The sequence below is a fragment of the Toxotes jaculatrix genome, chromosome 5 (genome assembly GCF_017976425.1).
Source record: "Toxotes jaculatrix isolate fToxJac2 chromosome 5, fToxJac2.pri, whole genome shotgun sequence".
NCBI lineage: Eukaryota > Metazoa > Chordata > Actinopteri > Toxotidae > Toxotes > Toxotes jaculatrix.
The window spans coordinates 8,965,570-9,026,517 of NC_054398.1; the positions used below are offsets into that span (position 1 = coordinate 8,965,570).

Consider the following 60,948-nt stretch of genomic DNA (forward strand, 5'->3'; position numbering starts at 1 on the left):
GTGCTGCCCCTCGTTTCTCGGTTCTGAGAACTCTTCACATTCATGGCTTGCAGGGTCTGATGACATGGCTAATGGGATCTCAGCAATCTGATCACTCAAGAGCTGGACACCATTCACCACCAGGAAGCATTAGTAATGTTCTTAACATTACTAATGCAGAGGCAGAGGCTTTTTTAGGAAAGGGAGATAACACAAGAGACCTCTTCGGTGTAGGCTATTTATTTCTGAAGAGTTAGAGGGTTTGAATTTAATATGGCTGAAATGTGAAATAATAAGATAAAGTTGTGCAAAAATGTTGCCTTATGTGTGTGAAGAATGCAATATTATCACTCAAATCAATCGTAAATTTACCTTCAAATGGCAGTGGGTTTCTGAATGCAAATACATGTTTTGTCAGTGTGAAATTGATGGCAGTTTGTTCATCATGCTAAAGATTTTGTTTTAAACTTTTAGTTTTGAAATTCTCCAATTTTATGGATTAGGCTACATCAATGTTTTGGGAAATCAACTTGCTTCCTTTCTGAGTTAGATGAAAAGGTGGCACTTTCATGTCTGTATGTTAAAGAAGGAGCCAGAGTGAAGAAGTGATTAGCTTAGCTTAGCTTACAAAGATTTTAACAAGGGGCAAACTGTCCAAATTGCAATTAGCAAAAACAGGGCCAAAACAAACAAGATATAATGTGTTAATTAGTTGGCTTTAGAGATGCTGCCTGGCAGGTTTTTGTTACCTTTGGGCAGAGCCAGGCAAGCTGTTCCCCCGCTTCAAGTTTTTATGCTACGCTAAGCTAACCACCCCCAGCTAGCTCCATACTTTGCTGCACAGACATGAGACAGGTACTGAGCTACACATCCAACTCTCCGTAAGAAGGCAAATCCAAAATGTCAAACTATTCCTTTAAGCTCTTTAAACCTCTTTTTAGCATGTTAGTGTGTTTGACTAAAACAAACTTAAGCAGACCGATGCTTTAATTTAGCTCATGAATTCAGTCAAGGAGAGAGAGTGAGAGAAAAAGAGCAAAAGAACAAGTGCGGCTCCGTCACCCTCTGTTTGTCTCTGAACCTTGGGCAGATGGCTCTTTCTTAAACCAGTTTACACACACAGATGGAGCGCACAGACACCACATATGGTCAAAGGTAAAGATTTTCATACTCTACAACATTTTATCAGGTTATGGTGTCACTCTTTGGTTCGCTGAAGTCTAACAACTGCTCCCTCGTTTCAGGCCTGGGGACAACATATCCATGATTGCTTCACCTTTTAAAATCCCCTCCAATCAATTCAATATCAACCTCATGGTGTATATTTTCAGTCCACATCATTTTTAGACATGCGGCGTCCTTTTTGCTTCAGGAGGGAACAAATTCAGTCTCTGTGCCCTTGGTGTTTCAAGGATTCCCATTGTGAATGATATTGGTACCTAAATGTAGAAATGTGGGTTTATTATTAAAATATTGTTAAAATATGTTTTTTTAAAATTCTGTTTATTTAGTGGAAAAATGTAATAAAACGAGTCTTTATAAACTCCTACAATTCAATTCAATTTTATTTATATAGTGCCTTCCACAATCAAAATTGTCTCATAGCGCTTTACAGAGAGCCTGACCCCAGAGCAAGCACTTAAGGTGACAGTGGAAAGAAAAAACTCCCTTTTAACAGGAAGAAGCCTTGAGCAGAACCTGGCTCATATGGGGGACCCTCCTGCCGATGGCCGGGCTGGGTGAAAGGAGGAAAAGGAGGAAGACAGCTGGGAATGGAGGAGAAGAGGAGAAGGACATGCAGCATATAAAACATTATACAAACAGGGTTGGAAGTGGGCCACCATTCAGATTACAGAACAGTTAGTGGATACTGTGTGCTCAGCAGACCATACACTGTGTGGTATGTACAAATGACTTCAATGAGAATAAAACAACGCAACACCAGATATCAGAAAGTGTCAGCGGGCCTCATCTGGAGGACCACATCCACAGCCGGCACAAATTTAATGCTATTATCCAACACGAGGCGCAGTGAGCGATGACAGACTTGTGGTAAACAATGAAGGAGATAGCCCTATGTTTGAACTGTGATGAATGAGCACTGATGCACACCAGAATGATAATCAGAGCAATAATCAAACTAACAACACATGCAGAATTCATGTAATGAAAGACATGATTCAGTGAGCAAACAAATACCTAAGAGCATTAACTTACAAACATCACTGTACTACTAATGAGTGTGGACGTCGTTTACAAAACGTAGGGAAAGCTGCATTAAAGCAAATGAAGTATTATGTGAAATGTTTAGTTGAGTGGGATTAGAGGATGATGCATGTGACATATGAATGATGTCCAGTGAATGATTTGTTTAGTCAAGTACAGATGTAAGCATTGAAGGTACAGGTGACACAGGACACAGTCTTTATTTATTTAAAGGATGAGCTAATACGTTCAATACAGACTTTTTCGTTTCATTTCATTTCAGCTTGGGGTTGATGATTCTCAGCTTAATGATGCTTTTCACAGTTTCTTTAGTAGAAAGTAGTTTCAGTTAAAGGTGCTGACACAGGTCTGTGGATTATTGAGAGTAGCTGGAAAGAATTTTTCAATTCTTTTAGCAGGAAAAATGAAATTTTATTCACCTCCGTTGTATTCATCGGTAGCATAAATCTCAGAGATAGGTACCTTAAAAATCTGGCACATAAAACCAATGAACATTTATTTTTAAGTAAAGGTATGGCTAATTATCAATACAACAAAGACAAGAGAAACTAAACTAATACTGACAATAGTATAAACTGTGAAACTTTTACTTCTGCTGTGAAAAACAGCAGCTTGGGCACAGAATCAATCAAATCCTAAATTATCTGAAAACTTCAGTCTGTGCAAGATCCAAAAAAAAAGTGTTGACCGATCATTATTTCCATTTGCCTTTGCAACTATGTCGCTGTGGTTCGATGTACTATCTGGTGGTGGTTGGGTCGCCAGCAGGAGCTCAGTCGATGCAGGTATCAGACAGGAGCTGCACCTAAAGATTTGGTCCCAGGTAACAATCTTTTATGATGAGGCATCTGGTTGACCTTTTAAGTGGGTGTTTGACCTATTGGACTTGACTAGAAAATAGGAGTAGCCTCTTTTGCTAATATCTAAAATACACAGGATGAGATATGGCATCTGAGCACTGCCGATGACAGACTTGGAAAGTTTGAACTTAGGCAAGTAAAATGATACCAAACAAGACATTAGTAAAGCTAATGCTGACCACAGTCTTACAGTCACTGGGACTATTGAAATATTAATATATTAATTAAAAAAAATTACCAGTTGAAGAAATCATATATAATTTTCTTAATGTATTCTGTGGAATAACCTAATTTATGAACCTGTCATTTATATTGATTTCATATATTTAAAGGTTGTGCAATTACTTAGAGTTAACATTTTCTGAATTAAACGTTCAAAGAAAAAAAGAAAAAATAATAACGAAATTATACTTCAGTTTGTCAGTCAGTCTGCAACAGGCCGGACCTGATGTGTGTCTGGTATATGTACACATTTGTTTTGCCTTGTGTCATGTGGCTTCTGTTTGCTTCTTTTATACCACAAACTCTACTGCAGAGTAAATGTGGGGTCACAACCCAGTCAGAACATTGTTTGTATAATTTGACATGAATTTGTTTCTTCTGGTGCCCCAGTTGTGAGCCTTTTAGGCCATAACATTTATCACACTGTGACACCAATTCTTGGAGTTTGGACTTAATATCAGGTGCTGGAACAAGAAATGACAACTGGTGATTTTATTCAGTGAAAGGACCAGTTTTATAGTTTGGGACCAGATGGTACAGGTCTGCTTTCTTAATCACAATTTGTGGAAATGTGCTCTGCTCTCACACTTAGGCCTAAGCCTGCACAAGTATGTGGCAACCTCAGTGTGGTCCACTGTGTCAAGCTTATGTCCTCCACTGAAATTAACTTTGACACAGCAATGAGGTGGTTGATCCATAGTATTATGTATGATTTACAGGCAGGTTGATTTTTTTGACACCAACTATAATTAGTATAAAACAGAAAGAGAGCAGGGGGCTGCAGGACTGCAAATTTATGTTCCCAGGCTACATGTCTATTTGCCCACATGTCTACTTGTCTGTCACGACTATGGGAGGCAAGGACTAGGACCCAAATGCACGACCCCTCAGATGTAGTCAAAAAGGTAATAATTTTAATTCTAACAAAGTAGCAACAGAAAATAACTCACAAAGGAGGAAAGCAAACCAACTGGACAAAGTAACAAACAAGAATCACCCATAAAGGGGAAATAGGCACGAGAACAAAAATGCAAAACGTGAACACAGAATCACTCTTTAAGAGGAGGAAGACTGAACAAGGAGCAAAACAAAATCAGAAACAAAGTAACAAATAATACATGACCTGACTAGGGAAACACTATGACTTGAAAAGACATGAGAGCATGAGACTCAACGTATGACAACAGCATGAGACAAAAACAAACTGACCAGAACACAGGCAAAATGCAGACTATATATACACAACAGGTAAGGGGAAACAGGTGGAAACAATCAGGGCGGGGAAAACAATCACCAAAGCGGGAAACAAGACAAAGACAGGAAGTAAAACAAGACCAGATACACAAGGGCAGTGAATTCAAAATAAAACAGGAACTACTAACAAACTAAACAACCTAGACAAGAGTCCCAGAGTCCAAAAAGGGGTTCAAAACATTAAAGTTTTCAGAAAACAGCCCCCTAAGGGTTATCTTTTCAGCTTGTTGTTTTGGTCTTACTTACATTTTAGTTCAGTCTCACCCTTCTGATCAGTGATGTAAACAGCTAAAGCAGAAAGCTGTTTTCAAAAAAAAAAATTTGAATACTAAAAAAAAAAAACACCTGCCCAATGTACAAACAGCAGGCAGGCGAAGCTTGCTAGCTTAGCTGGTGAATATATTGGAGCATTTAGCTGCTAAAGAGCCAAATATTTCCCTCAGGAGCTGGGGGATGGTGAATATTGGACTTAAATTTGTCCGGTTGACACAAACAGGACTCTGAATAAATGCTAATGTTGCTGCATGTCTGCTGAATGTGTAAACAACTGTATGCTGCAATGTATCTGCGGCCCCTGTGGCCAGAAATCAATTAATGCAGCTTTAAGTGTATTCACATCTGGTGGTTGCAAGGATCTGTAGACTGCATGTTTTATGCTGTGCTTCCACATCACACAAATTACGTTGTTCCAGAAAAAGAGGAAATTTTAGCTTAATCGGCAGAGTGCTAATTAGTCAAGACTCTGATTTGTCAAAAATAAGTTACTCCAAGTACATGACAGTCTATAGATTCATGTGTAATATGAATCATTAGTTATTAGAGCAGCAAAGATCATGATGAGTACAGAATATGACTTCCACCTTCTCTACAGAGAAATACAGCCAAAGAAATTTATTTATTGTGACTGAGCAAAGTATCTGTGCAGGATGAGGAGCCCCCTGATGTAAATTAGTCTTCACTTAGTAGATAATGTACACATAGTGAAGGCCTGACTAGTCAGCCGATAAGTAGAGACAGATTTGGTGTAATTATATAAACTTATCACTTATAAATGGTGTTGCTAGGCCTGAGCAGCAAAGAAACCAATAACACATGTGGGGTCATAAGAAGGCTAAATTGTTGATTGTCCGACCAGTTGTGTTAGGTCATGCAAGGTTGACCTGCAAATGGTGTCATAAACTGTAAAAGGCCTGGATAAACAGTTGTAAAGCAATTGAACTCAGGGGGTCAGATTCTTGGTGTGCAATGGGGGTGGTTACTTACGATATATAATGAGCTTCTTCTGAACTGTTTCTTTAGATCTGTGACAGAAGATACAGTGTGTGTGTGTGTCACAGGTCTCCAGATATCTGCATCTGAATTACCCATATATACGTTGTATGAATAAAGTGTATTTTGAATTGAAGAATTTGAGGTTCAGTGATCCCTTCTTATTCATCAAGTCGGGAAGGAGAGAGACAGCAGTTCCCCGACACACATGAGGCACTGATACATGCAGAAAATAAGTGTTTTATTTATGCAGAGCTAAATACCATAGAGACAAGTTCATGATTATCATGGAAAAGGGACATCTGCATAGAGGTGTATGCAGTGTAATGACGGTTAAATAGTCAAAAGCATTCTGGTGTTATCAACTTATTTTGTCAGCTGTTGATGAAAAATGTAAGGTCAGCGCCATCCTGTGAACATAACGAAGATCCTGGTAACAGATTGTGTGGTGCGTGTTTGTTGTGTGCGGCTTCTTCTCCAGCCCTCTGGTGCTTCCGCTTCCACAAGCCTCAGAGTAAAGGATGATCTTTGAGACAATCCCTGAGTCACAGCTTACCGGAGGTAATGAGTGAAGAGTTCCCACTGAAGTAAAGCTAACATCATCTCCCGCCAGCATCTCCACAGTGTAGTGGTACGACTGCACTTTGAGTTTAAATTTGCTCTTGTTGAAATTTGGGGCACCCCTTTCGAAGACAGGACATATGTGAACCATGAATCAGTCTCAACACTGGGAGTTTAGGTTCTTAATTAAGGGATCTCAGTCTCTGCTTTGGAGGACTATGCAGAACCACAACCTGGCAATAAATGAGGACTTACTCATGGCTGAATGTCTACAAGCAACTGAATAAAGGAAGCATTAATAATAAACATTTAACAAAAAGGCCGGAATCAAACAGATAAATAAAGTTGATATTTGAATGACAAATCGAACTAGTCACTTAATTTGACAATAGTGAAATGAAGTGTGGAATTCAGAGTGATTAGAGAGTAGTGGAACGGTAGGGGACCATTTAGTTTACTTCTCTTAGTAATTAAAATCACTATGTGACATCAACTCTTTTCACAGACAGCAGAAGTAAAGTTTAGCCTACTTCTGCAGCGTCGCCTCAGAGCTGGCCCTTTCAGTTGGATCTGAAGTGGTTTGGCGCTGACTCCACTCCCAATTCCACAATGAGGCGGTGCTCCCTGGGACGCAGCGGTTGCCTAGCAACGAGAGTCTGACAGCAGGGCTGCTCAGCTGACGGCCTCACTCCAGTGGATGGAGCAGATTTCTTAAGGCGGATGAGGATCTTGTATAAGCAGGTTGATGGTGCTGGAAGATGCAGTCTCTGCTGGTTTCTTGTCAGATAAGGCTCTGCTACACTCACCTTTCTGTAAGTAGACTCTCTGAAAAGTCTTGAAAGTAATTTCTTTGTCCAGACAGCAAACCTTACAAATACTATAATACTATAAAATAGTAAAACTTGAGGCTGGTTTCAGTTACTGATTAAAATGTTGCAGGCGTACCAGTCTAGACGAGCTAAAAGAAGACTGGAGAAGAGGCTTCGTGAGCAGTTACAAGAAAATCTTGAAGGACAAAAAGTGAAAAGGGAAAAAAACGAAGAAGAGTCCAAATTAAAGTAAAATGAAGGCAGAGCTACACAAAGGAAGAGAGCCAAAGTACCAGAAGTGCAAAAAGTGCCAAAGAGTGCACAAAGGATAGAGAACACAAAGGAAGAGGAGATCCAACAACGAGCCGTCAGCTCTTTTTATCAACTGTGAATTCCAGGTGGAGAACTGGCCTTTAGCACCCGAACTGTAACTTTCCTCCAGTGAGCGTCCACTCCTTTGTTTCAAGAGACGAGGGGAGTGGGGGAAGGAGCACATTTTGAAATTTTCTTTACAATTGGGAGATTAATTTAATTTTAAAAAATCACACACTTCAGCTTATTCACTATGATCACTCAGCAGTGATGGTAATTATAAATTGTATACCACAGTGCAACACATTAAGGAATTATTCAGAATGGCACAGGACTAATAAACTATCGAGATGATTTCTAACACTGTTAATGAATAAACAAGAGTTAAACAACTAATCTGACAATCTAAAAGTACTACAGTCTGGTCTGTTGGTTCTGATATTTATTTTGTCTGTCGTCTTCCTGGGATTCACAGCCAGGCTGCTCCCAAAAGGCCATAAAGTGAGTTCACACCCCCTGTTAATTCTGTTATCATGACAGACCATTGGCCTGTTCTGGTTTGGAGAGAGGTGGCTCCATGTCTGTTCAACATTAACAGCGCTGCTTTTGTTAAGAGGTGAAAAGTTCAGTTGGTAAATCCTGGGAGTTTTTGAAAAGTTTTATTGCGGGAGGTGAGAAGGTCATTTGGTAAGTCAGAGGACCTCTCAGTGGAATACAACAGAAGGAGCAGTGTACTCACTACAACAGCATATGAGTTTGACAATGTGCCACAGCAGAAAAAGATGAAACAACTTGCCTCGCTGCAGAGGAAAGGAGATAACTCAGAGAGCTGTTCTTTCAATTAATAGCTCCTCTGTTGCAGTAACTTGGTGGTTATGGTCCTTTATCAACTCAGAGGGGACTGAAACCGAAATAAAGGCCCATGTGTATTACTGAGATTAATGGTGTATTTAACAGTTTTATTTGGAAGCGTCAACTCCCTCTGACAGTAAAAAAAAAAGCTTCTTAAAATCACAAAGCAAAATGACTGGAAGGAATTTCCCACACAAGTGTCTAATTACAATGTCAACACGCTCCCAACTTTCTTAGCAGCTCACATTTCTTGTCACAACACAACAGAAACCTGCGCTCTCTGTTGTCACACATCTCGGCGTGAGCTGCTGCGCTGAGAGTTCTGCTTTAACCTTGAACTACCTGGGAATCCTCCCCACCGTGCTCCATCTATTCTCTCTTTCACAACAAACAATCCTTTCAGATCAAGCGGCGCGCCACGCAGTGACCCACTCTCCAAACGCTCTCCTGGGACGTTAAACATGGTCGCCTGCTGGTGACTCAAACTGGTTGACATGGGGAGTATTTAGAGAGATGAATCTGCTGCCTGCATATCTTCTGCACCCACTCGTCCCCCTCCCCCTCCCCCCCGATCTTCTGTGAGTGTTATCCACCAGGGAGCCCTGCTGCCTGCTGCCTCCCCCTGCTTCACATCTTACAACTGGCTTTGAAACACACAAGTCTTTTCAGGGGAAACAGCATATTTTGTTCTGTTTTTCTGGTGACATTTTTATGGGTGTGCAACTCTCAGGGGAGTAGCAGCTTCAGCTTAGTGCATTGTGCCAAAAACTTCCTAATAGAGGTAGATTTTCATGTCACAGATGAGAGCTTCAGACACACTCCTTCCCTCACTAGGTGTCTCTCTATAACTTAAACAACCCTCCACTCTCTCTTGGCGTCACTCTGTACTCTGACCGTGTCTGTTTAGTGTCATTTCTCTCCATTTCCCTGCAAGCTGTGTGTCACCGTGGCTGGCATTACAAAGCCTGCACTAGACACACACACACTGCTCCACCGGGACTCTCTCTCCATCTGACAACTTAAACAACGTCTAGCCACCATCTGTAAATGGTTTCAAGTCAGCCCAAGGCTCTGAATCAAAAACATGACAAACTGCACTTATGTAAAATAATAATAATAAGAACACATTTAAGTGATTATTTAGCGATAATCTACAAAACCTTAGAACATGAAGAGCAGCTAATTTTTTTGCTGGTACAAAGACAGCCAATTAAACAGATAATGGGTTTTATCAGTCACACTTTCTTCTTCTAGCTGGGCTTTGTCTGTTTTTTAATAACAAGGGCGTTGATGAGGGGGACTATTGTCTCTCCGCTGTGGACTGTATTTCTGTTTGGAAGCAGCTCAGTTATCAATCAGCACTGATGTGACCTGATTTAATGAGATTTACATCCTGTGCATTATAATTCTTAATGCTGCGATGTGCGTGTCTCTTACTCTGGTAAATGCATATGCAGCTGCACTGACACAAACAAACACATGGGCCGTCATGCGCTGCACATGCAGCTAAACGTGCGTGAGAATATTGATCACCTTGTGCTATTCCCATGAAAAGAGAATAATCTCCTGATTCAGAGAACTGTTGACACTTGAGATGGACTTCATTTCCACCTCTGTACAGGTGCCTCTGACTGCGGGTTAACATTAAACATAAGAAAAAGAGGCAGAATGAAAAGTACTCCTGATTTCTATTAAATAAATCAGAAATTATAGATGCTCAGAACAGCCTGTACGCTTATATCACCATATGCCACGGAGCTTACATGCTGCAATGGCATGCATGTAAACACCTATATATATACAGCATATTTTTGCACCTTACAGCAGATGTGACAGCTCATCCACACGTGTACTTCACCACAGATGGACATCATGTATCATTCATAAACGTGTCCCCCCTTCCCCAACCATCCTCTGCTCGCAAGCTGACATTTCAGTACAACAAAGCAAAACACATTTTCACAATTTCAGCAAATTATTTAATTTCACTCTGCCCTCACTTAGCAAATAGTGGAAGTCATTTCAAGACAAGAAAAAAAGAAAGAACAAATGCAGAGAAAATCAGTGAACATCAGAAGTAATTGTTTCTTCTTACTGTGAATCTTTGTCAACAAAGTCGTCAGCGACAGAAAATATGCGCTGAGAGTTCTTCCCCCTTCAGTTCCCCCGTTCTGTGAAAGCAGAAGTACCACTCATTCTTCAGAGGATATTGTTGAGCTCACTCTTGTACAAAGCTTTATTCCTCAGAAGCATATTAATTGGGGTGTTTGCATAACTGCAGAAATGAGTTGTTTGTAATACCAGAATAGCTAAGAGATACCATTGTGTGTGTGTGTTTTTTCACTTTCCTTAAAGAAGCATATCGGTCTGTTAGCGCGATCAGTCCTTTGGCAACGCCTGTGAACGCAAGTTCCAGCTGGAGCATATAGTTTGATTATTTTACTGTTCCCCCGGTCACATGCAGTAATAATTAAAAGGAGGAAAATCAATTCGGCACAGCTCATTGTTTTGATCTGTATTAATCAAAGAGTAAGCTCTCTAAATAAATGATGCTTTCTGAATTTCCTGGCAAGTATTTTTTGCTGGCGCCCCACTGTGAATATTTGTCGACTGAGCCAAACCCCACTCACCCCCGACCGACCCCACTCATCAGGAAGTGTATAAGAGCGTTGCACCACGACTGAGGAGGGTGGGCGGCCCTAGGGGGGCCGACCCCACTCATCAGGAAGTGTATAAGAGCGTTGCACCACGACTGAGGAGGGTGGGCGGCCCTAGGGGGGCCGACCCCACTCATCAGGAAGTGTATAAGAGCGTTGCACCACGACTGAGGAGGGTGGGCGGCCCTAGGGGGGCCGACCCCACTCATCAGGAAGTGTATAAGAGCGTTGCACCACGACTGAGGAGGGTGGGCGGCCCTAGGGGGGCCGACCCCACTCATCAGGAAGTGTATAAGAGCGTTGCACCACGACTGAGGAGGGTGGGCGGCCCTAGGGGGGCCGACCCCACTCATCAGGAAGTGTATAAGAGCGTTGCACCACGACTGAGGAGGGTGGGCGGCCCTAGGGGGGCCGACCCCACTCATCAGGAAGTGTATAAGAGCGTTGCACCACGACTGAGGAGGGTGGGCGGCCCTAGGGGGGCCGACCCCACTCATCAGGAAGTGTATAAGAGCGTTGCACCACGACTGAGGAGGGTGGGCGGCCCTAGGGGGGCCGACCCCACTCATCAGGAAGTGTATAAGAGCGTTGCACCACGACTGAGGAGGGTGGGCGGCCCTAGGGGGGCCGACCCCACTCATCAGGAAGTGTATAAGAGCGTTGCACCACGACTGAGGAGGGTGGGCGGCCCTAGGGGGGCCGACCCCACTCATCAGGAAGTGTATAAGAGCGTTGCACCACGACTGAGGAGGGTGGGCGGCCCTAGGGGGGCCGACCCCACTCATCAGGAAGTGTATAAGAGCGTTGCACCACGACTGAGGAGGGTGGGCGGCCCTAGGGGGGCCGACCCCACTCATCAGGAAGTGTATAAGAGCGTTGCACCACGACTGAGGAGGGTGGGCGGCCCTAGGGGGGCCGACCCCACTCATCAGGAAGTGTATAAGAGCGTTGCACCACGACTGAGGAGGGTGGGCGGCCCTAGGGGGGCCGACCCCACTCATCAGGAAGTGTATAAGAGCGTTGCACCACGACTGAGGAGGGTGGGCGGCCCTAGGGGGGCCGACCCCACTCATCAGGAAGTGTATAAGAGCGTTGCACCACGACTGAGGAGGGTGGGCGGCCCTAGGGGGGCCGACCCCACTCATCAGGAAGTGTATAAGAGCGTTGCACCACGACTGAGGAGGGTGGGCGGCCCTAGGGGGGCCGACCCCACTCATCAGGAAGTGTATAAGAGCGTTGCACCACGACTGAGGAGGGTGGGCGGCCCTAGGGGGGCCGACCCCACTCATCAGGAAGTGTATAAGAGCGTTGCACCACGACTGAGGAGGGTGGGCGGCCCTAGGGGGGCCGACCCCACTCATCAGGAAGTGTATAAGAGCGTTGCACCACGACTGAGGAGGGTGGGCGGCCCTAGGGGGGCCGACCCCACTCATCAGGAAGTGTATAAGAGCGTTGCACCACGACTGAGGAGGGTGGGCGGCCCTAGGGGGGCCGACCCCACTCATCAGGAAGTGTATAAGAGCGTTGCACCACGACTGAGGAGGGTGGGCGGCCCTAGGGGGGCCGACCCCACTCATCAGGAAGTGTATAAGAGCGTTGCACCACGACTGAGGAGGGTGGGCGGCCCTAGGGGGGCCGACCCCACTCATCAGGAAGTGTATAAGAGCGTTGCACCACGACTGAGGAGGGTGGGCGGCCCTAGGGGGGCCGACCCCACTCATCAGGAAGTGTATAAGAGCGTTGCACCACGACTGAGGAGGGTGGGCGGCCCTAGGGGGGCCGACCCCACTCATCAGGAAGTGTATAAGAGCGTTGCACCACGACTGAGGAGGGTGGGCGGCCCTAGGGGGGCCGACCCCACTCATCAGGAAGTGTATAAGAGCGTTGCACCACGACTGAGGAGGGTGGGCGGCCCTAGGGGGGCCGACCCCACTCATCAGGAAGTGTATAAGAGCGTTGCACCACGACTGAGGAGGGTGGGCGGCCCTAGGGGGGCCGACCCCACTCATCAGGAAGTGTATAAGAGCGTTGCACCACGACTGAGGAGGGTGGGCGGCCCTAGGGGGGCCGACCCCACTCATCAGGAAGTGTATAAGAGCGTTGCACCACGACTGAGGAGGGTGGGCGGCCCTAGGGGGGCCGACCCCACTCATCAGGAAGTGTATAAGAGCGTTGCACCACGACTGAGGAGGGTGGGCGGCCCTAGGGGGGCCGACCCCACTCATCAGGAAGTGTATAAGAGCGTTGCACCACGACTGAGGAGGGTGGGCGGCCCTAGGGGGGCCGACCCCACTCATCAGGAAGTGTATAAGAGCGTTGCACCACGACTGAGGAGGGTGGGCGGCCCTAGGGGGGCCGACCCCACTCATCAGGAAGTGTATAAGAGCGTTGCACCACGACTGAGGAGGGTGGGCGGCCCTAGGGGGGCCGACCCCACTCATCAGGAAGTGTATAAGAGCGTTGCACCACGACTGAGGAGGGTGGGCGGCCCTAGGGGGGCCGACCCCACTCATCAGGAAGTGTATAAGAGCGTTGCACCACGACTGAGGAGGGTGGGCGGCCCTAGGGGGGCCGACCCCACTCATCAGGAAGTGTATAAGAGCGTTGCACCACGACTGAGGAGGGTGGGCGGCCCTAGGGGGGCCGACCCCACTCATCAGGAAGTGTATAAGAGCGTTGCACCACGACTGAGGAGGGTGGGCGGCCCTAGGGGGGCCGACCCCACTCATCAGGAAGTGTATAAGAGCGTTGCACCACGACTGAGGAGGGTGGGCGGCCCTAGGGGGGCCGACCCCACTCATCAGGAAGTGTATAAGAGCGTTGCACCACGACTGAGGAGGGTGGGCGGCCCTAGGGGGGCCGACCCCACTCATCAGGAAGTGTATAAGAGCGTTGCACCACGACTGAGGAGGGTGGGCGGCCCTAGGGGGGCCGACCCCACTCATCAGGAAGTGTATAAGAGCGTTGCACCACGACTGAGGAGGGTGGGCGGCCCTAGGGGGGCCGACCCCACTCATCAGGAAGTGTATAAGAGCGTTGCACCACGACTGAGGAGGGTGGGCGGCCCTAGGGGGGCCGACCCCACTCATCAGGAAGTGTATAAGAGCGTTGCACCACGACTGAGGAGGGTGGGCGGCCCTAGGGGGGCCGACCCCACTCATCAGGAAGTGTATAAGAGCGTTGCACCACGACTGAGGAGGGTGGGCGGCCCTAGGGGGGCCGACCCCACTCATCAGGAAGTGTATAAGAGCGTTGCACCACGACTGAGGAGGGTGGGCGGCCCTAGGGGGGCCGACCCCACTCATCAGGAAGTGTATAAGAGCGTTGCACCACGACTGAGGAGGGTGGGCGGCCCTAGGGGGGCCGACCCCACTCATCAGGAAGTGTATAAGAGCGTTGCACCACGACTGAGGAGGGTGGGCGGCCCTAGGGGGGCCGACCCCACTCATCAGGAAGTGTATAAGAGCGTTGCACCACGACTGAGGAGGGTGGGCGGCCCTAGGGGGGCCGACCCCACTCATCAGGAAGTGTATAAGAGCGTTGCACCACGACTGAGGAGGGTGGGCGGCCCTAGGGGGGCCGACCCCACTCATCAGGAAGTGTATAAGAGCGTTGCACCACGACTGAGGAGGGTGGGCGGCCCTAGGGGGGCCGACCCCACTCATCAGGAAGTGTATAAGAGCGTTGCACCACGACTGAGGAGGGTGGGCGGCCCTAGGGGGGCCGACCCCACTCATCAGGAAGTGTATAAGAGCGTTGCACCACGACTGAGGAGGGTGGGCGGCCCTAGGGGGGCCGACCCCACTCATCAGGAAGTGTATAAGAGCGTTGCACCACGACTGAGGAGGGTGGGCGGCCCTAGGGGGGCCGACCCCACTCATCAGGAAGTGTATAAGAGCGTTGCACCACGACTGAGGAGGGTGGGCGGCCCTAGGGGGGCCGACCCCACTCATCAGGAAGTGTATAAGAGCGTTGCACCACGACTGAGGAGGGTGGGCGGCCCTAGGGGGGCCGACCCCACTCATCAGGAAGTGTATAAGAGCGTTGCACCACGACTGAGGAGGGTGGGCGGCCCTAGGGGGGCCGACCCCACTCATCAGGAAGTGTATAAGAGCGTTGCACCACGACTGAGGAGGGTGGGCGGCCCTAGGGGGGCCGACCCCACTCATCAGGAAGTGTATAAGAGCGTTGCACCACGACTGAGGAGGGTGGGCGGCCCTAGGGGGGCCGACCCCACTCATCAGGAAGTGTATAAGAGCGTTGCACCACGACTGAGGAGGGTGGGCGGCCCTAGGGGGGCCGACCCCACTCATCAGGAAGTGTATAAGAGCGTTGCACCACGACTGAGGAGGGTGGGCGGCCCTAGGGGGGCCGACCCCACTCATCAGGAAGTGTATAAGAGCGTTGCACCACGACTGAGGAGGGTGGGCGGCCCTAGGGGGGCCGACCCCACTCATCAGGAAGTGTATAAGAGCGTTGCACCACGACTGAGGAGGGTGGGCGGCCCTAGGGGGGCCGACCCCACTCATCAGGAAGTGTATAAGAGCGTTGCACCACGACTGAGGAGGGTGGGCGGCCCTAGGGGGGCCGACCCCACTCATCAGGAAGTGTATAAGAGCGTTGCACCACGACTGAGGAGGGTGGGCGGCCCTAGGGGGGCCGACCCCACTCATCAGGAAGTGTATAAGAGCGTTGCACCACGACTGAGGAGGGTGGGCGGCCCTAGGGGGGCCGACCCCACTCATCAGGAAGTGTATAAGAGCGTTGCACCACGACTGAGGAGGGTGGGCGGCCCTAGGGGGGCCGACCCCACTCATCAGGAAGTGTATAAGAGCGTTGCACCACGACTGAGGAGGGTGGGCGGCCCTAGGGGGGCCGACCCCACTCATCAGGAAGTGTATAAGAGCGTTGCACCACGACTGAGGAGGGTGGGCTTTTGTCGCTTTTGCCGTGTGGTTTTTTTTTTTTGTTTTTTTTTTTTTTTTCTCCTCTCGGTACATTTCGGTCAGACCTTTACTATCGCAACTTGTCGGTTGGTCTGTGTGCACAGATGAAAGATACCAGCTAGCAAATCGCCCAAGGAAGTCTGAATACTCAAGCAAACTCTCATTGACGTACTTGTTTCACTGTGCTTATGTGCCCTCTGGCCAATGCCTGTGCATTCTACATCTCTCCCATACGCAAGCAACAGCCTCTTCACTCACGGTTTTATGGCCACACCCTCCGGCCGAGGCCTGCCCACTCTGCATCTCTCCCAAAAACATGTTCTCTTCTTTGGGGACAAAGTTGCGATAGTAAAGGTCTGACCAAAAAGTGCTTATTTGCTCCTTCATTTAAAATGATATCCATAAAAACAGTTCAAAATTGAAGTGTTCAAATATGTATTGTTCATATAACTGTTTTTATCTACTTTAATGTTCATAAAATGAACATAATTTTTAAAGGAAATCCATGCAGAAATTATTTCAGTATTACATCATTAGATTATGTATCAAGCAAGACCCGATGCCGACTACAAGGGACAGCTGAAAAAAAAAAAAAATGTGTTTGGAAATTTTTTTTTGCAAAAGCAGAGTGCACAGTGAAACCGTGAGTAAGGAGGCTGTTGCCGGCCTATGGGAGAGATGCAGCGTGGACAGGACTCGGCTTGGGGGCGTGAGGCTTTGGAGGGATTCAAAAAAAAAAAAAAAAAAAAAAAAAAGGTTTATCTCAGGCTTCAATGACACAATGCTCGAGCAGGACGTCTAGTGGTCGTGTTTGTGTGTGTGGGTATATATATGTTTATATATGTTTATATATACATACACATACACACATATATATATGGCTTTTGGCTATTTTTGTGAAATTTTGGACAAAGATGTAAAGACGTAAAGGCAATATTAATATATTGCTCTTAGTGATATATAAATAATATGACTATATTACGTCTTTTCTAGCTAAAAGTTGTGTGTGATTCTTGTAAGAAAAGCAAAAAAACATAAACAACGGTCAAAGATAACAGACAGACCGCTCAGTCATCACCGTATTCAATTCAATACTCAGTATTCAGTACTCAATAGGAACCTTTTTGATCGGAACGTAGACTCGACGGAACTTTTGTCCGATCCTTATTTTGCGTCCGAGTGGAAACCGTTTTTATGACCATGTTGGGACTGATAACGCGCTCTAAGCCGACTCGTTATGTTAAATTATTTTTCCGCGCATTTAAGCAGACAAATAGACACCGGTGCATCTCAAACAGCCGCCGGTCAGATGAGTGTATCCGGAGTTTTATAGCAGAAAACACAGAGACAGCTGGAGAGCACAGTCTGACTCCGGAGATCAAACTGAGACTCTTCACCCCAAACTGCAGGTTTTGGCGAGAAAGACCAGAGCTCTGGCCTTTTGATGACCCATACTGGGCCATTTACTGGCCAGGAGGACAGGTACTCTCAAGGTAGGATTTAAATAAATAAACTGTGTGTGTGTGTGTGTGTGTGTGTGTGTGTGTGTGTGTGTGTGTGTGTGTGTGTGTGTGTGTTAGTACTGTTTATCCTCACTTAATGCCGCCTCCCTGCAGGTTTCTTTTGGACAACCCTGGGATGTGTCTGGGTAAGACTGTCCTGGATCTGGGGAGCGGCTGTGGAGCCTCAGCCATCGCTGCAAAGCTGTGTGGTGCTGCTCGTGTTGTTGCTAATGACATTGATCCTGGTATGCAACGATATTTATGAATTTTGAGCCATTTTGTACCTTTTTAAATTCATTTTACAAACACACTCAGGGCCTTTGGGGCAAAACTCTGCTGTTTGGCCCCTATTTCATTTGATTAGACAATATTCTTCATAGATATGCATCATGCTAGCACAATATAAATTAAAACAATAAAGGTGTTAAGACAAGATTTGACCCTCTACAAGCAAGGTCATAATGGTCATAGTGCAGGAAGTAATTACCTTTACTACATTTGCAAAAATTTACCCAACAAGAAAAAAAAAACAATGAATACACAGTGAACTGGAATTTTTGGTTGGTTCGTACTCGTAAAGACCTTAACCCTAACCCTAAAGTCAACAGATACAAAAACAATCATTCCAAAAATAAGAGGTGGGTTGACCATCATCTTTAGTTAGATCTCACTGGTCTAAATATAATTTCCACATCACAAGTTTTTTTTCCATCCAGTCTGAGATTTCAGGACATTAAAATGAATAATGTTAAACAATATTGTTATAATTTCAATATACAGTATATCTGTATAATCTAATACTTGATGAGTTGGTTTAAAGGAGGGTTAGGTACTTAATATGCTTGTTCCTGTTACAGTTGCAGCTGTTGCGACCCACATGAACTGCGAGCTGAACGGCCTGGAGCTGCTTGATTGTGTGACTGACAACATGATCGGTTCTAAACCCGAGGCCTGATCCTCCTGGGTGACATGTTCTATGACGAGGCCCTGGCCACCAGCCTTCACAGCTGGCTCGACAGCTGCATCAGAACCCACGGCACCAAGGTGCTGATTGGAGATCCTGGGAGAGCCCATTTCGAGGAACACAGCATCCGACGGCTCCTGTGTCAGCTGGCTCAGTTTGAACTTCCTGCAACTGTCAGAGAGGAGAACTACGGTCTGACCTGCAGCAGCGTTTGGTCCTACCATCCTGAGCTCTGAGGACTAAATAGGATCTCCTCCTCCACTGTCTTTAATGTAAGTAATGTATTTTAAAAAATAATGTTAAAAAAAAAATCTGCACACAGAACTTAACTTTTTCTGTTTCTTAAATTTTATTTATTTAACTAAAGCAATTGATTTTGTAACAGTGTCCAAAGTCACCAGTGTTCAAACATGTAATTATGAAATAAAGAATCACATACGTTATTTATGTATTTTTTTGATAGAATAGTATATATAAAATATACATTTAATACTGACTTTGGGTCTCTGTAGCCTGTGTGACTGGGTATTTTTGCTGAACACACACAAAAATACTGTGCAAGATTTAATCTTTGACTCAGAGTCTTGAGACATAGCAACTGTTTCACCTGTAAGCAGAACTGAAACATTTGAGAGTGTCCTGTCTAAAAACAGCAATAACATAAAGACAAACAGCACATTGGGAAACCTGCAGTGAGTGATCGTCTTTGAGAAATCATTGCTGTTACAAAATTCAGTAACATGAAAATCATCCTGACTGTGTTCCCACTGTGGCTCTAAAATATCATGTCATTACCTTTTTATGACTTTTCAAAACCAAAACTGTTATTCATGCATCTTTTATTGTTGATGTTGTATTTCAGCTCTGAAAAGAAAACACTGAGGTGCAGACAGACTGGTTTTTGTACAGCTGAGGTTAGTTGGGAGAAGAACAGAGAGAACAGAACAGTCAGACACATTCTAATGGAAGGGAACAAAGCCATTTGTCAGCTAGAAATGAATGACTGTAAATTTAATTTACATAAATCACCTGAAAACTGTTAGTGCACATTCATGACAATTCAATTCATGACTGAAGTAGTATTAGTATGCAAATGTGCTCGTTGGCAGATTCAAAACTGACGTGGATGATCAATTTAGATTAAGGGACGACAGACTTCACCTGCCAAACAGACGAGTACGCAGACAGCAGGTCAGTATTTGAGCTGAATCTGGGAATGTGTGCACAGGGTTTGGCTAGTGGAGTGGAACACTTGAGTAAATCCACCCAGAGCTTAAAGAATAATTTGTGCATTAATGCAGACTCACTGAGATGTCCTGCATTATGAAAACCACTTCATGCACCAAACTATCAAATGAAAGGTAGAATGAATTACATCCTGCAATACTTACTGCCAGGGTTTTGTGAAATTCATCACAGTAACTTGCATGTGACAATGAGCGACTTCAGCCTACTCAGAAACTACTGTGACTTCAGGTCACTGTATCTGAGGTGTAATCTAAAACTGCTGCATGCTGAGGTTTAACTCGTTAAGGGAAGCTATCTACCACTCAAATCATGTAAATATTTCTAAACGGAAACTTATGAAAGAAATTTGCATGGAAAGTTTTCTATTTTTGAGAGTTTTGAAAAGTTTGTGAAATGTTTTTTGTTGTTCATTTTTGGAATTTTAAAGTGAACTGATCTCTGATTTCAAAATGGATGTGGACTGAATGGAAGGTTTGCAGGGTGTCCTCACAGGCAACACTAATTATACATATCATAGGTGATGTTTCACATCGCTTAAACATGATCGGTTCACGCAGCAAAGCCAGAAACAGACAGATTACCTGCCCCCCGACAAGTCTAACAAGAGGACTGTTGTGGATTTTTCTTCTGTCTTTTTCGTAGGAGCCAAATCAAAGACACAGGACAGGAAATTTAATACAAAATCACAGTTTTTCTTCTTCAAATAACAAAGTACACAGAATCTGACATGCTCAGTCTGCAGAACCAAGAATCTCTTCCTCAACATGCTGTTTTGACCCTCTCACTCCATGCTCCTCTTAGTTTCCACCTGCACACTAGTACAACAGTGTTCCTGTTCACATTCTCTCCCTATCCGACCTTGAAAGATAGAAAGTTTCCTTTCCCCAGGCTTTCAAGATGATCTGTTTCTCTTCTCCACCGCTCTGTGCACACTTCAGATCAAATGTACCATTTCTATCTAACTATAAGTAATACCTCTTACTGAATTCATATCAGACCACGTATTGATTATATGAACATTACAGTTTACTTCCATAGGACCAGTGACTGTGAAACAGACAGCAGCTTTTGTACAGTGAAACACAATGAAACAAAGCAGGCATGAGTTGTTCTCTGACCATGGGACAGAGAAGTTACATTGTTTTGTCTAGGCTGGTAAAAGTGTTTTCTAAAACTGTGTGAAATGAGAAAAAGAGGTTATTGAGGGCCCTAAATGGTTGATAATGGGAGAGTGAGTGTGTCAGCGTTTGATGAAATATTCAAGCTTCACAACTAGAAAGGAATTTTCTTCCCAGTGTGTCAGGGAAAAGATATAATTAAAAAGATTTAAATGGGTTATTAGTTCATTAATGTTGTAACAATATTTTAATTTGTTCCACTCTCAGTATGGTGTCTGATTCCCTCTCTGATATACAGCTGTTACCCTTAATGTCTTCTCTCCAGTATCTTGTCTGCCTGTGTCTCAGACTCTTGTTGGAGGTGGGCTGTGATGCCTTGTTAGTTATCATGCAATCATGATCTTTATTTAATCAATTTGATCATATTTTAAATGTAAATGAAAAACTTGTCTCCAGTTTATGCCACAAAATGTGAAAAAGACATTTTCCTCCCAGGTGTGTTCCATCATTTGCCATTGTTGTTTAATTAGAAGAAAAAAATGTACTGACTCTGGGCTGTCTGAAGAATCACAGATTCTCCATTTCATGCAGATTTTGGTGAAGGACACGACAGCATTTCTCAGTTGTTCTCTGGAAAACACCTTCAGACAGCTTCCTGATTAAAGGCTCAACTGAAGATGTGATGGCAATTTTCTGTTGAATAAAACACAGAATCGGTGTAATACCAATTTATCTTACAGCCATGTATTCATCCATGCACTCATATATTCAATTCTGTGTGAAGTGCATACAACTTGACCTGTAGTGACCTAATGTACTGAGTATGCTGTTCAGCTTTGCTTTGTGAAGACACCTGCCTCAGACAAAGACCGTCTTGTACCTCAAATCCCTACCTATTCTTTATCTCTGTTGCTGTCCAGTGTCTCTGAGCATAACTTACACTTTATCTCAGTTGCTCGTTATTTCTATCACTTGACCTTCAGATTATTTTCTCTCCCTGCCATCCTGGTATGTGAGAAACAGGCATCAAAAACCCTGGGAACTTGTAGCTCGGGGTCAGATCTCTGTAGCATTCATTGCTGCTTGAGCTCTGTCCTTTCTGCAGAAATTGATTACTCTGTAAACCTTATTTTGTAATAAAACATGAAAAGACTATTACTGTCTATAGAATTTAATTTCACTTCTCATCAGGAAGAAAGTATTTTACCACCACAATCAGCTGTTGTCTTTCTGCAAGTGTAATTCAAATGTTTTCAGATGGACCCACAGTTCTCATACACAAGATGCACAAATGAATGATGAACATAAGGTATGCAGGTCTTTTATACAGCTTCAGTGGGTCATCTTATCTGTCATAGTTATACATTGTCCTACTTATAGAGACAAAATAGCTTTAAAGGATAACACAGGGCTTAGGCCTCCTTATCTGGTCCTTTCCTTGGACGAAGGAGAGGCTTTTGCAATCTTATTCTTGCTGGCATGTAGGTCAAAATTATATGGTTAACGTGGTTGCAAGACATCATGAAAAAGGAAGTTTTCTCAATACACAGTAGAATGTGCTTAAAGTTATCTTAAAGGACATGGATTTTTCCATTACATTTCCTCCCTTTGAGCATTTTACGCTAACAAATCAGCATTAATCATTGAGCCCCTCTTTATGAATAAAGGAAAAGAGGAAAAAAGTAAGAGTGAATTATTACCAAACTACAAATCAAATCATTGAGGTTTTCAATCATTTATTCACCATATATGAGAACTGAACATAACAATCACAATTGATTTCAAGAATATAGAGTAAAACAGTAGTGATTTAAACAACGTACAAGCAATGGCAGACTCCTTGGCCAGCAAACATCATGCCCATTGCAAGCCCGTTTTGCAGGGCCACACTTCCTTGTATTCTCCTCTCTCACCTTGGACAGCACACCAGCAGTCACACATTACCCTTTACCCACCTATGCACCTTCACAACAATACACTGTAAACAGACAAAAACTGCAAGACAGGAGAATTTATTATAATTCAGTGATAGAGTACAAACAGCTGCAAAGAGCAACATAAAAAAGAATGATGACTTGTTTGTTTGTTTAACCCAGACATTTCTGTGTGTTGAACTGGCAAACAGGCCACTCATGTTAACCTCCTAAGTACAAAATGTACGGACGTTTAAGGAGGCTTTTGGGGATTTTAACAAGATATTTAGTGTCAAAAATAAAACTGCACTTCCCAAAGCACATAAAAAACTATAATGTATTTATAATGCGTAGCAAATGTATTTATAAAATATAAAAAAGAATCTGAAAAATCTAAAAAAAATCTGAAAAACCTAAAAAATATTCTTCATGTAAAAAAATATAGGCTCAAACTTTTAACAGACTTTATGAAAGTTACATTTTTGCATAGAACATTTTTTGTGAGACATTAGGAACTGTACAAAACTGAATTACTTAAAAGTTTTAATGTAGACAACTTTATGTGCAAAAAGATGCGAACACGTGAGTACCTCATATAGTGGTAACTTGATTGGCAGACTGTTTAATGCCAATATAATACAAAATTTCAATTTACTGCTCTGACTTACAAATTTCTCAAATGAAGAACTGCCCAGAGAGAAGAAAAATATCTGACTTAAAATCTGTCGCTTTTGTCCATGGACGGCCGTCTCTTCTCCATGTATTTCTTCTGAAACTCCTGAAAGAGGCTGGAGGTGTTGGGGACAGGTGGCGAGCGTAGAGGGCAAAATCTCTTCTCAGAACGTGGACACCATGTATCTATGGAGCAGTTCATTCATAATAATTAGGAACAACTGTAGCCGCTGCCATAATAATAAGAAAGAAAGGAAAAATAAGAAGAATATGTGTATGTGTTAGTTGTATTTATTACCTTTTGCCGTCGTGGTAGTTTTACTGAGGCTCCTGTCCTTTCCTTCAACAAGGTCAGAGTTATCTGAAGAAAAAAAAGACCAGACTAAATTAATAAAGACCAAAAAAAAGACACTGAAAAATAAACATTTTGATAAAAACAAAAGCATGACAATAAATAGATCACTTGAATTATTGACAAATGCAAGCTTTTTACACACAGAACCTGCAAAATTTCACTGAGGTGATGGTAAAACACAATTTTAATTCTTCATATTTGGAGTTGGTTAGAGTTCACCCATCCTAATCATGACAGAAATATCATAACATGAAAAGATCTGCACAATAAATTAGGGCTTTGATTTCACACTAATATGCCTGTTATAGATCATTTCTGAGTGGTTGTGACAAATCCTAAACTGTTGCATTCGTTAAATTTATGTTCGATTTTCTATGATTTGAGGTATATGTTATATAAATGAACACCTTCTTCAGAGCAAGAGCATGGGCACAGCTTCTTCTTCAGCGTAACTTGGTCCACAACTGAGCAGTGGCAATAAAAGTTATACATTACTTCACTGTTTTACATCGTATGACTCCAAACTCACACTGGAGTGCCCCAATAATCTTGACAATGTCATTTACCTGCGGCCGCATCTCCCTTTCTGCTGTTGGACCCATCTGCAAAGCTGAAGGTGTCTGGTAACACGCTGAACCTCAGGCCACTGTTCTCCTCCAGAGGAACGACAGCGTGGCTTCCATTTTCAGCATTGCGTCTCTCTTGGCCAGGCCATTTGCGCGTAGCCACATCTTCCCTCATATCCTCTTCTCCCAGTTTGAGTCTGTTAGAGACAGCGCTCCTCCTCTTCAGACTAAGCCGCCGCTTGGTATTACAGATCCTCATTTCAGAGGAAACTGGCAGCTCCTCGGTGTTGGTGGAGCCAGCCGTTTCAACTTTATTGAGACTCACCCCAGAAAAATCGGCAAAAGTACGCTTCTGTTTTTTCAGTTTCCTTCTGTGCTTAGTTTTAATGGGCAGATAACTTCCCCTCCATTTTTCATGAATCCATCGTTTGACTGAATATTCCCCAGTGGGAACACTGGACTTTCTCGTCAAGGAATTGAGATTCACAGAGAGAATTTCTGGAGGCCTCTGTACTGCACCAGACGAACCCTCTGGAGAGGAGACACGGCTCTTTGCATTGTCATTTAAAACACATTTCCTTTGACGTGCAGACCCAAACAGCACCAGTTCTACGAGTCTGTCGTTTGACGCTGAGGGTTCACTATTGGTAGAATCAACAAAAACCTTCTTATGTTTTACACCTTTCAAAACAGGCTCTGAATCCAGACAAAGAGAAGGTCTGCATTTCTTTAATTTCTTCAGAAATGGAGACATTTGTTCGTGACTGCTTTGTGCTTTCGTCTTTCTTTTTAAGTTTTCAAGTTTATCGCTGAGACTGAAAGTTGTCTGGAGGGCAGCCGTCGCACAAACTTGAGTTTGTTCTTCTTCTGTTTCTAGTGATGACTCTGCCAAATCTGTAGATGTCAGCTTAGCTTGTGCACGGTCTGCTTCGGGGTTTGACATGTGGCTCGCACATTCACTGCTGAGGACATTTTTGATTTTTTCCTTGCTATTGTCCGAACTGCTTGACTGACTACTTCCTGCTGATTTCAGCTGATCTCGTACACGGTCCTCCTCAGGTTCTGACATCGGAGAGACAAAATGCGGGATCTGGTTGGGAATTTCACTTTCACTGCCGGAGAGCTCTTCATCTCCCTCGTCACTTATGATGATAATGCTCGACTGGCTATCATTTATGCTTATCTGGGAAATGCTCTTTGCTCTGTTGTCAGAATGTGAGCCTGGTTTCTCGTCATCTAAGTCAATAGTTTGACTGAGATCATTGCACTGATCAGGCCAACTACATGTCATAATTTGTTTGTTGATGTTTCCTCCAGTCTTTGCTTGACTCTCTCCTTGTTTCGCAGAGTGGAATTTACGGTCAAACCCGATCACACACAAATTATCATTCTTTTGTACTGTTGTTGCTTCCTTATCAAGGGTCTTGTCAGTCCAGACTTTATGATTTTGCTCTTTTTTGCACTCGCATTCAGTCAGAGAGGGGCTATCCGGCCTAACAATTTTTTCCAACCACCTTGAAAAGCAGCAAACTTGGTCTACTGGAGGGATGACACTGTTCTCCTGTTCTGCGTCCCTCAATGTGACATCTCTAACATCAGGAAGCTCATCCTCCACAGAACTCCTCACGACTTTCTCTGGTTGACTGTCCGTGTCCATACTTTGTTGTGTCTGACTTTGTACTTGTTCAAAGATAACTTTTGCTTCTTCTGGAGGCAAAACTTGGATTTTAAATGAGTAATATGGGTCACTAGAATCTGTCTCAACAGGAGAGGAAGGTTGAGTTGGGATAGTTTCAGCAGTGGAGGCTTGTTTTTCTTCACCTGAGTCACCAGGCTCAAGCTCTGTCTGTGACGAGACTTTGTTTGGCACTTCGCTTACAACTGGTGAATGAATGCTGTTGACTGTCCCGACCTGATCTGGCTGGTTGCCACTGTCAAGTGTGTGAAGATGATGCCTAAAATACCACGGGAAGCCAAACCCTTTATCTATGTCATCTACCTGCTTATTGACATTCAACCATGATGATCTGTAGGGCAATTCTGAATAAACTTCATTGTCTTTGAGCACGTGGTAGCTTTTAAGTTGCTCCGAAGAGCTTTGTTGTACTTGTGACAGTATTACAGAGTCTGATGTTACATATTTGCTGCAGAATTCCTTAATATCAGTGATTAAATCCTTGTACCAGCCTGTCTTGAGTTTATATACCAACGTTTTACTGCTGCCATCCCAAAACATGCTTAACAATTTGTCCACAGAAGCAAGCTTTGTAAAATCTTTTAACTCCATCTGGCCTGTTTCAGCTTCGAGTATCAAGTTACCTAATGCAGTAGCTGTCCATGGGGTAGCTGGAATTGAGGACAGATCAAAAAAACAGGCCTTCGGATCTGTTGGCTTCTCACTGTTGTTCCTTTCCCCATTTTGGCTTACTGGTACCTCAGAAGTTACTGACTGCTGAGCAGGTGGTGCAACATGCTGGTCTACCTGCATGCTAGTATCCAGTTCAGATTCTCTGTCATTTGCACATAACTGTTTTTGTGGCAGGTCATGGGGCCCAGCTGAATCAGAAGATGACACAAGAGTACCATCACTGGATGCTGCTGAATGCCTGACTGCAGATCTGTTGGACTTCTTTTGATTTGGGTTTTCCAGGAAAATCAAACTTTTATCTGGGGAAGTGCACTCACCCAGTTGATTGATGGTGTTAGAAGAGATTTGCTTGCTGGCAACCTGGTAACTTTCCTGTGACAGTGGTTGCACGACAGCAACCACTCTCGTGCCTGTGCAACCAGGGGGTGAGTAAATGGAGCCGTCATTTTGTTTGACTGATGCGAGCATTTCAGAATTGTTTACTACACATGATTGGGTCTCAGTTCTCTGTGGTGAAATGCTCTTAGGCAGCTGCATCTGCTGAGATGCATCAGTTGAAGATCCAACTAGATTTCCTTTTGAGAAGCTGTTATTTTCAGGAAAAAAGGCATTGCCTGCGTTACTTCCATTTCCACTTCGATCTCCTGTTGCTGTGCCAAAGAAGACATCTGGTAGAGAGCTTTGATGAGGTGGTGCATTTACAGTGTGCTGTGTTCTTGACATAACATTCTGGGTGGTGTTAGGCAAAGATTGGCCAGGGACGAGCCGTAAAAACTGGGTGGCAGGTTGCACAGCTGGATTACGCTGCGCCATTCTGGCCTCGTCAAACTGCTTCTCCATGTAAGGTGAACTAGTACGATGCACTGGACGAAGACCATCTGAGCCAGCGACGTACGACTTCTGTAGATTGTCAGCAGGTTTTGCGATCGTCTGAGCTACTAAGCAAAGGAGCATTTGCTGCCGTGCATCAGCAGGATTTAATCTACGCTCATCTGCTTTTTGCACAAAACGCCTTTCTTCAAACCGGCAGCTATTTGAGTCTGAGTTCATGGAGGAGGTGGCCTCTCCCCCACTGTCATGTGCCGGGTTGAGCTGAGCTGAGTATTGCTGACTTCTCTGACTCCTGCTGGAATCGTTCCAAATTGGTCCACTTGATGGCGAGTTTGTTGCAGCGCTGTAGTTGTAACTTGGTGAGGGCATGGAAGGAGAGAATCCATGCTGAATGATATTTTGTCTGTGATTCTGGTTATTAACAGTCTGCCTGTTGTGTGCACTGGCAGACACCAATGTGCTGGTGCAAACCGCTTGTTCATGTGGAAGTGAGGTAGATGTTATAAAGGACACAGGCCAGGATTTAGTCAGCTTTCCATTCACATTTTGATACAAGCTTTTCTGCACACAATGTTGGGGATCAGGCACATCGTTGCCATCCTGGGCCCTTCTTGATTGTGTCACATGAACTGTAACCGGCTGGTTCCAGTGTGCTGACATGTTTTTCTGGGAGTATGTAGTCATCATGTTGGGCAGAGTCTGGGTTTTTGAATTCTGAGCAGAATTCTGATAAAAAGCCTGCTGAGCAACCCCTTGATATCCATTAGTGGCCGGCGAACAAGGGTTCCCACTTTGCATGTTAGTTAAGTTGCTGAGTGAAAAATTAAAGTAACTGTTATTCTTTCTCCCAGCTGGCTGCTCAGAGGAAACTGCCTGATGAGGAAGTGATGAAGTTTGCTGATTTGATGTCTGCCTGTTAGTGTAAGCTCCATCTTGAAAGGTGTAATGAGTTTGTGTTGGCCAGACATTCATGTTCACTGTCCTATACTGCAATAAGTCCTTTGTTGTCCGAGCTTGCTGATGCCTCATTGTGTCATGGGTCAGCATAGTAGCAGCTTGTGAAGATATTGACGGAGGTCCATCCATCAGTGCTCAAGAATATATTTTTGTCCTTAGTTAAGCCTTGTTCTAGGATGAAGAGGCAATTCTCCTGAAAGAGGAATTAAAGACCATTAACAGTTGCATATAATGTTCAAAATGTTTTTGTTACATACAGAAATAAAATTTTGTATTCTCTGTAGCAGTTCATTGATTTCATAAATGCAACACACTATAGTTTTTTTTTATACATTTTCATTTTAGATGTCAAAGTGGTTTTGTGGCTCCGGGTGTGTTCTCTTCTTGTGGGAGACGGTCCAAATGGCTCTTTGAGTATTTAAGGTTGCCGACCCCTGCTCTATGCCCACTTAGGGTCCAAGCTTGTGAGGCCTGACCGTCTATACATCCACCATAAGCAAGCACCGCAAGGCATCATCATCATCAGGCAAACATCCTCACACACACTTTTACACATAGACAAGTGTTTAGTAATGTAGATTTCTTTCATCTTCAATAACTTTTTGGCAGACTGTAAGCGCAGCTCAACACCTTTGTTTCCTCTCTCTTCAGCATTTAGCTGTTTGTGTGGACTGAACAGCGTGCAGTCAGATTAGATGTGGCAGGAAATTGCAAACTGCATGTGTGTGTGTTCTGCAATATGTGTAATCTTTTTGTGTGCTCTGCAATATGCAATCTCCCACCTGTTTGCCATGCTGTACTATAATATGAGGCCACTGCTGTTCTGCAGAATAGTTTGGAAAGTTTACTTTTTAAAAAGCTGCCAGCGAAAGTCAGGACTCCATTAGAAACAAATTTTGTTTAACTTAAGCAAATTGTTCTGCAGGACTGCAGTGGCCTCATATTACAGAATGGTATGGCGAACAAGTGGGAGATTACATATTGCAGTACACACAAATGGATTAGACCACACGTACCAACACACATACATACAACCGCTGCCCAGACACATGTTCCTCTTCCACATGAAAACATCAACTCACGTGACGACAACATTACACAAAGTGATTTAAATGCCTGGGACCCACTGTCAGTCGGTGGCACAGATGAAGTAAAGTGAGTGAGCGGAGAAACATCTTAAAGAGTACAGCAGAACCGCTAGATTATTATTTATTCACTTTGTCATTGTGCGTCTTTAGGACAAAGTCTCTTTGTAGGTGTACTGGAATGTCGGTCACAGGGGAATCATCTGAGGTTTCTTTTCTCTGGACCCATGTTCATCGTGATGGGTTATATTAGTGAATGTCCAGCTCAGGGCTTTTTACCCAGTTAGTTAATATTATGTTGTTTCAGGGTAAGTGGCTAATCGTGGCCTTCAGCTTTATCTTAAAGAAAACTATACACTTGGAGGAGATCTCCCTTTGGTTTCAAGGTTGTATGGGGCCTGTGTGCTATATACATATTCTGTTTTGTGTGTTCAGTTTTTCTAAACAGAGAATTTTATATCGGCCACACAGCAGAGCAGACGCATCCCTTCTTGCTTGTGATTAAATCCTCATCTCTGCCAGTCATTCTGATTAGATTCTGCTCATCTCATTTTCATCTCCCGTTTATTGTTCTCCATCCAAATAACCAGCAAACTCGGGGAGAATTACGTAGTGCATTCTTGCTCAGGTATAAAAACAGCAATCATGAACACAGACACAAGCTGGCTAAGGGACAGAAGACTGTCTTACTCATTAAAAGCTCTGTGAAGCCTTAAGGGTTTGTGCTGCTCTTGAGCTGTTTTTATACTACGTTTTAAGACATGAATGCAACATATGAGACTGCCATTAGTGGCAGAGTGCACCTATCTTCACCAGGGTTTGAACTGTTTTCACCAACTGCACATGCATGAACAGAAGTATGACATGCCTTCACTGTGTTACTGTGTTAAAGCGTTGCCTGTAAACAATAGACGACTGGGAATTTTTTTTTTTTTAAAGTCTCCTGACAAACCTGATGTTATGATTTCAACAGACATTCGTGATTTTAACCGCAGACGTCAACACAACGCCCAGAAACAATTTCCCCGAATACTTCAGCTGCCGGATATAACTTACGTTTTCTCGACGAGCACCATCTTCATCCGGAGTCCGCACTGTAAAATAAAGCTCCCTCTTTCTGTGCAGACGTCCAATCACTCGTGTTCACATCTGCTTTGAATAAATGTACCAACCGGAGCGGAAGGATAACTCTTCTTGCTGGTTTAAGCGCTGGCTGGTATGCAGCGTGGTCCTGGCACACAACACAGATCTTCTCCCCCTCCTCCTCTCCCTCCCCCCCACGCTCCTGCTGCTCCTCCTCCTCTCCTCCACTGCTCTGCTTCAAATGCTCAACGTCTGACGTCAGCTACAGGAGGAGAGCCTGATGGGGATTTTTCAGGTCAGGCTGTAGACCCAGTCCAGGGCCAGTTGAAGACTGAGTCCAATAGTGTCTAAGTGTACACGCTTATATTAAACAAATTTGTTTCTAATGGAGCCTTAACTTCCGTTGACAGCTTTTAAAAAAAAACTTTCTAAAGCATTCTTATTTTCCTAATGTTACATACACTTACATTATACTTTACACATCCCTTCATGACAGTGTTATAAAGATCACTAAAACTACGTGGAGCAGCGGAACATAAGCAGGCATAAACAGGTACATAAACAGATGGGAGATTACACATTGCACACAAAAAGATAACACATATTGCAGAACACACAAATGGATTAGAACACATTTTGCACCACAAGCCCACAGAGGTGCACTCGGAGCACAAGGCAAGCCCTGCCTGACCCCTGTTATGGGAGTTTTCTGCCACTGGTGAAGAATGAAATTTTTGAATTTTATCTGCAAAGGTCAATCAACACACGAACGGTCAGAGTGAAGAAAGATCCCAAACGTGGGGTTATCCGAATCAGAATTAGAAAAACTTTATTAATCCCTGTAGGGAAATTCTTTTGTTACGTACAAACACGCTTTCACACCCTTTTCAGGGGTGTGTCTCACACCTTGGGTATCCTGCAGGGTTTTGTATCCAGGTGAGAGGTTTTAAGAGGTCTAGACATCACAATTTAAAACTCAAAAGGACCTGGTATCTTGATGAGAAAGCAGGAAGTGGGGTATCTCACAAAGAAATTGAAATTGTAATTACGATTCTTCTTTTACTCGCCTCGTTACGAGCCTGACACCGGTCCGAGAATGCTCAGACGAACCCAAAAACCTGCCCAGTCACTCCGCTTCAAGAAGCCTATCTAAAGTTAGGAAAACCCCTAACCAAAAGACTTCCTTCCATTACCACTCTAAGTACTGAATTTGTTCTGCCTCAAGCCTTCTCTTGTTTTGAGCCTATACTCTGCCTGAGTCACCAACGCACCATAGCAGGAGAAAGGCAAGAGAGAGGAGGGCAGTCCCCAGAAAGTCTCCAAGGGCTGTGAGGTAGGGTATTGAGTAACTGTCGGGGTCTTTACGTCTCCGCCATAGCCAGTGGACCATACAATCGGCTATACACAGCAGGGAGAAGACCTAAGAAACAGACACATGAGATTTATTGTAGCTCAGTGATGATGTCTGCAGAGAAGAAATACAACCACAAGTCTGACTCACCTGAATCAGGGAAGCAGACAAGAAGACGACAGTTAAGAGAGGACTGGGGAAAGTGTGTCCACCTTTCATCAGGTGGATGGTGTATAAGAAGATCAACTGACCAGGGAGGACCAAAAGAAGCAGGATCCGGGCAGATCGATGGTTTGCTCCTGCCACAACAAAGCTGAACATCAGATTATGTTTGTGAAGTATGTGTGTATTATTGTATTATTAGTGGGGCAACACGATCATCATCACACCATCATTTGGACAATTTGACAGTTTGGTCTTCACCTGAACCAAAGAAAGTGCGGCAAGGGCTGTGGCAGCAGCTCTTACGGTCCTCAGGAACCTCTCCAGGTGAGAAATTCAAATGCAGATTTGTAGAAATACGACTCGACTGTATGGAGACAAGGTTTCCTCCGATACCTGAAAAGAGGATATATTTATATCTTTATATATATATATATATGTTTTGCTTAGCTCAGTTTGACAAGTGATAACAACAACGAAGGTACATTTGAGAAAGAAAAAAAAAGATTTAAATGGTGACCACCTTGTCTGTGATCTGAGACCCAGGCAGACGTTTTTTTCACACAAGCGGTGGGGGGTGGAGTGGAGGCAGGTGGGGGCAGAGTCTGGGGTGGGGGTGGGGGTCTGTCTCTTTAAGCAATCACACATATGCGTTTCTGTAAATTCTTCTACATCTGATGAGCTTCCCATAAATAGAATCCAAAATGTACATAGAGGTTACAGTCAGGAAATAATGCCTGGTTATGTTTTTGTCTTGTGTTCATGTTGTCTTGTGGGTTTTGCTTTTATTTTGAAATGTGATCTCCTCTTGTTTCAGGTTGCTTACCCTTCCTCTCGTTTCCCGCAGGTGTGATTGTTTTCCCCGCCTTAATTGTTTCCACCTGTTCCCCTTACATGGTGTCTATATATTTTCTGTATGTCCCTTTGTTCCGTGCCAGTTTGTCTTGTCTTTCGTCAAGTGAACCTTATCATTGGGTTCTGTCCTAGTTCAGTCGTGACAGAGGTCATGTGTTGTAAGTAAATCCTAGCACAGCTGGGATCTCCTGCCGAGCTCCAACAGACTTGCACTGGAGTTCACTTTTGTTTTTCTTTTTGGATTCACACATAAAAACACTGACTTTCATTTGATCATTTGAGAAATTTTCACCCAATTCAGAACACAAATACATGTTTTTAATCAACTGGCTGTCCACTGCAGTTTTTGTTGTATTTTCAACCGTTAACAGAAGGCAAAGCTTTACAACAGTTTGTCTTTCTTGGCACCAGCTTTTCTTGAATGTTTTTTTTAAGTGGTTGAAATTTTGCAGTCAAGGCCAGATTGGCCAGCAAATTTTCCCACACCTTGATACACTTCTGAGTCTGATCTAGAGCAGAGATTTATTGCACAAATTTCAAACCGAGCAACTGAGGCAAACTGTGGGGAAGATCTGAAATAAAGACTGTAGATGCCAATCCTTATCTTTGAGTATTTTATTATAAATGAATAAACCTTTGCAAAGGGGTCAGAACACCAGACAGAGTCTGACACAGGAGGCCTCCTCTGAATACTTTCTTACACTGCATGTCAGTGGGAGGAAGAAACAAGGGAGTGTAAGTGTGGGGGGATTGCAGGACGAGGCTGCTACAGGCTGTCTCTCATGCTGGGAAAGGTATTTATGGCATACTGACTACAGGTATGAAGAGTCATACTAGAGAACACTCTTGAGATAACACTGCAGAAGACACTGTGAACTGTATGTCCATGCTGCACAACATTAAAAGACCTGGTTCACAACACGCAGTCTGAGTTTTTGTGGTGTCGTCATCCCTCTGTGTATTCTTTAATGTGGGGATTTCCATTAGTGTTTGCATATCCAACACCAGTTGTTGTCTTGTGTGCCACTCTGTCATTGACTCCTGAATTACAGGAGTGTTATCTTTCAGTCTGTGTATGTAACCTGAGAAAAGGGATTAGTTTGGAGAGTTTTTAAAAAACCAGTCAAAAGAAACCCAGACTCCATTAAAAACAAAGTATGGTTGAAATGTGGCTGACATAAGGCAATTGGGGTCCACATGAGACGAGAAGAGACACCATTAGAGATAAGGCCTGTAAACTACCATGAAAAAAAATAGACTTGATGAAAAAGTGCTGACACAAGTAAAAACATGTTAACCGAACCAAGGGGGATAGAAAGAGACATGCCCAATCACACCCAAACATGCCCAGACATGTCCATGAGTTCCGGTACAACCTATACTATAAAACGTGGTGTAAGTTTGATAAATTCCCCCCCGGAGACAAATAAAGTTCTCTGAATCTGAATCTGAAGTTACACAAGGCCACTGGGAATTGAAAGGCTGGTGATTTGTGCATCACAACATGCACAAGAAAGCAGCTTTAAGAATTTATCCATTGCTCGGTTCATTTAATTGATTAATTTTTGCTCATGCATGCACTTCCAGGAATTTAAAAAAAAAAAAAAAAACTTTCAACAGCAGTGGACAACTCACCATTTATGACCGGAGCATAAACTATGATTCCTGCCAAGTTTGGATCTGACACAGACTTGTCCAGAATAAGTCCTCCAATGCTAAAAGAGGGAAAAACAAAATGTTTTTAGAAGATGGCTGGCAAGACAATAACAATAACAGCAATGAAGTAACATTTAACACTTTGTGTCAACAGTGACCTTTCTCCTCCCTGTGGGTCATGTAAGGCAGAGCCCAATTATGGAAAGCACCTAGAAGAAATATGGGAAGCCTCCGGTCTTCAGGACCAGCACTGAGGCTCATTTGTTGTGTTTCATCTGCTGTGAGCACAATAAATCTTCTGCACCTGACTGCTGGCTCTGCTCATCATTGAAGACGTACACTGTTCAACACTGAGGGCTTCTATTAGATACTTAAAGGGATTCAGTGTTCAGTATAAATTGAGGGTTAGCTTGAAAAGTATGACACAAGACCATAATCTCTTGGACACCACGGTGCACACACACAAACAAACAAACACAAAAGTTTCATCTTTATGTCTCTCTCTCTCTCTCTCCCTCTCCTTCTTTCTGGCCAAATAGGTGACCGGAGGTCTAAGGACTGAGTGAATCATTCTACATACTGAGTATGATTATGATTCTAGCTGTAAGTAACAGACGTGATTTGTAATTTGATGGTATTTGGACATTGTGCATTCTTCCTATATACTTCTTACTTTTTGAGAAACAGTCAGTATAAGGACAAGGTGTGTACCTGCTGATGACCATTGCTGTAATGATTGGTTCCCAACCTGTGCGAAGCAGGATGTTGCTGGCTGGGTGTTTGGAGGAGATGACCACCCAGAGAGGGATCAGGCACAAAAATAACAGGTCCACCAGGTACAGCACATAGGGATACAGTTCTATCAAGAGAAAGAGAAAGAAGAATCATTATTTATACTGTTATTTTCTACCTGAACTGTGCCTGAAACGTGATGGCTCTATGAGCTTTGCAGATGAAGAACAAGAGTCACAGGTGCCATCTGTTGGCCAAAAGTGAAAACTGCATGACCTCTGGTACATAGTGTTGAATTCTTCACAGTTCCTGTGTACGTGTGTGTACGTGCGTGCATGCGTGCGTGCGTGTGTGTGTTACAAAATCAAACTGTCCTTGCAGACCATTTTCTTATCCTCATCCACTTTTACCTGTGAAAGAGTAGAACCACTGACTGCAGCAGGCCAGCAAGGCCAGAGTGATGAGATCCCCAAAGCTGGCTGCCATGGGCGTCGCCACATTGTCAGGGTTGATTCCCATTCGCTTGGACCCAATGATCACTGCCACCATGATGATACCTTGAGAAGGTTAAAGACATGGTGAAGTCCTTAATATTTAAGGTGACACTAAGTGTGTTTGTTCTGTCGGAAAGCTGACAAACTTTATCTTGCCTCAGTGATCAGTTGTCCCTCTTCAACCTGAAGATGTCCTAAATGTGCCTTGCCACAGTCCTCCTGTTCGTACTTGCCTTTCTAGAATAATTTCTGTCATGAAGGATAGTTCACTCAACTAAACAAGAAAAAGCTTTCTGAGAAAGCTATTTAAAAGATTTTCCTCTGAACGAAGGACAAAGAATGACTTTGTGGAGGCTAAAAACAGAAAGAATTAATGATGAGAGAGAATGATAGGATGTATGACGCTGGCCCTAAACTGAGAAAGGAAAGACTGGATTATGCAGAGATGTGAGGGTCAACACCTGTAAATATATAATGTATGCGTGATGTCTAATTAAGTATAAGGAGGTTTCCTGAGGTCATGGGAAAAGCAGAGAGGGAGAAAACTGGGAAGTCAAAATGTTTGAACAGCGGTTATGGTGATTTGTTTAGTCATATTTTTGCACCTATTTTTTTTGCTTTTCACACTGAAGGAAAGGAAAGGTTACGACAGGCTGGGCTTTTACCTTGCAGCAATGAAGCCACAAAGGCTGTAGAAACACTGGCTGAGCACAAAAGAACTACGTGATTAAAGGGCATCTTTCCCTCTGCCATCCAGCCCAAGACAGTTGCCATCAGAGAGGCTAACAAGCCCAACACTGTGGCTTGAAGCTGCAAAATAAAAGTGGTAGTAAGAAATATCCACAAGTTTTGGTAGACTGGAATAAAAATATGCAGATAAGCAGGTAATAGTGCCAAAAATGGTTAACTGGAAGATGTAATTCACATAATTTGTCACAAAATTGCTTTTATCAATAGAAAATAATGTACCTGCTTGAGCGCCAGGTTCCCAACAATCAACATCCATTTTTCTCTGGCAGACTCCATTTTTCCTGTGTTCACCTGTCAATATCAGATATATATTAGCTTTAATAAATATGGATGACTGAACATGTAAAAAAAAAAACGCTGAACAAAACTTACAGAAACAATGAATTTTATACTAGTGTGGTGACAGGGTCTTGAGTGGTTTTGTTGCAAACTTGTTTATGTTTTACCTATCTATACTTTGTTTCACTGTGTGCACTGAAATATGGGGAGTTACGGGGATTTCCGCTTACGGGGTGTTTGCCTGATAGACACCAGCTGTTTTGTGTATCACTCCCTGTCTGGACAGACACCTGCAGTTTGTGTATCACTCTTTGTCTAGCACTGCTGAACCTTGAAAGAGCTATTATTAAAATTTGTAGGAGTAAAACTGAGATGAGATTGGCTTGGACAATTTTTAAAAAATAAATAATGAAACTCCCTGACACCATTAGATAACAACTTATGACCAGGGCATAGCTAACAGGTGGAGCCTACAACTCGTGCGAGGTAAAAAAGACACCTTTAAAAATCAGCCCTGGAAAGTAGTTGAAAAAACAAGAGTTGATGTGATAACTGCTGACACCAGTAAAAACTGGCTGACCTTAGTCAATAAAAATGGGATTGGACATGCCCAAAAATGCCAAAACACGCCTAGACATGTCCTTCAGAACAGGTGCAGCCCACCGTATAAGATGTGATGTACATCTGGTGAAATTCAGTTGTTCCTGCAGGACTGCTCATGCTTCTGACCTCTGTGCTGGAGGAATAAAGCATCCTGGACTCAGCTACTCTGATCTCCTGTGTTTGATTGACTCTGTACATTTACTCTGACCAATATCTGAAAACTTAGACTTGTTACTGAAGACTAAAAGACTGCAAGAAGAATGTGTGGGGCCTCAGCTGGACCTGAACTCTGCTTCAACTGGCCCTTGACGGGGTTCACCCATCCAGCCTGAACGAGCCACATCACTAGCAGACACAGAATTTTTTTTTTATAAAAGAAAGGCTAAATAGTGCTCAAAACAAAAACAACAACTGGGCAAAATCTCAAAAAGAAATTAATGGTGCATTTGTTAGGGAACTATTTTCAAATGATAATTCTGAGAATATTTCATCATTATTTTCTTTCCTTTTACAGGAGAACACCATCCGTGATTATATGAATTGTTGGACTATTGTTAGCACTAATTTGTCCTGCAGAATATTGTACTGCAAGTTGATGTGCTGCTGTGCTGCTGTGCACTTCACAGGTCTGTGAGGAGTTTCACACCCATGATGTAAGAGGGCAAAAATATAATTCTGAGAAAGAAGTTGTAGTTATTCTATCAATCAGTTTTTGTGTTGTTCACTTTCACTCCAGCTCTTTTGTCTATATATAGTTTTACTATATCCGTTGGGTCAAAAAATCATGAGCTACACTTATGGAGTCCGACAGCTTTGTGGGCAACAAAATCCTGGACCCCACGAGTTTATATGGCTGTTTGAGGGTTAGGACTTGTTTAAGGAGCCAAGGAAGAATGCATTATGTCACTGACTGGTCCTCAGGAATATAGTAAAACAAGGGTGTGTGTGTGTGTGTGTTTCTCTGTGTGTCTTTGGATGCTCACACTCACAGCAGTTGAGAGTCTAGAAGCCAGAGTCATTTCCAGATTTCCCTTCATGCCCAATACAGCAGGGACCAGGATGAAGAGCTCTGTGATTTCCTGGAACACATCCCAGTTCTGTCATGAACATACACACATGCACGTACGCGCACACACACACACACACAGAGCAAAATATAGTCAAACACAATAAACTTTTATATTCAGTCAAGGTGACTGTTGATGACTTCTGTTTCCTTTTCGGCATTCACCCATTTGCTCACCTGAACCACATCCAGCAGCATCCCAGCAGAGACTGTGCCAAACCCGGCCAGCAGAAATGGCACCAGGATCTGCAAGACCATGGAGCAGACTGACTCTGCAGGTACACTTGGGCGAACTGCATCCTTTGTCCCCACGGATCCACTGAGCCTTGACCCACCGTAGAGTTTACAGGGGAGCAGAAAGTCTGTCTCTGTGTACTCCCGTGGTTCATAATGCAGACTGGTGTCGACTGGTGAAATACTCCCGTTATAGCTGAAATTCCGTGGACTTTCAGGGTGTTGGGATGTGGATGGGTTTGATCTGTACTGTTGGCTGGGGCTTCTTCCCACAGAGCTGCTTGTGGGTTGTTGCTCATCCTTAGACTCCATGGTGTAAAGCTGGGTTTTGACAGGATGTTACTCCTGCTGCTCTGGTTCCTGAGAAACTCTTAGACTGATTTTTGTAATGCCAGTTTCACATTACTAATTGATGTTAAAGTTGCACAGCGAGGACCTGTAAAATAGTAGGACTTCTAAAATATTTTCACTTCCATGAAAAATGTGCAACTTTGTGGCATGTAGAAAGTATGGCTGTTGTGTAAGGCTGTCTCAGGGTCATCTGATGGCAGAGATTGCCTGCATTATCATTCTTCATGCCTGTTTCCCATCAGCAACACTGAGGCTACGTTGTCTGACAGAGACAATGCACTTCATTTGAAATTCCCAACAGATGATCAGGTACAAAAAAGCAGCGGTCACTGAGTTATAGGAGAGGAATTGTACAAAATGTTCAATTTTAACACAATCTGCAAAACTGTTGTCAACAACAGATCAAAATGTGTCAGAAACAGTCTCAATAATCTACTTTATCTTGTTGAAACTGTGGTTTGGCAGTTAAGAAATGACAGCTTTGATTTTTTTATGTTAAATATTCCATGATCCTTAATCAAGATGGGCATCAAAGTTAGAAGCACCACACTGTTGCAACTCAAAAACTTATAAAGTTATTCAAGCCTAAGTGTTCAATTTTATCTGTAAAGAGTTCTGTATTACTGACTTTGAGAAAGTCTGCTCTGTATGATGCTCAGAGGTATGTAAGGGAAAGCAGGGTACATCAAACAGACACTGCATGATGAAAGTCTACAGTTAGACACTAATCATCTCTAAGATCATGATTAAAGGGCTGAGGCCAAAATAAGAACTTGAGTTAGAGTTTAATTCTCATATAAAATTCATTTGTAATGCTTAGTTTCTCTTGGTGTGCCACTGTCTCTCCAGCATCTTTGCAAATACAGATACAAGATGCAAAAACTGTATGTTGACATTTTTTAATTTGAGCAACATTTGGTCTGTGGAAAGGAGTAGAACAGCTAAATAAAAAAAAGTACTTTACCTTTCATGTGAAACCAGAGAAGAAATATATCTAGTCTCACACAGCACTGCTGACCATGACTCTTCCTCGTGGCCTTCCTCTGAATGGTGTGCTCAGTCTTCACTGTGGAATTGCACTAACCCCTCCTACACACACACACACACATACCACATAACTTTCACTCTCTCACCCCTTAAATCATGTCTCGCGCAAGCATATCCAAATACATTGACAGCCTGTATACAACAGACAACAGTATACACACACATATTTGACGGTTCTTTGTCAAGAGCAGTACAATGCTGGGCACTGTGACTGTTTTATAGCCCAGTTATTATGGTGGTTTCTGCTTCACATGGAGTGTTTTGTCTTATTTTTATATTTTATATCTAAATATTTATTGTTATAGGGACAAGTACTTATCAATCAGTGCCATATACCACGGAAATTTAAGGCCTAAGCTACTGTAACTGCCCCTAAATGGGCCTTTATGGTTATGCTAATGACTACAATTATTATTGTTATTATTATCTATCTATCTATCCTTTAAGAGCCTCTGGACTTCATTTCCCATGAACACTGGCGACCATTCACAAAATCATGAGACCCATCATGGGACTGTGCAGCTCCACTTTTTAGCAGCAGTGTTTTGGATTGCCTGTGCCGACAGTATGGCCGTAGAAACCATCGCACCCGACTGGGAGTTTGACCGTTTTGACGACGGTTCACAGAGTAAGTGCTGCGTCCGGTCCTGACATGCAGGGACAACCTAGCGACATACCAAAGTTAGCCGCACTAGCCTCCAGTGCTAGCTTACGCTGCTAGCAAGATGCATTGACACCGGGCTCCGTCTATTTAATGGAAGGGAACACCTCCTACGATTCATTGCCAAAAATGTTTGTCAAAGAAACATCTTTGAAATGGTCTCTCGTAATATTTACTGAATATTAACGCCCAGCATACCCAGGCTAGTTGAAATGTAAAGTGTAAATTCATCAAATTAAGTGACAGGGACAAGTTAGCTTACGTTAATCACCGCGACCTGCCAAACACAGCTGATCACTATGACAGAATAAAAACAGTAGGTCAGTTTAGACAGTGATTTAAAAAAAATATCTTAAATAACATTATATTACTTTTATTTAGGCGAACAACAACAAATGGAAAACAGGAACTACCTCGGTTAACGTTTGAATGTTTTCTGTACCTATGGCGCTTCCTCTTTCTGGCTTATAAAAAACACATTTGGCTTGTCCGGCGGGCAACCCACATTAAACCCACATTAAAACATGACCCTTAGCTGTCACCTTTCAAGCAATATGTTTAGGCTGATAGTGTCAGTTTCGGACATAGAGTCACCGGTCAACAGTGGAAGAAGTAATCATCTGCCTACTTTTTTCAGCACTCACACTTAAAGTGCTTGTACTTGAGTCAAACATTGAACGCAGCATCACATGTGAACATGTAATATCTTTAGTGTGTAATGTAAAAACACTCAGGTACAAGTCCCCCATTCAAAATTATAGTAACTAAGAACAGTAAGTATTATTTGTTTATAAAAGATCCAATAATATCAAAGTGGCATTTTGTAACTACTGTAGTTGGTAACGGTGAAAAGTAAATAAGCAAATAAAGCTGTCACAAAATCCAGTGCAGTAAGAAGTACAGTATTTTACCCTGGAATAGTAAAGCAGAAGTAGAAAATAGAAAGTTAACAACTCAAGTGAAATACAAGAACCTCAAAATCGTGATTAGGTACAGTATGTGAGTAAATGTGACTTCCAACCGCTGGTAGTGTCCTTGATATAACCTTCCACCCTACAGAAATACACACAGAGGTCCAGCTGAAGAATTACAGCAAGTTTCTGGAGGAGTACACCTCTCAGCTGAGGGGGATCGAGGAGGCTCTGGATGACTCCATCGGAGATGTGTGGGACTTCACTCTGGACCCCATCGCCCTGAAGGTAAAGCTCCAGTTGGCTGGACATTAACCTGATCGTTTACACAGTTGGGTTTACACAGTTTAAACTTGTGTCATTTCTTTCCCAACACTTTGTACTCTCTTTCAGCTCCTCCCATATGAGCAGTCTTCCTTACTGGAGTTAATTAAAACAGACAACAAGGTAAGTTAAGACAAACTGAGCGTATAACTGTTAAAGTCTCATAAGTTTTTTTTCCCTTTTTAATGATCACATCTTGTTTTGTGTGGTGTGTAGGTTCTGAACAAAGTCATCACAGTTTATGCTGCACTCTGTAGTGAAGTGAAGAAGCTCAAGTATGAGGTAAGCACAGTCAAAACAGTGCACTCAAGACTTATTATTGCTTAAAAGCAGTGTCACTCCATATGTATGATTTGTATCCATTGTTACTGTTGTGCTATGAAATACAAATTTAGATTCTGTGTCCTGGATTGTTGTTTGATATTTATGTCCTCTTCCAGGCAGAAACCAAGTTCTACAATGGCTTATTGTACTATGGAGAAGGAGGTAATCAGTCAGCAGTCACTAACTCCTTTTATCCTGGGTTTGTCCTTATTCGAACATATTGTTTCTTAAATAATTGATAAAAAATAAGCCATGTTTGTGCCTTTGTATTCCAGTGTCTGACACCAGTGTTGTTGAAGGAGAGTCCCAGATTCAGATGGGTAGATTCATCTCATTCCTACAGGTGAGCAATGAATAATTTCTGTCATAACATAGTTTATCTGAGGCCAAAAAACACTGAAAGCTTTGTTCTTTGCTCTTTGGATAGGAGCTGTCCTGCTTTGTGTCAAGATGTTATGAAGTGGTGCTCAACATTGTTCATCAGCTGGCTGCCCTATACAGCAGCAACAAGTAAGACACATGAACAAAAGCCAGTCATGTTACACAGTGAATTCACTGTTGTTGTACAGTTGATTTAAATACCCACATTTGTGCACTTTACATGCAGACAAAAGCAGAATGTACAGACTGGAGCTTTGGTGTTTTTCTCTGTTACAATGCAAGGCAAAATGTACAAAAGCATTTCTCTTTTCATATCTCAGGGGCGCAACAAAAATCATTGAGTCGTCAGGCGTCCATTTCCAGGTGGGTTAAAGATTTAATGATTTTTCTGTGTGTGTGTATCTTGAGTGTATATTCTCTGTTTCTAAATATTTATTTCCTTGTCTGTTTTGCGTTCCCACTGCAGATAGTGTACGAACACCTCGGGGAGTTGTTGGTGGTCCTGCTCACACTTGATGAGATTATGGAAAATCATGGAACACTAAAAGATCACTGGAAGATGTATAAAAGGTTAACACACACATACAAACATACAACCTTTGGTACTAGTGAGATAAAATAAAGCCTGATTTAAGTTTTTATTTCTTAAAATAGTATGCATACTCTTGTGTTTATTGTATTATTTTCTACCTGTACTCATCTCTTTAAGCCATGTAGCAAATTAATTTTGTGATCTTACACTGTTTATATTCATCTATAATTGCACTATTCTGTCATAGGTTATTGAAATCGGTGCACCATAACCCTGGGAAATTTTCCATCCCTGAAGAGAAGCTGAAACCATTCGAGAAGCTCCTGCTCAAGCTAGAGGGACAGCTGCTGGATGGCATGATACTGCAGGTAAATTCAGATGTTTCTGGCTCTAATTAGATTTCTGAGGTTGATATCAAGTATTTGCTTAAAATATTTACCAAAGTATTTGTTCAAAAGTCAGTGTGTTTTGAGCTAATGTGCCAACAGATTAACTTGTAATATTATGCTTATGCTACCTATGCCTACAGAGGAAGCATAGGTCATTTTAAGACTGAAGGGTGTTCTGTTCATGTCCTCTTAACACCATTGATCTCATAATGTTTACAACTGTGTGACAGGCCTGTGTGGAACAGAGATTCGATGATCCTGGGGAAGGAGTAGCTGTTGCCAAGAACGGTGCCTTCGCTGAGGAGTTTGCCTTCAACATTCGCACCATCTTCACCAGTGTTGAGTCTAAAATAGGTCAGTTCCTCCTACCATGAAAGCTTGGTTTCACAGGTGGTAGCTTTTTCTTGCAACTTCAAAATATGTTCTTTTTTTTTTTTTAATTGTTCATGTGGTTTTCAGGTGAACCTTCGGAGATTGATCAGAGAGATAAATACGCTGGCATCTGTTGTCTCTTTGTGCTTCACTTTCACATCTTCAGGAGTGTCGACAAAAAGCTCTACAAGGCACTGCTTGATGTCTGTAAAAAGGTAGGTTTGTGTTCTTGACTTGCGGCATTTCTTTGGTTCTGACACCCCTTCCTGATCCTTATTTCTAACTGATCTTGAGGCAGAGTAAACATCTTTTTCATCTGTGTTTGTGTCTGCTCTCTGTTCCAGGTTCCAGCTGTCACTTTGACTGCTAACATCATCTGGTTTCCTGACACTTTTCTCACCGCTAAAGTCCCAGCTGCAGCTAAACTGATGGATAAGAAGAGTTTGCAGGCCATCAGAGCGCAGAGGGACACCTACCTGCAACAAAGAGCTCAAACACTAACAAAGTCAGTGGGGCCAAAGCTCGGTCACATTTATTCTGTTTTAAACCAGATTTAAACCAAATTTGAGAATCTAATAGTTTACGATGTCTTTTCTCTTCAGGGATGTTCAGTCCTACTACGTATTTGTAACCTCTTGGATGATGAAGATGGAGTCTGTCTTGTTTAAGGACCATAAAAGTGACAAGCTGGCAGATGACCTTAACAGCAGGTGTAATGTGTTTATACAGGTAAAGACTGATAGCATAATCCTCTCAGCAGGACAGCAGATCAGAGTATGAGACCAGCGCATCACACAGCTTTCACATTTTTCTAATACTTTTAAAATGCACTGATTATTCTCCATAAACAGGCAAATGCCTGTATTTCTTTTTTTTTTTTTTTTTATTTGTTGTCTAAATGATCTTTCGGTAAATGTCATTTCATGAAAAACAGACTCTTCTGTGTTTTCTGTCCCTCACAGGGCATCCTGTATTCATACAGCATCAGCACCATCATCAAGACCACCATGAACATGTACATGTCAATGCAGCGGCCTATGACCAAGACGTCTGTCAAAGCGCTCTGTCGACTGGTCGAATTGCTCAAGGTGTGTGTGTGTGTGTGTGTATTTATGCTTTTGAGTATTTCCATGCTTCTTAACACCACATTCATCATCTGAGTAAAACTAATAAGGTCAAATCATGTCTCCCCTCAGGCTGTGGAGCACACATTTCACAGGCGGTCTATGTTTGTAGCTGATTCTGTGTCTCACATCACTCAGCAGCTGCAGTCACAGGCCCTGAACGCCATTGGCACCGCCAAGGTAAACAAACACAGGAGTAATAAATCAAAACATTAGTGTTTAAAGAAGTAATTGTGACATATAAGTGATATGTTTATATTTTTTCTTCAAATCTGTTTTTTATATGACACTATGTGTTTTTCTCCCTGAAGAAAAGGGTGATCTCCGACAAGAAGTACAGTGAGCAGCGGCTGGATGTGCTGTCGTCTTTGGTACTGGCAGAAAATGCCCTCAGCGGACCCAGCACAAAGGAACGACGCCTTGTTGTGTCTTTGGCTCTGTGTGTCGGCACTCAGCTGGTACGTTGGGGAAAAGTCAGTGGTTGATGGGACACAGACACTTCTGTTTCCTTTTATTTCATTTGATTCTTGACATTCAACTCAATCTCTTGCTTCTTCTAGAAAACTTTTAAAGATGAAGAGCTGCTTCCGCTGCAGCTTGTGCTGAAGAAGCTGGATCTGATCAGTGAGCTGCGTGAGAGGTGTGTATTTTTTGGTGCGGCGGGGTTAACAAAATGCAAGATTTGCAAATACAACATTTCTTGTCGGTGCATGTCACAATCCATCTGCCACAAGCTGGCAAAGGTGTTAAACCTTCAGGCTGTGAAGAAAAAGATGCTGCAGTCTTTAGACACAGTTAAGGACTGTTTTCCTTTGTTTGTCAGGGTCAAGCTGCTGTGTGACTGTAGTTTCCTTTACTGGCACCGAGCTGTGTTTCCCATCTATCTCGACGATGTGTACGACAACGCTGTGGACGCAGCACGAATACACGTAAGCTGACAGGCTTCTGATGTACACATTGCACTTAAGATTGAAAACATTGTACATGCTAATTCATATAAATTGTTTTCTCTTTGTTTTAATTTGGTTTTAATTGTTTCCTCTCCTTCTGCTGCTTGTTGTTGATTGGCTGTTCCGGTGTCCTGTCATCCTGGATGATGCCTGTGATTGGCCGGAGCAGTACATGTTCAGCGCGCTGAGAGACAGTGTGCCGACCATGTTGTACGCCAAACACATGGAGTCATGTGACCAGCTACTGGAGAGCTACGACAAGGAGATCATGGACGTGTTCAATGAGGTGAGAACAGATGAACTATTGTAGCCAGAGTTGGGATATTTTATATAGAAATTCCTTTGATATAACCATGACCAGAATTACAATCACATTCTCAACCTCCATGTTTCTCTTGTGAACTTTTTTGTTTGTTTTGTTTTGTTTTGTTTTGTTTTGTTTTGTTTTGTTTTGTTTTGTTTTGTTTTATTTTATTTAATTTTCTTGTGTAGCATTTGCTGGACAAGCTGTGCAAGGAGATTGAGAAGGACCTGCGTCTCTCTGTTCACACCCACCTCAAGCTGGATGACAGGAACCCTTTCAAAGTTGGCATGAAGGATCTGGCCCACTTCTTCTCTGTCAAACCCATCCGATTCTTCAACCGTTTCATTCATATCAAAGGTGCTGATTTTTGTTGTTATTAGTGTATGAAAAAAAAAAAACACTTCTTTATGGTGGGAACTGTAGAACTTTTAAAAAGTTTTCTTCTCATCCATACATAACTAACTGTGTGTGCTGGGTACTGCTGGTAAACTAAGATGGAAAACTGGAAAACTAAGATAGTGTTGAGGTTGCATCTGACAGAATTACTGGTCTTAATGTTCCTGCAGCCTATGTGACCCACTACCTGGACAAAACTTTCTACAACCTGACCACTGTCGCGCTGCATGACTGGGCCACCTACAGCGAGATGAGAAACCTGGCCACACAGCGTTATGGACTTACGATGACAGAGGCACACCTGCCCAGCCAGACCCTGGAGCAGGTCTGTGTGCTTGCACCTTACACAACAGATTTTTCTAACTTACAAAGTGTAAGTGACAAAGGGTTGATTACCTGTCTCCTCTGCATGTTCTGATCAGGGTTTGGACGTTCTGGAGATCATGAGGAACATTCATGTTTTTGTCTCACGCTACCTTTATAACCTCAACAACCAGGTGAGACTTGTAGCCTCCACGTTCACCTCCCTGTATTTTGAACCAAGCGGTTGTTTGTGCACAGATACACAAGATTTTCCTGAAATCTTTGCTCTCTAATAGATTTTCATAGAGAAGGCAAGTAACAACAAGCACTTGAACACCATCAACATCCGTCACATTGCCAACTCCATCCGGACTCACGGCACAGGCATTATGAACACCACGGTAAGTTTACAGGAGAGGCACTGCAGGGTTTTTGCTCCGTATGTCAACTTGAGCTCACTTGAGGGTTTTTTTATTTGTCTAACCTGTTCCCCATCTCTCCTCTCTGCTTCCGTCAGGTGAATTTCACCTACCAGTTCCTGCGTAAGAAGTTTTACATCTTCAGCCAGTTTATGTACGACGAACACATCAAGTCCAGACTCATCAAGGACATCCGCTTCTTCAGAGAAACAAAGGACCAGTCTGATCAGAAGGTAAATAAAAAAGACTCCATTTCTCTTCTAAGTCATTCATTTTATCACAACAGTGTTACACTAACAAAGCAAAATGGACAGATGATGAATATTGCAGGAAGGTTTTGTTTTAAGATTAGAAAGATTAAATTCATCTGATATTGAGCAGGTTAAGTTGTCATATTGTCTGACTTTCTGTTCATGGAACCAGTTAGCTGAATAATCTCTGATAATATTGTGTTATTGTATTGCCAGGTGCAATTACTTACCCCCCCCCCCCCCCCCTCCTCGCCAGCTATTGTTCAGCTGTAGTTGTTTGTGTTTTTGACGTAGTATCCGTTTGAGCGAGCAGAAAAGTTTAACCGTGGCATCAGGAAGTTGGGCATCACTCCGGATGGACAGAGCTACCTCGACCAGTTCAGACAGCTCATCAGCCAGATTGGTGAGAAACACACACATAAATACAGTTGAACTCTTCTCGGTCTACAGTCTTTGAAATTCAAGTTGTCAGGTGCAGGTGAATGTAAGCCAACTCCGGTTTTACCCTGTTTTCTTTCAGGTAACGCCATGGGCTATGTGCGTATGATCCGTTCTGGAGGCCTCCACTGTTGCAGCAGTGCCATCAGGTAAAAAAAAAAAGATGGTTGTTACAGTGCCGTGTCATAAAGCTTTGTGCTCCCTGTGACTGTACATATGAATATGAAGAAATTGAAGGCATTGATGAGATTTCTTCCCTGAATGTAAATTTGAGGGTTATTTAATTAAAATTCTGGATTGTCCACCGCTGAATTTGTGGTGAATTTGGGGTGTTTCTGACATATATAATTCACTGGAGTTTTTTTTTTTGTTTGTTTTGGTTTTTTTAATGTCTGTGTCATGTTCAGGTTTGTTCCTGACCTGGAGGATATTGTGAACTTTGAGGAGCTGGTGAAGGAGGAGGGACTGTCAGAGGAGACCCAGAGAGCTGCTAGGTAGGCCAAAATCAGACACCTTTCTGCTCCAGTGGACGTTTAACTGCAGCATTCAGTGCTAGTTCCACATTATGCCCTCAGACTAAGGTTAAATGATGCTAAGATATTTTTAGTGTATTACCAATTTCACGCCTTTAGGTGGCACCACAGCTGGAACTATGTGCGGGAAACATCACCTGTTGTTTTCACAATTCTTCTTACACACTGTGTGTCCTTCCCAGTGTCCTGGATTCAGTGTTGGGAGACCTGACCAGCAACTCCGCCGAGGGGACTGAGTACTTCAAGATGCTGGTGGCGGTGTTTGCACCTGAGTTTCGCAGTGCCAAGAATATGCACCTGAGGAACTTCTACATGATTGTACCCCCGCTGGTCAGTGTCGAGACTTTTCATTTACGTTTCTGCTGTCTTAACTTTTTCCCCTTGACTGTTCTACTGCTTTAAGCTTGTAGCACTTTTAATAATTGGTACACCACAAATGTCTCTTGTAGACCGTTAACTTTGTGGAGCACTCCATCAGCTGCAAAGAGAAACTCAACAAGAAAAACAAAAACGGAGCTGCTTTCACAGATGATGGCTTTGCTATGGGTAAGCGGGCAGAAGTGATAAATCACAACAGAAAAAAAAGCATCCTTAAACTCTTACGCTTTACTGCTTTTGTCTCGACTCTTGTCTTACTCTCCTCTGTTTTCCCCCTACTGCTGCCCTGTCTCTCACGCTCTCAGGCGTGGCGTACATCCTGAAGCTGCTGGACCAGTATCTGGAGTTCGACTCCCTGCACTGGTTCCAGGCCGTCAGAGATAAGTACAAGAAAGAGATGAATGCCGTGATGAAGGAGCAGAACGTCCAGTCTGCCAGCCAGGATGAGAAATTGCTGCAAACTATGAACCTCACCCAGAAGAGGCTGGACATCTACCTTCAGGTACACTCTCAGTTTTCAAGCTTTTTGTCAGTGTCAAGAAATCTGTCATCTTCCTCTGAAATGTGGCAACAAGGATCTCCTTTTAGAGGCTGCTGTGGTGATCTAGAGTGAATTCTTTGTCTTCCTCTCACTGCAGGAGTTTGAGCTGCTCCACTTCTCCCTGAGCAGCGCCAGAATCTTCTTCAGAGCGGACAAGACTGCAGCCGAGGAGACTCAGGAGAAGAAGGATAAAGGTTAGGTGCTGCTGTGGTGATTTATGGAGCCTTTAATTATTCACAACCACTGGCACAGCCTCCCCCGTTATACAGGCTTTTTGTAGATGATTTTTCATGATAGATAAATGAATAAAGTCATAGTGTCATGATTAATGAATGACATGGTCTGTGCCTTCATCCGGCTTTATATCTCACAATCAACTGTGCACTTTTCTCCCCCAGAAGATGCATCCAAAGCGGGAGGTAACGCAGACGGCGCCAACTCCACTGAACCTGCCTCAAAGTGAGTGAGTAGACAGCGTTCTCGTGTTGGATTATCACACCGAGAGTACTGTGAAACGAGCAGAGCATGTGCCTGGCCTGAAGAAGTGTGAGGAGAAGATGTCAAGAAGGAAAGAAGAGACTATGCTGACATGTGTGTGTGTGTGTGTTGGGGGGGGGGGGTCAGGTTCATAAAAGACTTGAAAACAGACGGACACTGTTTTAAGAGTCTTTGTGTCCCGTGACGAAGCGATTATCTTCATTAGTGAATGAATGTTTTCTTAAAGTGCTACGGCAGGAAATGTCTTTTTTTTTTCCCCACTTTACAGAAACATCAGTGTAACATCCCGCAGCTTTCACGGACGATCTGTCAGCTTCTAATAAATTCAGTTTGAATTTGTAGCATTTACACAAACGAGTGCAGTTTGAAAAGTGAGGTGTTGTAACGAGCAGGAGGTAAAAGTGGATCCTTTCCTTTACGGCACGGCCTTTTGATACTTTTACACTCAGTCTGGAAGGACTGGATTATTTTTCTACAGTAGAAGCCTCGGCTGTTTGTGTGTCCTCTGCTCAGTCGTTGACTAATTTGCATGTTTTGATTTCAGTTCTGTTTTATTGCTGCATCTTTGTTAGTGTCCAGTGTGCTAGTTGTGATAACATTATGATTGTTCATGGCCTGTAATGGCAGCTGTGCAGGCTATAGCACACTATTGAGGACTCTTGAGAATGTTTTCAGTGTATAATCTTCTAATATTTGTGTACCAAATTTGTCTACTGCTAATTTTTGTTTTGTCCATTTTATACATTGTATGAACTAAGGTGTGTATGTGCCTTTTCTTAACCGTGGATGTTTTGATCACCTAATTAATTTAGAAAAACAAAATACAAAAAACTAAACACCAGATTCTTGATCTTGCTAGAGTTCCATTATTTCTCTGCAGCACTGGAGGTGTATCATTACATTTTTATTTTGCAATTTTGTATCTATCAACATGTGGAACATGTGAAAATGAGGCCACAATTTGGCCAAAATTACATTCCATGAATTAACTTGCTTGAAAAGAAAGGTCTGTAAAGTCTCTGAAGACTAATAAAACTTGCACTTTCAATAGAACTGAATGTCTCAATCATGAGTTCACACTGAAGAGTTAAGATACTTCAAAAGATCTGAGTAAACATTAGACCTGCGAACAATAAAAAAAATAATTTCTTCCTCATCAACGATGTACAGATTTTAGTCTTAAAATTTGTACACTGAAAATAAAAATGACTCGAGAAAAACGGTGTAACTTCACGAGGGTTCCCTGACTTTAAAAAGAGCAATGAACAACGCACGCACGCACGCACACACACAGTGGTTCAGGAAAGCCTTTTCTGCTTTAATACAAAGAAAAGAAGCTTTTCACTTCAGAAAATACAAGATTGGTCTTTTTTTTCTCCTCAAATTGTCAGTTTTCCTTTTCCTATGAAATGCTGCTGTTCACTGCTGTTCAAACAGCTTGAACTGAAATACATCCCTTCTTTTGCTTTGGACTCGAAACTTGCAGGGGGATGATCTCCATGTTTAGTTTTTTGGGTGAGAATCAGGCCTTTCCTTAAATGAAATTTTAATTTTGTACTATTTTGTTGAAAGTGCCCACAGTGGCATGTGGCACTCTGTCCAGCAGATCCAGAAATGTCCTGTTTCATCCACATATTGCATCCATGCTCACCTCATAAAAACGAGGTACAAGGCAGGGCAAAATGTCTTCCAAAATAGATGTCATATATATATATACACATACATACATATATATATGTATATATATAGCAATCATATATACACATTCGTACATACATATACTAATTTATGTGATGCAAAGAAACAAAAAATGTACACATTTCTTACAAAATTGTAACAAAGATTGGAAAGTGTTTTGATTGCTCTGCAGCAACGCTGTGTAGCTGTTTTGCCTCTGCGAGGATTTGTCCACATTTGTGGACACCAAAGTAGTCTCCCAGATTTGTGTCCAAGTTCAGCTGGCTCAGAACTCACAGAGAGACGGACAGAGGGAGAACCAAGAGTATGAGACAGAAAATGGTTTGGTGGTGCAAATACAGAGGTCGAAGGAATCAAAGTAACTGGAAGTAAGAAACAAAAGATGCGATGAAAAGGGATACATGTGGAAAAGTTGCATGAACCCGCCCTCAACCCCACCCAAACCAAAACAAAAAAATGGAGAAGGGAAAAAAAAGAGATTATCAGGGAGTGTTCACATAAAAAAGCACAAACAAATTTTGTGTTCTTTTATTACTAAATATAGTGCAACAATAAACATTGCATTTCTTTCACCCTTTCACTGGCGTCTGGCCAAGTTAACTTTGCTTTCCCCGCTTTTTTTTTTTCTTTCTGTTATTAACACTTGTTGTAAATACGAGGCGTAACCCTTGTTTGTCACTGTCCTGTGCCACAAGGTCTGTCCTCCTTTCTGGGAGAAAACAGGCTTCAGATTCAGAGACGTAAACATAACACAGACCCTGCTCAAAACAAGACAAAAAAAAAAAAAAAAAAAGAAACCAGAGGAACATAAAGAATAAAAACAGAACAAGTGTTGGTGTTTTGGGCAGCATGTAATTTTGGAAAAGCAGGGCAGTTTTGATGGTGGCAATGACCCCCGCAGTCAAATAGCCAAATCCTCGAGGAATAAAAACCAAGCTGTGTGAACCACAGTGCCCCTCCTGGACAACAGTGTTGTGTGCAGGAACAGCTGCGGCCTTTGGACTGGTCGGGCCTTAGAAGGCCTGCTGGGCTGGGTTGTAGTTGAACGTTGATGGCACGTGAGGCCTCTCTTCCAGCTTGTCATACTCCAGATGAAATTCCTTTGAGATGCACACACAGATTTTAAAGTGATTTGAAAAGCTCTAATCCACAACAAAAGTCAGTCAAACTTGTTACAGGCGCAAATTCTCAAGATGAATACAGTGGAGAAGAGCAGCAGAAAAGACAAACTCTTACCTTGGCTACTTTCCTCCAGTTAAGACAATCAAAAAAGTAGTAGGTGCCCCTCTCGTAGGTGTTGGTCTTCAGTGTAGGCTCCATGCCAGGCGCCCTTGTTATCCAAACCCGCTCCTCTTTGTGGTACCTCCAGTCGCGGTTAAAGCTGGAGAGTGACATTATGAAAGAGGAATGTACTTTTTTTTTTAATTAAAATTTTAAAAAAAGGGAAGAAACCCAGCGTGACCATCATGAAATCTTCACCCCATGAACCTAAAATACCATGACTCAAAGTTTCACTCTAAATAGGGAAGAGCTGGCTGACTGCCATACACATTACTATTTATGGAACTTAACTTTAAAAAGGTCAAAGGTCTGTCAACACTGTTCAGGTCAATTAACTTAAATGACATTTTTCACAGTGTGAACTTAGGAGTGCAGACAGACAGACAGACAGACAGCGCTCAAAAGTTTAAGAACTCACAGCTCTACTGCTGCCAAAAGCTGTAGCAGGTCTCCACCATTCATGTAGTACAGGTAGAACAGCAGGTCTTCACCATATCGAGCCAGTTTGATTGCAGCCAACTAGACAGAGAGAGCAAAGAATGAGAATTAGTTTTGTTAGCATTATCTACAACCCGAAGACCACAACCACATATTGTGGCAGGCACTGTTTTGGAGTTCATAATTACCTTGTCCCTTATGTGGATATTGGTTAAGTACTCAGAGGGGACATGGAAGTCTGAAAAGACAAACACAGACATATGTTAGCAAAATCAACAGTCAGCAAAACGTGGTTACATAATAAACTGTCAACTAGTTACCACACAGAAAAAAAAAACAGAACACTGTCAGAATTTGTTCAGCTGCACTAACAAGCACATGGCCAAAATCTCAGGGAGGCAGGTCACGTGAAGTAGGATGTCAATTACTGTGCATCTCAACAAAATCAAAAATGATCACTTTTCACGCGTGAATGTTCTGTTAGACATCTCTCATCGCTCATTGACTGCATCCCCTCATGGATCAACTGTCAGCTACTTTGTACTAACAAAAGCATACAGATACCATTTGGAGAAAGACAAACCTAATTCTGAAACTTTCCTTAAAAGAAAAAAAAAACTTAAAAACAGCAGCAGCAGGGTATAAAATGACTCCTAATGCTTTAAATTTTTATATGCTTAAAGACACTGGATTTTCAGCAAATTATACAGCTAAATTATTAAATGAATGTGATATTTATTGGTTTTCAATAACATCACACACGGTGAAGTGTCCAGCTAGATGAGGAGGCTTCACCTGCTTCCCAACAACTTCTCTCACTCCTCCTGTCTGTCATTGTAAAAATGTCCTCACACTGGCTCTGACCCAAATCTTGAAAGCTCATCAGGACCATCAAATGCTCCACGAAAATGGGTCAATTAAAAAAAAAAAAGATTCAAGAGTCGTCCTCTTCCCACATACTTCATGTTGATATCTTACCAATGTCTTGAGGTCGACAAGGTGCTGAGGCCCAAGGAGAGGCGAACTTGGGGTACAGGTTTCTGTCAGAGAATAAAGTTGCCATAAGTTCTTGCCACTATTAAATATTAACAGCAGAGGATTTGCAGAAATTTGACTTGCAATGAGTCATACGCAGAGAATTTATAGCATAAAAATGGTATACTAGTGAAAAGGAGGGCTAAGTTGTCCAAATACTAAGCAAAGTCAGAATTTAACTAAGATTTACACAGTGACCAGGAAAGTCGGGCAAATGTCATTGTGAGCATGGTAAACATCTGTCTGCAGCATGTAATATAAGTTATATAACTTTATTTAAATGTGCTACTGATTTTCATGACTGATCTATTAATCCCATTTTCATTTGCTGGGCTGCAATTTTTACCACCCTACTGCCTGGTGAAGCCCTTAATGTAGTATAAACAGCCTGCTTACTCTGGTGAGTTTAAGTTGAGTCCCAGTGTTGTGAGGTCGCTTCCTAGCGCCAGATGGACCATCCCTGGATCAGTCTCTGCTGCCCGGATAAACGTCAGCAGGCCAATCATTCCGAATTGGTCTGTCACCATTCCTGAGGGAATGTTCGTCACCCGACCTGCAGCGGCAGGATAAACTCAGAGTTCAACAACGAGCTGAAACTGGGCTGTGATCTACAGTTAATACTTACTGTCAATACATTACCTCCATATTTCTAAACCACGCATTGGACAGCAAACCAAGCCAATTATTCTTTTAACAAGTGATGGTCACAGACAAGCTAATGGAAAGATGATGATGATGGTCTGTGTCACAGAGAGAATATTCTTTTGCTTTCCTCACTGTAGCCTATCCAATAATAATCTAACCCCAAATACAGGGCAGAGAGCCCAACTGCCTCACCCAAGTTGTGCGATTAAGAAGGGATGTCTCAGTGGAATTGCAGCGATACGATTGGCTGAGAGGTCTCACCATCGGGCAACACCTGGATCCCTTTCTTCTGGTTGTTGTTCTGTGCTGAGGCCGTCTTGTCTCCAGGGAACTTGGGCCCATCTGCATTGGATGTGCTCTTGCTTGTGGAGTTCAAGTTCTAAACAAAGAAAAAAAGTTTTAAATACAGGAAAATAAAACATGTAAATTTATGATAAATAATTCTCTTTGATGCGTAACCTTAACCTTAAAAAAAAAAAAAAAAACAAGCATCCTGTCAGAGTGTGGTGTAAAGCCATCAGTGGCTCACACTTACAGTTTTGTTGTCGTCGTTGTTCAACGTGGGGTCCTTATAGTTTGGGCCAGGCAGTGCAGGGAAGTCCTCGTTATGGATGGAGAAATCCTGTGTCTGTTCAGTTGATGGCTTTGTCACCATGCCAACTTGATGTTGATGATGATGAACACAGTACAAGTTGTAATAAGCAAAATTTTTACAACAAAATGATGATCTACAATTCTTCTTTCTATTAACTCAGATATGCACTGAAACAAATCCTTGAGTAGGATTATGAACCCAAGAAGCTGATAGCCATTTCCTCTCCGGGGGGGAGCCTATTGCCCACAGCTTAATGTGTGTAAAAATAAGACACTTTGTCCAGCCTAATGGCCTACCATAAGGAGCCCTTCCAGCCAATGGGTTGAGCACCGGTGTTGGGTTTCCAGTCCCTTCTCTCCGACTCCTGTCTGCTAACGCGGGGAAGTCTGACAGATCCAGTCCTGTTACATTTTCACTCCCATCTGCAGCAGCAGGGAGGTTAGAAACTTATAACGTGCAATTTCATCCTCAATACAATTTAAATGTGTAATAATGTGGCAGTTATTAACTTTATAATATAATTTCATCACACTTTAAATGAATGAAAAAAAGAGTGTAAAAAGAGTGAATGTAATAATTTGTACAGTAGTTACTCTCTGTCTGTTTCAGCAGCCAAAGATAAACTGATACAATGGCATTACCTTCACAGTTTTTCCAGAAGATCCAGATCAGTTTAAGCTGATTGTTACTACAATTCACTATTTTATGTTGTCACACATTTAAAAGTAGCTGTGCCTCAAGAAGACGCTATTCACTGTGTTTTACAGTGAACGCGGTTGTCTTGTCATAACAACGGCTAACAATGTGATTTCGGTGAAAGAAAGTGTGGAGAACAATTAGGAGAACTAACCTTAAAAATACACATTTTTAAATTCATTAAAAATTGATTAAGTATAATAAAATATTGTTCAACTAGCTGCATTGATGAAATGTACTTCTCACGGTGGTTTGGTGCTTTACTTTGACTATTTTAAAATCAGATTCCTGTCTATTTCCAGGAGTGTCTGTTTAAATAAAATCCCAAAATAAAGATCTCTCTGTTAACCCACCCGGGTTAAACAGTCTAACCTGTGCCATTGAAGATGTTGCTTGATAATGAGTTGTTTATCCCAAAAGCCTGATTGCGGTTCATACCAAATCCTGACATGCTGCAGAGAGAGAAGAAACCCAAAACAGAAAGATAAGGCCAGCTTCCAAACATAAACTTTCCTTAAAACAAAGAACAAAGGTTTAAAATCATATACCTGTTTATGGTGAAAGGCTGGCGTGCTGGCTGCTGTTTGGGCATACAGATGATACTGGGTGAGCTGCGATTAGGGCTGCCCAGCCCCGAGCTGCCCATACTATTGGTCCTGCCGCTCATCCCAATGCCTTGTCCGACCTGAGAGTGGTTCAGCATGTTCCGCGAGTTCATCGGCAATGTCCCCCTAATAAGACATAACCCAGTCTGATTTAGTTTTCACCCACCTCGGGTCAATAGTTATTTTCTATTTCCAGATATTATTCACTATTATAAACTAGTCAAGTGTGTGTTCAAAGTGTGCTTGCAAATTCGCAAACAAGGGAACACCTTCATACACACCTGCTTGGTGATGGAGGGGTATGGAGGGACATGGTGGGGACCCCTGTTGTGGGAGTGATATGACTTGGTAGCTGCGTGCCTTGCGATAGGTTTCGGTTTAACTGAGGTGTGTTGTTCCCCATGCCTCTTACCGAGAATCCCAGTGCACCTGCAGAAAGGAAGATAAACAAATATCACTCATTCAAATGTAACTCTGATTTTACCATTGAGACTTCCTTTAATAAATTGCTAATGTAAACTTCAAAAGTAATGTACAAAGAATAGAATATTTCTTCCCACTCTCAACTATGCAAAATATGAGAAAACTGCTGTGATCATCTCTCAGTAAAAAATAAATATATAAAACTCACTTTGTGGACCATACAAACTTGCACCAAGCTGCGACAGCTGACCTGACGATGATGGTGAGGGAGAGGACAACATCTGAAGGAAAACATTTGAAGACAGGACAGAGTAAGATGAGTGGAAAATGTCTCCCCTGGTCCTAACTCAAGGAATGGCAAAGTGTGGAAAGATACAGGAACAAAACTCACATCTTTGTCCGATCGATGTGGGAACATCGACGGCTGGTTGTAGTACATGCTTTCATCAGTAAAGTCGTTATCGACTACCTCGACGAACTCTACAAATTTCTTTCTAGCACCAAACATGCCTTTTGTCACCTGAAGAGAGAAAACAGAAATGCTGTTAAAGATATGCAAAGGAAAGAAGTCAGGCAAGCGGTCCAAACAAATACACTGTCACAGTAGCCATCACACTTCTAATCTAAATACACCAATTTCCTTGAACCCCAATGTGGCCAGTTCTTCCTTCAAAGTATGCAAGTTTGACCATAGGTAGTTTCAGTGCTGGTAAAACATTAAGGTGCAAACACTTTTAAAATGTTTGACAGCATTGCATTGCATTGCATTGATTCTGCATCCATTTGTTCCAGCACTTCACTGACACTACATAAACCTGATGTTTAATCAGCTCACTATTCACAAGACACTAGTTTCACTCAGTGCACCTTTTATATCAGATGAAAAATTCTGGACGCATCATTCATTCTCATTTGTTTTCAGTTCATTGGAAAATATTTGGCATCTTGTTAAAATGAAGTTTTGAGCAGTGTCTGCTTTGTAACGATGCACACGCATAGGGGAAGATGTTCAACTTTCATGTTGAACAAATTTGTTTTTTTCCCCATAACTTACAATTAATAAATCAGATGACAGCAGTGCCAACCCGTCATTTGCTTCTTGTTGATCTTGTATAGGTATTTGTATGTCTTAACCACTGAATAGTTAGCTAATTTGACGCTGTTGAGAAAACGAACAGCAGCAGTGCTAACTGGCTAGTTAGCCAACACTAATGTAGCTAACGTTAGCAGGCTACCTGTGATCACTCTGTTAGCACAGCTAGCTTAACGTCAGTTTGCTAGCGGGCTACCCTAACAAGGACAGCATACCGAAACCTTTCAACATCAAAACGCCGCGACTTAGCTCCAAAGCAACAGTCATCATTGGGCAGCAACACAGGCCCCCTCTGCCTCCATATATCTACAGTCAGCTCTCCGTTTTCTCGGCTTAGTTTACGCTCCGTTTGCAACAGCAGAAGCAGCAGCAGCAGCAGCGACAATCTGCTGGAGGTAATGGCTAACTACCCGCTCCGTGTCGAAACGGAGGAAAACGGTGAGATAAACAGCTCATGCTGAAGGGTTAAATTCGTTTCGAACCGTTTTAACATGAAAAAATTAAGTAAAATACCCTCACCGCATCAATTTCCCTTCTCTTCGTTAAATCCAAGATGGCTGTGTGTATTCTAAATCGAAAGAGGGATAGCCTTTACCCTCTGACCTTACAACCTGCCCGACCACTTCCGTACACAAAACCGAACATATCTGAAAGTGTGCTCCACTAGTCCCACAGTGAGCTGAACAACAACTAAGACACAGAACAAGAACTAAAAACATGTTAGAATTATGTGGATTTTTGCAGTGAATATGATTAAGGGCACCACTGTCAAGCCTCTGCCTCCCTCCTGTGATCATAAGGTGTTTTTACTAGGCTGTAAATCACTCTGACTCCTTTCAACAAGAATGCTACTATCAAATAATACACACACCTATTTGTTTAACAAACTCATGACTGTCACATTGGCACAAGAGTAGTATCTTTGCAGTTTCCTGAGGGCCTCAGTCAGGTGTGGCCTGATACCACATCAGAGATCTTTGACTCAACAGGAAACTTGCCCCCACAGGAAAAAGAAAAGAAAAGAAAATTACCTATTGGAAAGAGTGGGCAACTGCTGTAAAGCTATATAAGTTCACTATGTGTCAAATGATTTGTGCTGAGTTAACCAAAAATGTGTTTGGTTGTAAACAGTTCTGAAACAGTGTTAATTAACATAGTAAAGACCTTAAGACGGGCCCTGCTTTACATCTTGAGCTCCTATTTTGAAAAGGAGTCCTGTGTCAAAATCTAGTTTTGCAACCTCCATTGTTCCAGTTTTGTTCTTATCAACAGAAATATATTTTTTCTAATTACCATATTTGGACTTGAGACACCATACTGTCTCCTCCAGCTGCCTTTCTGGTTTAATTAGGCTCATCCTGTGAAGGAAACTATACATCTTACAATAAATAATATAATAACTGTGTTTGAAGATGTAGTACACTTCACAGAAGGTCCAAATTATTTGTTGTTTCCAAAGCTTTCATATGTGTCTACTGTAGTCGTCATGGAGATGGTTTAGAAATTAGATTTAGATGGTAGCAAACCATCTCCATCAGACGAGGAATGCCACAAGATGTGGTTGATATGATAATAATGAGCCTTTTATAAACCTTTTTTCACTGCAAATAATTTAACTTGTAATAGCAGGGAAAAAAGCACAGATGTAATTAATGACATTAATGATAACTTCACTGTATGAAGTGCTCCAGTAATCTCATAATGGAACAATGAATTACACCGGAGCTTTCCCAGCAATGACGTTTCAAAATGTCTGCCATGAACAGGGCATATTATGGCAGTCACGTGTTCCTTTCTCTGTGCTCAGTTGGGGTTATGCTGTTGGCTGTTTGAGGCCCGCCAGACAGTAAGTGGATAAGGAGAAGGACAAGTGCTAAAAACAGTCTGTCGATGAGTGAAAACAGATGAGGGGCAACCATTGCCCCTTCTGATAAGGAAAATGAAATTCCTCCCCAGTTTTATCTAGCTGGAAAATAGCACTAATGAAGCTGTGCAAGATAGCATGGACAAATCACACCTCACGCAGGCAGGGATGACTTGCATCTTCTTACAGTTTTGGAGTAAGACTCCCCTGAGAATCAATTGATATATCACTTATATATATATCACACAAACTATGCCTACAAGCAAAACTAAAACTTGAACACCTGAAATTTGGAGGATTTTTAGAGTGGTTATGACACCGAAGTCTTGACGTCACAATGACCGCGCAGCTGATGTC

The 60,948-nt window shown here is 42.7% G+C and overlaps 5 protein-coding genes across 8 annotated transcripts; 2 read left to right on the forward strand and 3 right to left on the reverse strand.

The window, feature by feature from the left end:
- The first annotated feature begins 16,952 nt into the window (after window positions 1-16,952).
- LOC121182143 (electron transfer flavoprotein beta subunit lysine methyltransferase-like) lies at window positions 16,953-18,801 on the forward strand. Its single transcript, XM_041038497.1, is given in 4 exon segments — window positions 16,953-17,440; window positions 17,564-17,694; window positions 18,307-18,396; window positions 18,399-18,801. Coding segments are annotated over 4 exon segments (771 nt in total). The 5' UTR covers window positions 16,953-17,141; the 3' UTR covers window positions 18,650-18,801.
- Window positions 18,802-22,501: 3,700 nt separating this feature from the next.
- On the reverse strand, window positions 22,502-30,777 carry si:ch211-106e7.2. The gene is made up of 4 exons (XM_041039278.1): window positions 30,583-30,777; window positions 24,286-28,634; window positions 23,663-23,725; window positions 22,502-23,550 (listed from the first exon to the last, which is right to left on the reverse strand). Exons 2-4 carry the CDS (start codon window positions 28,568-28,570, stop codon window positions 23,408-23,410), a joined length of 4,491 nt encoding a protein of 1,496 aa, XP_040895212.1. The 5' UTR covers window positions 28,571-28,634; window positions 30,583-30,777; the 3' UTR covers window positions 22,502-23,407.
- A 699-nt stretch (window positions 30,778-31,476) lies between these two features.
- On the reverse strand, window positions 31,477-40,198 carry slc41a2a (solute carrier family 41 member 2a). Of its 2 annotated transcripts, none has more exons than XM_041038366.1 (11): window positions 40,107-40,198; window positions 38,735-39,227; window positions 38,481-38,588; window positions 36,829-36,900; window positions 36,525-36,669; window positions 35,776-35,922; window positions 35,345-35,492; window positions 34,613-34,692; window positions 32,384-32,518; window positions 32,111-32,259; window positions 31,477-32,029 (listed from the first exon to the last, which is right to left on the reverse strand). In XM_041038366.1, exons 2-11 carry the CDS (start codon window positions 39,101-39,103, stop codon window positions 31,853-31,855), a joined length of 1,530 nt encoding a protein of 509 aa, XP_040894300.1. In that variant the 5' UTR covers window positions 39,104-39,227; window positions 40,107-40,198; the 3' UTR covers window positions 31,477-31,852. The 2 variants fall into 2 exon arrangements, with proteins under 2 accessions (XP_040894300.1, XP_040894299.1); XM_041038365.1 differs by having other exon boundaries at window positions 38,475-38,588.
- Window positions 40,199-40,668: 470 nt separating this feature from the next.
- On the forward strand, window positions 40,669-51,271 carry washc4 (WASH complex subunit 4). 3 transcript variants are annotated; one of them, XM_041037943.1, is made up of 33 exons: window positions 40,669-40,817; window positions 41,910-42,049; window positions 42,155-42,208; window positions 42,302-42,367; window positions 42,526-42,571; window positions 42,685-42,752; window positions 42,837-42,919; window positions 43,111-43,153; window positions 43,257-43,360; window positions 43,570-43,690; window positions 43,942-44,065; window positions 44,171-44,298; window positions 44,428-44,588; window positions 44,686-44,812; window positions 45,046-45,171; window positions 45,280-45,387; window positions 45,519-45,665; window positions 45,768-45,847; window positions 46,031-46,136; window positions 46,327-46,443; window positions 46,650-46,818; window positions 47,028-47,182; window positions 47,280-47,354; window positions 47,457-47,561; window positions 47,678-47,812; window positions 48,125-48,233; window positions 48,351-48,417; window positions 48,676-48,762; window positions 48,984-49,131; window positions 49,251-49,347; window positions 49,485-49,681; window positions 49,818-49,914; window positions 50,119-51,271. In XM_041037943.1, exons 1-33 carry the CDS (start codon window positions 40,757-40,759, stop codon window positions 50,181-50,183), a joined length of 3,516 nt encoding a protein of 1,171 aa, XP_040893877.1. In that variant the 5' UTR covers window positions 40,669-40,756; the 3' UTR covers window positions 50,184-51,271. The 3 variants fall into 3 exon arrangements, with proteins under 3 accessions (XP_040893877.1, XP_040893878.1, XP_040893879.1); XM_041037944.1 differs by having other exon boundaries at window positions 40,693-40,817; window positions 50,122-51,271; XM_041037945.1 differs by having other exon boundaries at window positions 40,693-40,817; window positions 45,346-45,387.
- A 1,245-nt stretch (window positions 51,272-52,516) lies between these two features.
- Window positions 52,517-59,311, reverse strand: cnot2 (CCR4-NOT transcription complex, subunit 2). Its single transcript, XM_041037946.1, has 15 exons — window positions 59,247-59,311; window positions 58,026-58,154; window positions 57,843-57,915; window positions 57,493-57,640; window positions 57,155-57,337; window positions 56,979-57,058; window positions 56,207-56,332; window positions 55,851-55,975; window positions 55,577-55,694; window positions 55,067-55,223; window positions 54,614-54,675; window positions 53,824-53,873; window positions 53,616-53,716; window positions 53,153-53,297; window positions 52,517-53,016 (listed from the first exon to the last, which is right to left on the reverse strand). The coding sequence occupies exons 2-15, from the start codon at window positions 58,140-58,142 to the stop codon at window positions 52,930-52,932; spliced, it is 1,572 nt and encodes a 523-aa protein (XP_040893880.1). The 5' UTR covers window positions 58,143-58,154; window positions 59,247-59,311; the 3' UTR covers window positions 52,517-52,929.
- Window positions 59,312-60,948: the final 1,637 nt, after the last annotated feature.

Bases quoted from the DNA above. Each gene is read 5' to 3' on its own strand.
- si:ch211-106e7.2 (XM_041039278.1), bottom strand. From the start codon at position 28,570: ATGGATGGACCTCCGTCAATATCTTCACAAGCTGCTACTATGCTGACC. The intron at 23,726-24,285 runs GTAAATGACATT...TTTTTTCTTCAG, and splicing joins AAAGGGAGATGCGGCCGCAG to ATAACTCTGACCTTGTTGAA. The intron at 23,551-23,662 runs GTAATAAATACA...ACTGCTCCATAG, and splicing joins AACTACCACGACGGCAAAAG to ATACATGGTGTCCACGTTCT.
- slc41a2a (XM_041038365.1), bottom strand. From the start codon at position 39,103: ATGGAGTCTAAGGATGAGCAACAACCCACAAGCAGCTCTGTGGGAAGA. The intron at 38,589-38,734 runs GTGAGCAAATGG...TGTTCATGACAG, and splicing joins TGCTGCTGGATGTGGTTCAG to AACTGGGATGTGTTCCAGGA. The intron at 35,493-35,775 runs GTAAAAGTGGAT...TTCTCTTGATAG, and splicing joins GTGGTTCTACTCTTTCACAG to AACTGTATCCCTATGTGCTG.
- washc4 (XM_041037943.1), top strand. From the start codon at position 40,757: ATGGCCGTAGAAACCATCGCACCCGACTGGGAGTTTGACCGTTTTGAC. The intron at 42,209-42,301 runs GTAAGTTAAGAC...TGTGGTGTGTAG, and splicing joins TAATTAAAACAGACAACAAG to GTTCTGAACAAAGTCATCAC. The intron at 44,066-44,170 runs GTCAGTTCCTCC...TGTGGTTTTCAG, and splicing joins CAGTGTTGAGTCTAAAATAG to GTGAACCTTCGGAGATTGAT.
- cnot2 (XM_041037946.1), bottom strand. From the start codon at position 58,142: ATGTTTGGTGCTAGAAAGAAATTTGTAGAGTTCGTCGAGGTAGTCGAT. The intron at 57,059-57,154 runs GTATATGATTTT...CTCTCTCTGCAG, and splicing joins CAGCCTTTCACCATAAACAG to CATGTCAGGATTTGGTATGA. The intron at 53,298-53,615 runs GTGAGTTCTTAA...GTCACTCTCCAG, and splicing joins CTTTTGGCAGCAGTAGAGCT to CTTTAACCGCGACTGGAGGT.